At 31.6% G+C, this 60,948-nt stretch overlaps 6 protein-coding genes and 1 non-coding gene across 10 annotated transcripts; 1 reads left to right on the forward strand and 6 right to left on the reverse strand.

Moving 5' to 3' along the window:
- Window positions 1-5,609: 5,609 nt before the first annotated feature.
- On the forward strand, window positions 5,610-11,074 carry LOC111303771 (glucomannan 4-beta-mannosyltransferase 2). Its single transcript, XM_022900200.2, has 9 exons — window positions 5,610-6,207; window positions 6,331-6,429; window positions 6,709-6,961; window positions 8,491-8,601; window positions 9,262-9,398; window positions 9,486-9,599; window positions 9,680-9,879; window positions 9,956-10,171; window positions 10,451-11,074. Exons 1-9 carry the CDS (start codon window positions 5,878-5,880, stop codon window positions 10,602-10,604), a joined length of 1,614 nt encoding a protein of 537 aa, XP_022755935.1. The 5' UTR covers window positions 5,610-5,877; the 3' UTR covers window positions 10,605-11,074.
- Window positions 11,075-19,734: 8,660 nt separating this feature from the next.
- TRNAL-UAA (transfer RNA leucine (anticodon UAA)) lies at window positions 19,735-19,817 on the reverse strand. Its single transcript has one exon. It is a non-coding gene; the product is annotated as a tRNA-Leu (tRNA).
- Window positions 19,818-20,610: 793 nt separating this feature from the next.
- Window positions 20,611-25,612, reverse strand: LOC111303772 (histone deacetylase HDT1-like). Its single transcript, XM_022900201.2, has 10 exons — window positions 25,480-25,612; window positions 22,723-22,793; window positions 22,407-22,618; window positions 22,265-22,281; window positions 22,134-22,181; window positions 21,851-22,041; window positions 21,439-21,489; window positions 21,262-21,352; window positions 21,000-21,111; window positions 20,611-20,912 (listed from the first exon to the last, which is right to left on the reverse strand). The coding sequence occupies exons 1-10, from the start codon at window positions 25,490-25,492 to the stop codon at window positions 20,852-20,854; spliced, it is 867 nt and encodes a 288-aa protein (XP_022755936.1). The 5' UTR covers window positions 25,493-25,612; the 3' UTR covers window positions 20,611-20,851.
- Window positions 25,613-31,066: 5,454 nt separating this feature from the next.
- Window positions 31,067-32,276, reverse strand: LOC111304361 (uncharacterized). Its single transcript, XM_022900908.2, has 2 exons — window positions 31,613-32,276; window positions 31,067-31,495 (listed from the first exon to the last, which is right to left on the reverse strand). The coding sequence occupies exons 1-2, from the start codon at window positions 31,992-31,994 to the stop codon at window positions 31,329-31,331; spliced, it is 549 nt and encodes a 182-aa protein (XP_022756643.2). The 5' UTR covers window positions 31,995-32,276; the 3' UTR covers window positions 31,067-31,328.
- Window positions 32,277-37,499: 5,223 nt separating this feature from the next.
- On the reverse strand, window positions 37,500-43,344 carry EMB1211 (MORN (Membrane Occupation and Recognition Nexus) repeat-containing protein). Its single transcript, XM_022900204.2, has 11 exons — window positions 42,685-43,344; window positions 42,151-42,222; window positions 41,712-41,801; window positions 41,423-41,596; window positions 41,059-41,149; window positions 40,588-40,650; window positions 40,424-40,490; window positions 39,463-39,566; window positions 39,254-39,380; window positions 38,395-39,143; window positions 37,500-38,030 (listed from the first exon to the last, which is right to left on the reverse strand). The coding sequence occupies exons 1-11, from the start codon at window positions 43,275-43,277 to the stop codon at window positions 37,605-37,607; spliced, it is 2,556 nt and encodes an 851-aa protein (XP_022755939.1). The 5' UTR covers window positions 43,278-43,344; the 3' UTR covers window positions 37,500-37,604.
- Window positions 43,345-48,316: 4,972 nt separating this feature from the next.
- LOC149515228 (uncharacterized) lies at window positions 48,317-52,657 on the reverse strand. Its single transcript, XM_089742663.1, has 2 exons — window positions 51,112-52,657; window positions 48,317-48,438 (listed from the first exon to the last, which is right to left on the reverse strand). The coding sequence occupies exons 1-2, from the start codon at window positions 51,780-51,782 to the stop codon at window positions 48,375-48,377; spliced, it is 735 nt and encodes a 244-aa protein (XP_089598789.1). The 5' UTR covers window positions 51,783-52,657; the 3' UTR covers window positions 48,317-48,374.
- A 6,119-nt stretch (window positions 52,658-58,776) lies between these two features.
- LOC111304362 (putative phytosulfokines 6) lies at window positions 58,777-59,870 on the reverse strand. Of its 4 annotated transcripts, none has more exons than XM_089742455.1 (4): window positions 59,620-59,870; window positions 59,482-59,540; window positions 59,246-59,367; window positions 58,777-59,069 (listed from the first exon to the last, which is right to left on the reverse strand). In XM_089742455.1, the coding sequence occupies exons 1-3, from the start codon at window positions 59,714-59,716 to the stop codon at window positions 59,257-59,259; spliced, it is 267 nt and encodes an 88-aa protein (XP_089598581.1). In that variant the 5' UTR covers window positions 59,717-59,870; the 3' UTR covers window positions 58,777-59,069; window positions 59,246-59,256. The 4 variants fall into 4 exon arrangements, with proteins under 4 accessions (XP_089598581.1, XP_089598580.1, XP_089598579.1 ...); XM_089742454.1 differs by having other exon boundaries at window positions 58,777-59,079; XM_089742453.1 differs by having other exon boundaries at window positions 59,213-59,367.
- Between the last annotated feature and the right edge of the window lie 1,078 nt (window positions 59,871-60,948).

Consider the following 60,948-nt stretch of genomic DNA (forward strand, 5'->3'; position numbering starts at 1 on the left):
GTTGGTATTTCTTTAGCTTAACGAAACTAAATATACCTATTGTTTTAGACTTTGGACCCCTTATAATTTAAGAAGTTTTTCCAATTGCATTAGGAAAAAAGGAAATGTTACTAGAACTTGTTAAAGATAACATTTAATAAAAAAAAAGTTATATAATTAATGCATTTTTTTTTAATTTACTAAAAAAAAGTACATTATTTTTTTTAAATAATATTTTAAACACCCGTTAATTAGACTTTTAAAAAAATTTAAAACAATCCATCTGTTAATATTGCATGCAAAAGCAAAAGTTCATTTACTGAATACTGACATGAAATTTATGGTAGATAAACATTATGAGGACAACCAACTTCAAGAAATTGGTCGACCATATTTAAATTGATTATTCATAAAAAAAATACTTATAATTGACGGGTCTAGTTGAATATAGAAAAAAAAATAAAAACAAAAATTCAGTTCTTCTGTAATTATCATCTAGGTAAGCTGGCGTTGTATCAAATTTATTTTAATGTTTAAGCAATTTGTATGCATTAGATAGTTAGCTATTGGTTTCTATCCTACAAGAAAATGATTAAGATTTTTTTATATAAAAAAGGTGTAAAATGGTGTAGCTCAATCCACTTGGAGTTTTGGAAAAAATCTAAAACCATATAATAACAAAAAGAAAAATAGAAAAAGCTAGGTTAGCTGTTGGGCTAATAAATTCATGATCACCAATCTCATCCTTCTTCCCTCCCCTAAAAAACCACAGACGTTGAACCATGCAAAAACTCTATGATAAATGACAAAGAATGTGTTGGTGCTACTTCTTTATCACCACCCCCCCCCCCCCCCAAAAAAAAAAGAGTAATAAAAAAGGTTGCTTGGTTTGACCACCAAACTTCTCATTTCCAATTTTTCCATCTTTATAAGAATTTAGGATAAAATTTCTGATCAACATGGTTTTTAAAATATAGCAAAGTAAAACATCTAGATATATAAAAAGAAAAGAAAAATAATACAATGGTTGAATAATCAAAATGTGAATCATTTAAGGATATTAGGGAATGGAAGTTGAGAGAAGCAAAGGGTCCTTGCTTATTAATTAATTTAGAAAATAATAAGTCACATATAGACTAGTTCTCCATAAATTATCATATAGTTTTTACTTATTTTGATAGAAAGTCATACAGAAATATATATCATATTTACATCTAATAATGGAGATCCTATATATTCCACCATGGAGGATTTGAACCTACATTAATGGTTTTTTGTTTTTGATATTTTTTAATATTTATTTTTATATTTTATAAAATTATATGTACAAAAAAATTTACAATTACAATCAAATAATTCTTAGCATATTTGATGGAATAGAACAAATTGAAGAAATTAGATAAACAAAAAAAAAAATGAAATTCGAATATGAGACTTAAAAGTTACAGATAAGTATCTTATCTTTGTCGTTGAGAAATTAAGACCTCATCGACCAAATACCGATAATTTTATTTTAAATTGGAAAGTTTTTTTTTATTTTATTTTATAGCTAATAAAATTAATGGTATAAATTAATAGCAATGATTTATGAGAAAGAAAGAGGATGAGAAAAATAGGGCTCCACGTCCCATTCTCATGACTACGGGTAGGTCACCCATATCTAACTTTTTGGCACGGTATTTTCGTGATTAGCTTCACGTTTCCAGTGCCATTCAGGATTGAGATATGCAAGATTCTCCACCATAAAAAATTAAAAAAATATATATAAATATTAAATTTTAAAATTATTATTTTAAAAAATAATTACATTAATTAATTGATTTAATTTTTTAATTTAATTTACCAACTCAATATTTAGTATAAAAAAAACAATTACTTACCAAATTCATTAATAATTCATATTTGCAATCACTGATTATATATATATATATATTTCTACCATGTCAAAATCATATATGCTAAGAAAAGAGATAATATTGGGTTGTTGATAGTAATTCATGGAATTTAACTGCAAGTAATTTCTCATTTCAATAAACAAGTAAACGTGACGAATAGTGGTTATTACTCCATTGGATATAACTTCGAAGAATGACAGTTCTAGCAGTCATTGGACAGGAAGGTAAGGTGGATTGACATTAGAAAATGTAAAAACTAAAGTGTGGCACATGGCTTTAAAGCATGTATTCTTTTTTTGGTTTCGCTTTCCTTTTTTGACTCAGTATCAGCCTGTGGATGCGGTGAATTCTAGAATTAAGAGAACAAAACCCCCAAATTTTAAATATTAAAATGTCCCAAAATTTGACAAAATGACAAACATGATGAGCCTTGTGTGTTGTGTCAAGGATCATAGCATAACGCTTAAGTAAAGCAGTTAATTTTTAATTAAGAAGTGTGATTAGACATTAAGCCAAGTCCCAATTAGACCCTTTACTTTGATGCCGTTGAAGATCCACATGATTTGCAATTCCTATCACTTTTTTGATTTTAATTTTCATGTTACATTTTTAAAAAAATTATATATATATATATATACCATTTTTAATTTTTGTTGTGAATATTAATTTCTTAGTTTTGGTGTAATCTGGAAATTTAGGAAAAGAGAAAGTAATAAAATATATAAAGTGCAGACTTTCATGAATTATTTTCGTGACAGGACACAAAAGCATGGCTCACACCGCTCAAGGCTCAAAACATGCGTCAGGCTTCAGTAATTTCTGGTCTTAAAGCGACTTGCCCCATATTTTCAGATGCATAGAATCCCAAACTTGCAGTTTGCACCATCACTTTGCTTTACATAAACTTACTTTCTAAAGAAGTAAAATAGAAAAGATAAAAAGAAAATAACTTGCAAGTATAAATCTTTTTGTATTGTGATTTTTTTTGGTTAAATATAAAAATAGTCTCTAAACTATGCATTTTATGTCAATCTGGTAATTAAAGAAATAAAATTATCAGATTGATATATGAATTTTTATTTAATTATCATGTTGGTATATGAGATTATTGTAGTTAGTCAACTTTACTAATAAGACATGAATATCCAATAAAATATTAACATGTGTAAAAAAGTTCAATCAGCATTATATCATCAATGCTGTCAGTATAAAAAAATTTAAATTATCGAATATGACTATATAAATTAATTAAATTAAATCTTAGATTCATTTGTGCAGTCAATTTGATGCAGTTGCAAATTAACGCAATAGAAAGTGATGAAAAGACAAAAATACTAGAACTAAAGTTGTCTTAGGTTTGAAATTGGACTTAAAGACCTGGTTAAGTGATTGGCCAAAAAAAAAAAACCCAACTTGAGTGGCATTATTTGCGGAGAGATTGTGTGTGAAAATACAAACAAAAGCATATGCTTTCATATTTGTTTTTCTTCATTGTTTTATTTAGGATGGAAAACTACATCATTTTGTACAATGCAAAACAGTCAAGTAATTCAAAGAAAGAAGCAAGCCTTGTTTATAAGACTAATTCTCTTGTCATTTTATTGGTCTAATAAAGCATACAAAGATAATTTTCATTTTTTCTTCCTTCTTTGGAACAGATCAATTCTAATTAAAATTTTGCCGCCTACCCATATTTGAAATAGTTGGTTATATTTCATGTTATATTGGGTGAAGGTTGATTAATTCTTTAAGGTTTGAATTTTCTTCATAAATGTAGTTAAATACCAATTTTTCATAACCTGCGTTAGTTAGATTAATAAATTGTGTATTTGTATCATATCTGCTTCAAGTAAAATACGAAAATTATAATATTAAATTCGTATTGATATAATGAACATGAAACATATTTTTTAGTTTTGCTAAATAATATATAATTTTTGTTAAAATTTTAAATCATATAATTTTTATATTTTCTTATATTAATTTTTTATTATATTATTATATCATAATTAAAGTTATTAACTCTATGGCAATATCTAAATTATTCCATTAATGTCACAAAGGATGGGTACTTCTATGGAAAGTACAGTCCTCATCAAAAGCTCCATGCTTTACTGCCATATAGAGCAAAGGCAGTGGAGGTAATTGCCAGACATTTCCCCCATCCCCATCTTAATTTTTTCTCTTCCTCTTCGAGGGTCAAATCATTCAATGAACTAGCCTTTGGGGGATAGAATTTGGGTCCCAATCAGACATTCCCAACCTACTATGAAAAATAAGGGTACATAAGATTTGACAGAATGATCATGCCTCTTGTATTAATGCAGTGTATTTGAAAAAAAAAAAAAAATTCCACTCAAAGGGTAATAAAAACAATCAATAGAGAGAAGTTTATCCTTCGATGCAGGGTTTTTGTTGTTTTATTAATGGCCATTGAAGCTATTAAATTGGGCAGCTAATTTCAGATATGAGAATGTTAGAACAGAGTTAAGATGGAAAAAATATTTTGCTTTTGTTCGTCTCATTCTAGTGAATACTTTAGTTCTTACTTGGAAAATAACATTTATGAATAATATAATTTGTTCTTTTAAGAATAATTGAGATTTGATTTCAAAGTCCAAGCACTAAAAATTAGTTGAAAATTAACAAGAAAAAAAAATGCTTCATCTTTCCAATCATAACAAAAAGGAGTGAAAACCGAAAAAGAATTAGGTGGCTCATTAAAATGGTGGTAACAGTAATTTCAATGGCAATTTGATTAATGGTAGTAGGAAACTGGAATATGCTCTTTCAGCAACCAGGTCACAAACTCATTGCCAATTTGCCACCATGAAAATACATTTGAGTAGAAAAAAAGGGAACTTATGAAGGAAATCTACCTCTCCAGGTTGTGCTTTGTCTGCTGCAATTTTTTTATTCATGGTAGTAGGAAACTGGAATATGCTCTTTCAGTCAACCAGGTCAGTCACATTGCCACCAAGAAAATACATTAGGTAGAAAAAAATTTGGAAATTGGAAGGGAAAACTACTTCTCTCCAGCTCAGCTTGTGGTTTGTAGGCTGCTATTTTTCTAACAATCTGATGATGATGATTGTTGCTCTCAGAGGGAGGCTTGCCTTTGGAGTTTGGACCCTCTTCAATCATCCCTCGATGTACTTTTTTAACTCTCGGGTACAGGCAATTGATGACAATTGGAGCAGCTGGGAACTGTCCAATCAGAAAATGCCACCGATCATAAAAGTGAAAAGATGTTCATTTTCTTGGGAGTGTTATTCCAGTAACTCAATTATCCGTTATTATCGATGAGTTGTATCTTAATTATTTTTTATAAAAAAATTTTGAATGTAAATTTTATTTGTGATTATTTATTAAGATCATTTCGAATACATGATTTATAATTATTTATTTTAAATTATTAAATACGATACATTTTAATTTGATTTAAAAAATTAAATAATTTATTTACCTCAATTTTTTTTTAAATTTATACATTATTTTATAATGATAAAAATGTCCTCTGACCACCAAAAAAAAAATCTTTTAGTAATCTTTAAAAATGCCAGCTGAACTCATAAAAGTCCACTCACTCCCCTTGTTGGAACAGTTAATGTTCTGAGTTTTTATGGTCACCAAAAGAAAACAGTCCAAAAGAAAATTAATAGGAGAAGTAATTAATGTCCAAATAGGACCAATTCTGATGACTATAAAATGACCATCTTTCTCTCTCTATCTATTGCCCTGCTCTCTCCCACAGAGACTCTCTGCCTCTCTCTCTTGCGTTGCCTCATTCTGTTTCTGTTTCATTTTGATTGAAAAAAAATGGAAGCTGCACTGGCTGGCACTGCTTGTGAGAGAGTTAAAGAGGAGGGCTTCTTCTGAAGTTATATAAAGAACCATTTTCGACCACATTGTTAAGAAAAAACCACTATTCTTACTGTTCTTGTTTTCTTTTATTTCCTATCCGCTGTTTTCCTGTGCTCTGTTGAGTGGAAGAGAGGCAGAGATGGCTCAAATATCACCAAAGCTGCTGGTTCCAGATTCATTTCAAGTGTCAAGAGATGATATTACGGGTCAACTTGGTTTGATTTGGGAGCTAATCAAAGCACCATTAATAGTTCCTCTACTGAAACTTGGTGTCTACATTTGCTTAATCATGTCGCTTATGCTCTTCATGGAGCGGCTTTACATGGGAGTAGTCATCATTCTTGTTAAACTCTTCTGGAAAAAACCGGAGAAGCGTTACAACTTTGAGCCTATTCAAGATGATGTGGAACTTGGTAGCTCAAATTTCCCTGTAGTTCTAGTGCAAATCCCAATGTTCAATGAAAAAGAGGTCGTATCTTCTCCTCTGTATTCTTCTCCGTGAACTTGCTTCTTTTTTGTATTTTATTTCTGGGTTTCAGAGAAAACCTCAAACTCAAAATTCTGGTCTTTTTCATGTTGGTCCTTGGAACAGGTTTACAAGATCTCAATTGGAGCAGCTTGTGGACTCTCATGGCCGTCTGATCGTCTCGTGATCCAAGTACTTGATGATTCAACTGACCCTGCAATCAAGGTAAAATCTTACAAAACTCAAAACCAATCACTTTAAACACTCCCTAATATGTGTATAACGAAATGAATGCATTTGCTCACATATTTCGTTAATTTCCTCTTCAGTTCTTCAGCCTTTTCACCAGCTCTTTCTTATATGCTGTCAAATAACATAAAAACTCATTTACACCTAACATCTATCACCCCCATTTTCTTTCATCATTGAATTCTTCAAGTTTCAACTTTCCATTTTCATTATCCGCAACGATTTAAAAATTGGAAAATATGGGGTTTGATGCAGCTATTGGTAGAGCAAGAGTGCCAGAGGTGGGCAAGCAAAGGCATAAACATAACGTACCAAATCAGGGAAAACAGAATAGGTTACAAAGCTGGAGCTTTGAAAGAAGGGTTGAAGCGAAGCTATGTTAAACATTGTGAATATGTGGCCATTTTCGATGCTGATTTCAGGCCTGAGCCTGACTTCCTGAGACGAAGCATCCCTTTCTTGGTCCACAACCCTGACATTGCTCTTGTTCAAGCTCGATGGAGATTTGGTAAGCTGAATCTAAACCTAAACCCCCCACTCACCATTCCCTTCCATTAAACCTTAATTAATTAAAAAAAACATCACATTAATTTTTAATTAATAATTTCCCTCATTTAATGACTTTGCTTGAATTTCAAGTGTCGGTGGTCTGCACTTAATACTTTTTTTTTTTTTTTACTTTAAAACATTTTTATTTTTGTGAATTTTTTCCCTTTTACCCGTTAATGGGGTTTTGGTTTTTGTCGGCGGAATTGGTTGCAGACTGCATGGGCCTAAGCATGGGTCCACACGAAGAACCCACCAATCACGGTGTGTGGACCCCATTGCCTTAGCCACCTTGATCAGCCGTAAATCATATTGTCATGGGACCCATCTTTTTTAGAATATGGTATAAAAGTTAACACCCAATCAGCTATACCAGAAAGCAATATCAAACATACACAATTTTGATTAGTTGAGTCAATTATACGTTCACACAATTAAAAACTTTCAATGTGATAATTTCTCATTTTAGAATACCAAAATCTTATTCTTAGTCTTCTTCTAGAACTATTATTCGTACGTTACACGCTAAAGTTTTAAGTAAAAATTTTGAAAAATAATAATACCATTGAAAATCAAAATTGTAAATATATGTTTACATGTCAATATGAAAATGAAAATGATATTTATTGCTTGAATTAATCAATTCATAAAAAATTTGTTGATAAGCTTTTTTTCTTTTGTTGTTTTATATTAGGAAAATTGTAAAATTTTTTGTTTGACTTAGCTAAGCAAAAAAAATATGAGCTAAAGGATTAGGTTTGGTTCATAGCTGATTAATAAGCTTAGTTCTTTGGTTATTAGTGTTTTGCTTATGATTTCTGGGGTGGTTTTGTCATTTTAAATAAAAAATGGTGGGATTTGCTGATTTGATCAACGACCAAGGATGTATGGATCACGTGGTCAAAGCGGAGATATTCTAGAACAGGGAGGTTAGAATTGTCATTTCATTATGGCAGCCACTTACTTTCCACGTGCCGTTTGACTTTTTAACTAAAAAACTGGGAACCAAGGTAAAGTTAAGATGTGGGCAGTACTATTTCTCAAGTGGTGGGCCTTATTTCACTTTGCCGACACTTGGATTTTTCTAAGAACTGTTTTCATTTTTTTTTAAATAATAATTGTTCTAAAATTTTTGTTTGGATTCATGAATTAACATTACAGCATTATAACACAAAAAAGTCTAAATGCCTTTCATTTTGTTTGTTTCCTCAACCTCACTCTAATTCCAACAAGGAAATAACTGCCAAACATGTCTTTCACTAATGTCTTTATCTCACAAAATTAAAACAAAAGCATATGCAAAAAGATTGAGAATACTGTCCATGACCTGATCATGTTTAGCCTGCCAGGACCTCGGTTGTGCGCGTGCAGGCAGTAACAATAGTCTTAGCATTTAACAATTATTTAATTTCTAATTGTATGTGCATGGTACCGTTACTATGAATACGTTGAAATTGAACAATCTTAGTAAAGTGATGATCATTTTTGCAGTGAATGCGGATGAATGCTTGTTAACAAGAATGCAAGAGATGTCATTGGATTACCATTTCACAGTGGAGCAAGAAGTTGGATCAGCAACGCATGCTTTCTTTGGTTTTAATGGTAAAACTCTATTTTTCATAATTTTTTTTTACCATGGTTTGGTTTTGAGACTTTTTCTTTTAGTTAGGCTAACAAAATTTCTCCTCTTTATTGTATTTATTTTCCTATCAATTTGGCTGACATCTGCTATGAGCCTAAGACTCCCTCAAAGTTCTTAGTTTTACCAAGGAATGATGACTCTGTTATTATAAAAAAGGTGTAGTTGGTGTTTGAGAGTGACAGGAAACTAGGAACAAGTTTTTGGCAATGACTTGACAAGTTCAGCTTGATTGTCAGCTAGGGTGTGTTGAATGCCATACGATTTTCATAATAAATAATGTACATAGTTTGAGTCTTTCAAAGGTACTTCAGGAAATTTTGTAAAAATTCTTTTCAGTTGGGGTGTTTGTTAAAAGTCTGCTTTCCAAGACAGATTTTGTGTCTGATTTGATTCAGCCAATGCTACATGAGGGTAAAAACATACACACAATTTGAAAGTTTGAATATTTCAATAATCAAAACAACTATGCCATTTTTAATTCTTGTCGAACAAAATGATCAAATTACTCATGATGATGGTAATTAATCACTTGAACATCAAGAATGTTCATTAGATGTCCCACGTAAAGGCTGTTGTCAATTACCAGATATAACTGAAATGCATGCATGAACCAAATGTAGGAACTGCTGGTATTTGGAGAATTGCTGCCATTAATGAGGCAGGTGGGTGGAAGGATAGAACCACCGTGGAGGACATGGACCTTGCTGTCCGATCTAGTCTCAGGGGATGGAAATTTGTTTACCTCGGTGACCTTCAGGTATTTCTTTTGTGTAATTAATGTGCAATGCGTAGTCGCCTTTAAGTTTGCAGGTGACTTATGCTTCCCCATGTCTTAATTACTTAGGTCAAAAGTGAACTTCCTAGTACTTTTAAGGCTTTCCGCTTCCAGCAGCATAGATGGTCTTGTGGTCCTGCTAATCTGTTCAGGAAAATGGTGTGGGAGATCATTCAAAATAAGGTTAGGGTTTAGTTTTATGGATTTCCCTTGTCCTTTCCAATCTTACACTGTAAATTGATTTATTTCAATAACTATTGCAGAAAGTGAAATTCTGGAAGAAAGTATATGTTATCTACAGCTTCTTCTTTGTCAGAAAGATCATTGCTCATATGGTCACCTTTTTCTTTTACTGTGTTGTTCTTCCGCTTACAATTTTGGTTCCTGAGGTTAAAGTTCCTATCTGGGGAGCCGTTTATATTCCTTCAATTATCACCATTCTAAACTCAGTAGGAACTCCAAGGTATAGCATACATAACATTGATTCTCTTTACATATTCTTTAACATGAAATGCGACTAATTTTCTGTGGATTTGCAGATCCATTCACCTGTTATTTTACTGGATTCTTTTCGAGAATGTGATGTCATTGCACCGGACTAAGGCCACTTTTATAGGTCTCCTGGAGGCAGGAAGAGCCAATGAGTGGGTTGTTACTGAGAAACTAGGAGATGCTGTCAAAAAAGCTGCAGATGCTGCTAAGAACAAGTCAAATGTCAAAGCAGCCAGAAAATTTAGATTCAAATTTACTGATAGGTAAGAAATCATCATCACTCTTAACGCAATTGGCATACAGATTTCAACATTCTTCCTGAGGTCATCTTGTTACAAAACCTACCAAGTCTTCTCCGATTTTTAAAAATTTGTATAAAACAAGATTATAATATGTGAATTGTTATAAAACTATTAGGTGTTAAAATAATTTGTGCAATGTTACATTACCAGGAAAAATGCTTTGCTATTGAACTATTTTCGAGTGTACTAGTGCTTCTGAATTTTTCTGTACATAATTTCTTGTACTTGTTCTGTGAACAGACTAAACACATTGGAGTTGGGATTCGCGGCATTCCTTTTCCTTTGTGGATGCTATGATTTTGTCCATGGGAAGAACAACTACTTCATATACCTCTTCCTCCAAACAATTACCTTCTTCATCACAGGAATTGGCTATGTTGGCACCATCATTTAGTAGTACAGCTACATTGACACAATCGTCTGAGCGTTTGTGTTGGTGTTTCAGTGTTTTTCTCCCACACAAGCAGTAATTATAAGTGAAGGTCTATCTACGACCATTTGACTGCAACCATTACTTATTTTTAGCTCATTTAAACAGAAACAGGTCATTCAACATATTCAGCACAAAAAATCTGCCGCCATCTCTCCCTCAAAATCACTCCAGCTAATGGAGAATTCATCAGAAAGAACCTGTAAAAAAGACAACAGGGAGATGATGTTATTTCTTTTGACAGTTTGCTTGTAATTGTGGGGTTTATTTATTCTCTTATTTCTCCTTTTGGTTTTTATTTTTATTTTTTATTTTTGGGTTTCCTATTTTTTCTTTTACTCAAGCTTTTTGAAGGGAATAAAGTGATGGATAGAAGGGTGAACTTGTAATAACAGTTAAATTTATCAAATCCCAGTATTTATATGTTTCTGTTATATCCTTGGTTTTGTATCAGAACCCTTCAAAGAGGATTTGCTAGCCTGTCAATAATGTCTTTCTGGCCCCCTTTTCTGTTTTACTGGATACCTTTCCAATACTTTTAACTGTTGCAATAATTGTTGCATTGTTAAGATATTAAAAACTACTATTATAAACTTTCTCATCTGCCAAGCAAGCCTTGATTTCACTCATTAACCTTTTACCTCCGACCTAATTAAAAACTATTATGACAACCATTTCTGCATTGGATTTCTCCTCCTGCATAGATTCCCATTGATTAATGCAAATGTTAACTATTCCAAATCTTGAAAACATTGCATTCATTTATATAATTAGATCCGTTAATTTATATATTTATATTATGTTTATTTTACATGAAATATGTGTAAAACATGAAAATTATTTTGTTATAATTTATATTAATATGTCAAATATGAAATATTTTTTTTTATTTTTATCAAATTTATATACGATTTTAGTTAAAATTTTAAATTATATTATTTTATATTTTTTTTCATATCGTATAACTGTATCATATTTAAAATTTACATATCTATGTGCAAGTAAAGCTACAAAATAAATTGCACAAGTAAACTTCTTGCTAAAGTAACATGGTGACATACTTACAAAAATATATTTTACTTCTTTTAAAAACGGCTTCTCTTGATTAAACTTTGAGTTTAGGCATTGGCCTGAGTTTTCTCCTCTTGGAATAATCTTTCCAGTAAGATTATTCCCTCATAAGCTCCCATTTAGAAATTATAACCCGGTATCAGGCTGAATAGCAGATGAAGTTTTTGTGTGTGCTGGGACATAAATATTTACCCATAATCATTTCTAATCTTTATTTTTCAGACGCATTATTACAAGGTAGTTACCAGTTAACAAGAAACAGCTTCACGCTTACCTTTCATGTCTTGTCCCAATCACTTTATTACCGTTTTTCACTTTAGGAATCCAATTCTTTTCATTATTAAAAAAAAAAAAATCAATATTTTCAAGAATTAAACTTAAATGATGCTCAATGTATGTTTCTTCTAGTAGAAGCCTCGTTATCTCAGCTAACTTTTGTCACTTTTACTTCAACCAATGGCAAAGATAAAGAGGGGAGACATATAAACCTACTTAAATAAGATAATCTGCAACTAAACCGAAATTTGGTTTATATAATCACTTTTAAAGGCATTTAACCAGTGTGAAATTCAAGTTCTAACACTTATACCCGTTTTTCCTATCTCAGATTACGATCTCTTTATATAAAAAATAATAATATATCTGCAACTGCTATGTATAATAGAAAGAGTGGGTTAAAGTTTGAGTGAATTGGGAGGCCTGCAAAAACTGTTTTTATTATAACGTCCAGGGACTGCTACAATTTGGCCAATTGGCCTTAAGAAATATAATTGAATATCATATATTATGGAAACTTTAAAACCAAGTTTTCAGACAATTTGTTTTAAAGAAAAGAAATTCAGAAACAAGGTGCTTCTGGCATTAACCACCTTGTATAATCAGACTTTTTTTATGATTTTTTGATGTCATAGAACCTTTTTGGGCACATGCCCTTCAAAATAGGACACTTACAACTAGAAGCAAAGAGTTTTTGTGCAGCAAACAAATTAATCCAACTTGGATGAAGGTACATTTTTCACCTTTGAGAGGTTGGGTTATTCATTTCGACAACAATAAATCAACGTCGAGAACAGTTTATACATCTAATGTTGGAGAAATACTTATAAATTACAGATTTAATCCTCTTGGCTGTGTTCATGACCAAGCTGTGTCGGCTAAGAAGTTTCATAGCTCTGAAACAAACAAAGAATAAGGTAAAGTCTTTTTCCTGGACCAAGCTGTGTTCATGACCAATTGCTTCAAGCCTTTAATTGAAAGCATATTAACACCTTCTTCTTTTTTTTTCTTTTTCTTTGTACAATACAAAGCTTTTGTGAACAAATCTTGATATTTAAATTGGTACTATTCTAAACCCGAGTTTGATTTAGTTAGTTCATAAAATCACTCCTAGATGTGCATCAAATTAAGTTTGAGATTGAAATCTCAATAATTCCTTTCCTTATCCCTTCTTTGTAAAAAAATTGGTACGATTCGTGAGGAAACATACTTACCAACTAAGATGAACTCTAACGTTGCAAACAATGTTCTTGATATAATAAGCCTAAACCATTGCCATCTATACTCTGAGAATATAACGTTGTTATTGCAAAGCACAAGGTTTTTCCTAACAGAATTTACAGGTTTATCTATATAATAGTAATAAGATATAATCAATGAAACAAGGGCAAGGTGGCATTATAAATGGAACAACCAAACTGTGTCAGACTGCATTAATTTATCTTTCTTAATTATAATGGGGAAATTCTAAACTTTCCTTGAGACAAACTGCCGCTGCCCTCCTTTCAGGCACTTTTTTAAGCAGTTTCTCTCAAGGACCCCATAGCTAACAGAGAAAGCAAAGCGATAAACTGCTACTGCAATGAATGAAGAAAAGGACTGAAAATGAAATGGAACAAGTAAATTTTCAGCTACAAAACTGACAATTAGTTAAAATTTCCGTTCAAAGGTTCCCACTTTCCACCGTTTTGTTTGTTACAATGGATGGAGATGGACTTCTCAAGCAAATATCAACCAATGTAAATGTTATAGATTTTTTTCTTTTTTACTTAGCTGTGCTTGTGCACTATACAAAAATCTTTGATTGAACAATCCCGACAGACACTATCCTTTAGCATCCTTCATTTTCCAGGGCGTTCCCCGCATTTTCCAAAGCTAACACAGCAAAAGTTCTGCATATACTAATGTCTACACGCAAGCATTGCAATGTTCATTTTCTCACGAGATGTGGGGTTCTTTCAATAATCATTATTGTAAGAGAAGGAGGGGCGCTGTAGAAAAAGGTCATTTCTTCCGAAATTAACAGTGAATTGAGCTGCCGGCTGACGTTTGGATCAATTGTCATTATATTGGAGCTTAGATTTAGTGATTATGGATTGGAAGGATCTTATGCACATAATATCTTCAACTCAACCAAATAAATATAAAGGTAATAGGGTTTAAGGGTAGATAAAAAAAAAAGATTGAATCTGGGGTAAGTTCAAGTAATTTTAATTCTAAATCTGATACGTATACACAGAAACACAATAATTGTAAGGGATACATTAAATGGTTTGTTGGCAAGTCTTCTCAACATCCTGTCATGTTCTGCAGTTTGATGGACCAAGTTTAACGGACACAGTGGGATCCTATCCCTTTAGTAGCCCACAATTTGAAAAGATCTTAGGCCCATTTTCAGAAACATGGGACCAACTCTTCATTGTAATATTCCGCAGCATCTACTATCTACTATGCTCACTGAACAATGCTAGAATATTCCCAATAATCCATTTCAAGCTTGTTAGAATCGGTGGATTAGTCAACATTCATTGCAAGAGGAATCCTAAAGTTGAAATTTTAAATGTAAAAGGAAAGACAGAAAATTAATATAGACATAAGTAAACCAAACAATTATTTCCAATACTTAAGATTTGGACTTGGTGATTATTTCTTTTTCTAGGAGTAAGACAATTTTGATTTTAATGATATCATTAGAAAGTTTAAAAATAAAGTATTTGAAAAAGAAGTATTGATCAAATCGATTCCACAAACTTATATAGAGAAATAGTAGGTGTGAAATTAGTGGGGGTGCCTACAGCTTGTATCACTAAAACGTGTTTCCTTCCCACTAAGATTTAATCTAATGATTTCTTCAATAAAATTGAAGACAATGTTAGCCGAATAGCAGTACGTCTGGTGTGGGTTCCTCTCCAAAAGAACTTTAGATACATCCCCTTAATCTGTAAGCATCATATGACAAGCAAAATCACTAATTTTTATAACAAAATTACCAATTTTATAAAAATATATAAAAATTTGAGAAAAAAAAATTAACAACGCTAATAGTAATATTTTTTGCAAGTAGAATTTCATTCATATATTTTTATACCTATGACTGTACTGTACATTTTAGACCTATAATACCAAAGCTTCCTATTCAATTTTATTTCAAAAGAATATACTTAGATAACAAAATATTTTTTGATTTAACTAAACTTATTAACTAATAATTTAACATATTGCATGATATATAATCATCATGTTTTCACTTTTCATTTATTTAATTGTAGATGTTAAGCAGTTACCACATACTTCAAAACTTTTTACAGGTTCTTTGCAAGAGAAATCCATCTTGTAATGTTTCTCTGTCAAAATTGCAACCACAATTAGTATGTAAGATTTGTATCATATGAAAAATTAATACTGTCAGATAAAAATAGTACAGAATAACATAAAAAGCAATAATGAACCGGATGAGAATTAAAAAACCCATGAATGTGAATATCAAAATGGTAAGAAACGTGAACAACATGAGAAGAAATAATGAACCAGATGAGAATAAAAAAAAAAAAAATGAATGTGAAAATCAAAATGGCAAGAAACATGATGAAAAGATCGAAAGAAATGTTATTAAAGAAGAGAAAAAAACTAAGAAAATAATCTTTCGGATATAAGAGTGCCGGTTTAAAAATGAAGAAAAAAGAAACTAATAGCAAATTTATATCTATTACACGATTTAGAACAACGATTTGATATAGACATGGATGAAAGAATTTCGTACTGCTTTTGTTTCATATATATCATTGCACTATATGAATAAATATAAATTTGAAAAACCTTGAGTAGCATATCATTGTGCTAGACATGGTTTTCTCAAATATCCCAGTTAATATGTTTCCTTCTTTATAAAAAAATATTATCTCCAACACAATATAAAGTAAGTCCGTTTCCTTCTTTATAAAAGAAAAGCGCAATTGCGAACATGATATATTAATTTCTACTTAATAGATTCATGCAAACTGCATGAAAATAAAGATCACATGATATACCTACTTCTAGCTAGTTAACTTATATTCAATGCAAACTCTATGCCAAAAGGTTGTAGTTCAATATGATATTTTTGCACAATAGTGTAATTGAGTGTATTCAATATGTATTGACTCTAAATCGTTTTCTCACATTATATGCATAAATAAACAAAAAATTTTACTAACAAGCATATAATAAAGGTGTTTATTTGTCAAACCATGCTTATTTGGTATCTATAAACAACAGTCCAAACTTAATTTGTCAAATTAGACCCATATAGTTTTAGATATTGAAGAATCTATAAATATTTTACTTAAAATATATTTTAATATTAAAATTAGATAAAGATAACTTTTATTAAAAAAAAATTAGCCCGATCAAATTTGAACTTGAAAATTTTTGTAATATCCCACTCGAGTCAAATCAAATCCTTAATTTTGATAGGTTACTTGATTTATGAAAAAATCCTCTTTTTTTTTCAAAATACTATTTTACAACCATCAAGAGAAATTTTTAACACAATATCAGCTTCATATAAAGGCATGAATTTTTTTGTATTGAACTGGTGAATTTAAATGTTGCCACAGAGAATCAGTTGGAGATGTTTTCTTTGACTTTGAGCAGGGCATTTGAGTCCTTACACTTCATATGTTAAATTTTGTTGAAGCTTTTAAGTTTGCTTAAATAACTAATGGATTAAAAATATGGCATCTTGGTATCATTATTTAGTTAAAAAATGTAAATGTGGAATATATATATATATATGGACAATTTTTTTAACAAATACATGAACATCCTTTCATGACATGAAATTTAAAGTATAAATCTCTGTTTAAACATGGCATTTAAGATATAACTAAAGGATTTTATTGAAAAAAATTCTCAAATTAACCAAAAGCAATAAAGTTCTTAAAGCTATATGACAATACCAAAACAAACTATTTCTGTACACAGCAATATTTCTACCATGGAATCCCATCCCACCTTGTAGTATTACAACACAGAAACAACATGAAAACTAGCTGAAGCCCTGTAAAATCTTCACCAAGTTCTCCTTTTGTTAGGTATTTTTGTTAAAGAATCTATAACTACATATGTTACCTTAATTTAAAATTCAATTGTCATCTGTTAGTAAATAATTGTCTTGGCTATTAATTTCCCTTTTCTTGTACATATTATGATCACCTTCAAACTGTATAGACAACTGATCTACTTAGCTGCAAATAACTGATCAAATGCTTTCCTGCCTCCCTGCAGACAAATGAAGCATCCCATCAATCAATCATATGTATGAAAAGAAAACATCAAATCCAAATTTGTTGGTGGTTCAATAATTCAGTTGTGTTAATATAGGTTTTATTCAATTTCTTTGATTCATCATCATTCTTTTCCTTAGGATGTAGATTTTATATGATGTACGTAATTTTCTATGAACTTTTTCAGGTATGATAGTGCAACCATGAACCGACCAAGGATAAAAAATTGACGCTGCTAAGTGGTCAAATAAATTCTTCTTTCGAACAATCTTATCCATTGGCTATTCTGATGCAAGGTTACCATAATTCAAAGGCATGGTCCATGAAGTTGAAAGCCACCGGCCTACTTTAATTTTAATAAAAAATCAGAAAACAAGGAAATGATAGCATCCATAATTGGTTCATGTGTTAGGTTATTGATTGCAAAAGAGTTGAAAAATGGCATGGATATTTAGACACTGACTTATGCAACAAAAGCTGATGTCATGAATTCTCTTTTGGGGAAAGAAAGGAAAGAGAAGTAGACAAAGCGTAAACCACTTCAAAATTTAACAAACCAAACATAGTCTTAGATGTTTAATGTTAATTTTCAGGGTTTTAATGAGGATTTATTTGAGAAATTGAGAGTCCGAACGTATGTGACAATTTGGCTAACCATATGGTAAGTGTTTTCTGCGGCAGTGTGTTTTTGGCAGTATCTTTTTTTTTTTTCTTTGATAATTTGGTATATTAATTAGTCTTCAATTTTGTGGACAGGTGGGCAATGTGTATTTTAAGTTTAGAGAGGAAGAACATGCCGCAAATGCGCTCAAGAATCTCAGCGGAAGATTTTATGCTGGTTTGACTTCTATCTCTTTGTATTAGCTTTTTTAATTTGTATGTATTGTTCATTCAAAGATCCGAATTGCAACAAATTCTTGTGTGGCTAAGTTAGGGCTGATAATTTGTGTTAGTGCCTTATCATCGTGTCATGATGAGATAAGGGTATAACAAATAAATGGGTCTGACATGATCCTGACACAATTAGTTGATCATATCACACGGTTAATTTATTTAAACTTGATTATATGTGACATGGTTAGTCTATTTAGACGTGATTAAACTATTTAAGATAAATAATAAGTTATTTTATGCATTTAAAATATTAATTTAGTAAATGAACTTAAAGTCATATTTGGTATTCAAGATTATTATAAGATAGAATAAAATGATATTATAAATAGAATTATATTAAATAATATCATTTTATCTTATGTTTGATATATGCTATGATTAAAATAAGAAAATTTGTTTATTGTTTAAAATTATATTTTCTCAAAGTTTATACAATTTAAATTATTGATATAATTTTTAAAGGTATAATAGGATATGTAAGTTAAATTTTATAGATTAAAAATAATTTTTTTCACTTTGAAATAATTGAATCATTTTATATTAAAAAGATGATAATTTTTCTTATAATTTTATTTTTTTAATTAGATACAAACTAAATATAATATAAAATAATTATTATTTTATTTTATCTATTATCTTATGTACCAAACATGACTTAAAAGTATTCTTTGTATACCTGTGTGCATAAATTTACAGTCAAGTACCATGCAACCATCGAACATCCAGGCTACCGAACGACCAAAGTTCATTGTTCTGAATTGGGTTTTGTTTCTTACAATCTATCTATATTTCAAACCCTTAAATTTACATTGAGAGGAAAAATAAGTTACCTCATCAACGTCATTGAGTTTTGCAGGTTCAGGTATTCCTGCTTCTTGGGACCGAGCCAATTTTTTAATTGCAACTTGGTATGGAATTTGTTTACAGGCTGTGGATTCAGTACCAGAGAAACTAGTTTAAAGTGGAAAGTATTTCTCATATAAAACTTAGAGAAGAAACAAGAAGGCAGCTTCTGGCTCATCTCAGCTCTACTACTGCAAGTTATAGGTGATGGTGATTGGATTGTGTCTTAATGAGAAGCGAGGAGTGGTAATAGCGAGGGTCTGCTTTGCTTGACTTTGTTAAATTGACAGGTTTTGTTTATTGTACCGTCAGACACATGTTTTATGTGAAGACTTTGAAGGATCTCTGTCTTTGATTAAGCGAGATAATGGGGATTCTATTTCAAGTTATTGTGGTGTAGATTAGTTTATAGGTTTTATTATGCAGCATCCTGGCATCAAATTTTGATATCTCATTACTAAGTTGAAGATTTTACAATCTCATTTTCCAATTAGAAAAAGCTTGCTTTCTTTGGAGTAAGAGGTTAATTGAAGCGATGGCCAAGTATGAAAGTTATGAATCCATCCACCCTCTAATTAGTAAAGTCTGGAATAGTAAAAATTATAGCTTTTGTAATTTACGTGGTAAAAATATCGAATAATTACTTACTTAATCTAATAATACGTTGCTTACAGCCTCTTTAAAATTTAAGGCAGTGATTAACATTTTCTTCTAATTATTATTAGCTTTAAACAAAAATTAAAAAATGCTGGCTGTGAGGTTCGAACTCACGCGCACTTATGTGCAGCAGATCTTAAGTCTGCCCCCTTAACCACTCGGGCAAACCAGCTGACTGTTATAATTTCGGAATATTAATATATTTAAAGTTTCTTTATGTTAAAAAACCCAACCCCTGATGAAGCCGTTAATCATGATCCAACGACCATAATCCCCATCATATAAACTTAAAAAAAACACAGCTTTCCGGTTTTTTTTTTTTTTTCCTGTAATAACAAAAGAAAACAGATCCAAAAAGTAACAACGGAGGAAAAGATAAAAAAAAAAATGGCAGAGCACGTCGATTTTGGAACGGCAAAGGACAGGATAAACTGCCACTTTTGTCGGAGTATAGATTCAATACCATCGTCATCACGATTCACGAAGTTTAAAATTTCAGAATCTGTAAAAACATATATATATATATATATATATACACATATGTATATATATAAAAACTTAAATGCTTGGTTGGGTGAAAATAATTTTATTAATTTTCATATGCATTACTATCACGCCAGAGCATTAATAAAAATTATTAATAAAATACTTAATAGTAAAATAGAACTGAAATGGAGTCGTATGTATACAACTTTGGATTGAAGGCAAACTTGGCATTTATTCATTTATTTTTGTTATTCCTGTCATGCCAAGCTTAACGGTATACAATGCTTTCAAGAGTCAAGTTTGGCTCATTGAAGGTTAAGCCTACATCACACATTCCCATTGAGGGGTTTTAAAGTTGATATAGGCTGGAATTTTGATACCTTAAGTTAACAACTTGAGGGGATTTTGAAGTTGGATAGGTTAAAGGTCCTCCTATAAGAGAGCACCCAAGAAGGAAATGAATAAATCTTTCATCCACATGCGAAAGTTCATTTATATAGCTACCAAAACATTAACCTTTAATCATGAACATGTTAATGCAAACAGATAATAATAGAACATAGACAATATTACAATCTAAAGATAAAATCGAAAATGATAGTTTGGAATCAGAAGTAGGGATCCTGCAATGTCTTTTTTTAACCATAAACCCCTCGTTTACTACCAAAACCATCTCTTCTCCCAAAATTAAACAAGCACATAAGAGCATGTAACACCACCTCATTTGCCACCATGCTTGGCCTTCTTGTGAGATTCTAGACCACCATCAGAGCCGAAGGACCTGTTCGTAGTAATATGCCAGGGAGTTAGTAAAGCAACCAACTCAATCAAAATAGGAAATATGGTTTTACAAGTTGTAAATAACTACTTGTTACAAGATCCGCAAGAGAATTGACCATCAGACTTTGGACTCTTTGCAGAAGTTTTGCCTGCCTGCTTTGATGGGTGTGGTGTTGCTGTGTGACCACCCTTCTTACCATCTGCAATTGCAAGGAACTATAATCAGAAGATGATTAAGAAATGAAATGGCCCAATCCTGATTAACCATTATCAAAAAGATGTAGGTAACAGATAAAGAAGTGTAAATGATATATTTGATATTGCAGACTTTCAAGTGAACTACGAGAGACCTGTCTTCTGAGGTGTCGCAGCAGATTTTGCCTTTTTTGCAGAAACAAGGGTTGCGGCAGCTTCTGCAGGTCTCTTCTTGCTTGACTCAACCTTGAAAGCAAAAGACACAAAATAACATTTCGGCAATCAGATCAGATTCAACAGTTCAAAAACCACCCACAATCTACCAAACATACCTTCTTAGGTGTCTCTTCATCCTCATCATCTGAGCTTTCATCCATAGACATCTGTACAAAACAGAAATTTAAATTTCTCTGATCCAATCTATCAAATATTACCTCAGTTGGACAGGAAAATAAAGTAATAAAAATGAACCAACTGAAATACATAAAAAATGATCAAACTAAACCACTGTCAATGCATTTGATTTCAATCATGTCTTGTAGGAACAGAAAACATTTTCATATCTTCACTGTTTAGCGGGGAAAAAAGATTAAAGAGCAATCTAGTATGCTAAGACCAAAGGGCATAAGAGACCAAGGAAACCAGATATCAGAATAAGAGACCATTCAGAATAAAAAAATAACAAAAGCATTCATTTCAAGAATAAATGAATTAAAATTTTTTGCCTAGTTATGAAAAAGAAACCTCGTCAGAATCATCTTCATCCTCAGAATCATCTTCCTCATCAGAACCACTTTCATCCTCAGAATCACTATCATCATCACCCTCCTCAGTTTTCTTGTCATTGCTTGGTTCTGCTATCTTGACAGCATTTTTTACAGCATCAGGCTTCCCAGTATTAGCCTTGGCTGTTTTTGGATCTGTCTTGGGTTTTCCTGGGGTGGAAGAAAATGTTTGCCCAATGAAAATAAGAATTAATAAAATCTTCAACCACTGATGTAAATTCCAGTACATGAAGAGAACTTGCCATTTTCTGCAGCAGCCATAGGAAGCTCCTCCTCCTCACTAGACATATCTGTATATAAGAATAATATGCATAAGAAATACTTGAACAAATCAAGAAAATTGCAAACATGCAAAATGAATTCTAGGACTCACCAAATTCATCATCAGTAGTGACAGAAGACAGCATAAGAGTCAAGGAAGCAAAAGATAACACAATCACACTTCACGTTTATTAAAAACAAAAGTTGGTATTTATCACAAAAAAGCAAATTAATGCCTATTAATAAAAGGATATCCTTCCTCTGGCACAAAAGTTTTGTAACCAAGGAAATAGACGCTCCCATTTTTCCAGTTGTGTGAGAGCTCAAAGTCTTGGTCAAATACTAGATCGAACGATAACTGAGGAAAATTCTGGTGGGAAAGTGTTCCAAGAACGAGTTTCTTCCCATTAGCATTCACATATAGGGGAACAGATTCTGCTTTGTTCTTTGTCTCGCCAAGTGAAGCCTAAAACACAAGCAGCATTGCAGATTATTTCAGACCAGAAAGAACAAAAAAAAAAAAAAACAATAGATAACATTATCAACTTCAACAAGTAAATCACTTCTAACCTGAGAAAGATGGATGACATAATTGGCACCAGGGTCTGTCTTAATAGGCTGTCCAGCCTTAACTTCAATACCTAAAAGTAACATAAAAGACAATTACTTTTGATTATCTAAACCAAAAAACAACAATACGGCAAATGTCTTAAATGTAAACCCGAAGAATATAATCCAAAAAAGGAAATATATAACATCACTTTCAACAAACTTTAATTCAACACCGTTAGATGAAATGAATCCAAAATCTATTTGTAGACACCATTTTATCAATTAATTAATTAATTAATTTTTTTGTTTTATTATTTTTTTCTTCTTCTTCTTTTTTTCTTTTTCTTTTTTTTTCTTTCTTTTTCTGACAACTTTTCTGCCGACCGCCTGCAAGCCGCCCTAGCTCTAACAGCCACCGGCAGCCGTTTTGACAGCCAGTGGCCGCCCTAATCATAGGTAATTTGCTCTATAAATAGAGCTGCAAAAACACTTGCAAAAGGAGGAAGAGGAGCCCAAAAAAAATTCCCGTCATAAAAAACAACAAAAAAAAAGCAAATAAAAAAAAAAACACACTGCCAAATTCCAAAAAGGAGCTTCCCATGAAAAAAGAGGATCCAACACCAAAAAACACAAATAGTCCCTAGAATGGGAACCGCAACGCCAGCCAAAAAAACCACAAAAACAAAAAATTTCAGTTTGGCCGCACCTTCCTGACTAGATCTACACGGTTCAAGGCTCTTTTTTGTAAAACTAAGCTCAAATTCGTATTTAGGAGGATGAAAAAAAGATTCTTGAAGATTTTGAATTTTTTCAACAACCGACAGACAATGACCGGCGTGGCGGAGCAATCGTCGGATTCTGGATTTTTTGAGAGAGAGGGAGAGTGTCTAAGAAGAAGAAAGAGAAAGAAAAAGAACGAAACTGAAAAAAAAATAGCTGATTCGGCCTTTAAATAGGCCTTTAAAACGACGTTGTTTAGGAAAAAAACAAAATGACGCCATTTTGACCCTAAAAGATCCGCGTGTCGACCCGCGACCTAACTCGGGATCCGCACACCCGACCCGACGACCCATTCTCTCTTTGACCCTCAACCAGTTCAACTGAACCGACTCAAACTGTCCTTGAACCGCCAAACCAGCCCAGACCGCATTGACCGGACCAATGACCGATCTAGTTCAGATAAAAAATTTTATTTTTTTTTAATTTTTTTTAATATTATTTTTTGTTATTTTAAAATTTATTATTAATATTTATGCATATAAAAATATTTAAATTTATCAAAATAAATTTTTATTGTTTTATAATAATTATTATTAATAATAATAAATAATAAATTTTATAATAAAAGTTTTTTATAAGTATAATTAAATAAAAATAATACAAAATTAATAAAAAAAAATTTATCCAACGATGAGATTCAAAAATATTCCGAGTAATGATATCTACGAAATCTCTAAGTGAGAAAATTTTTTTAAATACTACTAGTGTATTAGAGTATTTATAAAAAGTTTTCAATATAATAAAATTTTTTTCTTTAATAGAATAATAAAAATTAATTTATAAAAAATTAAGAATAAGTAATAAAAAATGAGAAAAAAAAAATTTATCCAATGATGAGATTTTAAAAGTATTTCAAATAAAAATACTTTAAGAACTCCCTAGGTGAAAATATATCAATGTATTGAAATATTTATAAAAAATCTTTAATATAATAAAAATTACTATTTTCTTCATTTTTTTAAACGAAAAAATTAATAAAAATTCATAATATTTCTAAAGAGTAAAAATAAAATGTATGCATCAATATGTTAACATTTGCATTGCATGCATGACATAATTTTTATGAAAAGTAAATTCGAACATCCGAAGATAAGATTCTAAGGTATTTTAAAAAGCGATGCCTACAAAATCTTTAAGTGAGAAAATTTTTTTTAATGTTACCAACGTACTGAAACATTTTAAGAGTTATTTCAATAAAAGGATTCTAATTTATTTTTTTCAAATTAAACTTGAATAATAAATATTAAATAAAATTAAAGGAAAAACCAAAAATGCAATGAATAAAAAAAAATAAATCAAGGAATTATTTTTCAAACACCGAAAATAAGGCTGTTTAAATCAATGGATAACATATAGTTATTTGATACCGTTTTAAACGGACATTATAGGAGTGCTAATCTTTCCCCACACGTAATCGATTCCCGAATCCAAACTGTTATATAAATCCTAAAATTATCCTTTTAATAAATTTTAATATTTTATTAAAACGATATGTTTTAATAGATGATCAATCGCACTTAACTAAAAAAATTAATGACGATTCCATTATTTTTTATTTTATTTTTAAATTCATCATACGAATACAAAACTGTATACAAAACTGTTACGACACTATTAACTATCATTTGCGGAAACATACTAGTAAATAGAAACTAATGATACTAGCAAATGCTACAACATGTTTCACACAAAAGTTAGTACACCCAAAAACTACCAAACACTGCAAAAAGTGCATAAAAACCGTTCAAAAAAAAAAAGAGTTACAATCCAACGGATAGCTGACATCATTTTAATAGAAGAGAAAAAATAAGAAAAAAGAAAGATCAAAGCTTCAAGAAAAACAACTGACATCTTAAAACAAGAAACAGAACCAAAAAAATCAAAGAAAATGACTAAAAATGTTCGAAGAAAGCAGCAAAATTTAACAATAGAAAAGAACAAAAGAAATGGAAACAAAAGCCCTCGGCATCGAATGTTAAAGAAAGACGGGCTTACCCCAAAACTCCATGGATCTGGATGATGATGATGATGGAAGAAAAAGAGGGCGGCCAAGGTTCTGGGAGACTAGGGTTTTAGAAGGGAGAAGTGCGAGAGAAAGTAAACGCTCGGCATTGAAATGAATTTATAAGCGAAGTTGCCGCCAGGTTGCGTGTATTCTTTTTTTAAAGCTTTTTTTTTTTTTGGGACCTTTTCAGTGATTGTGTGGAAGCTTCGTTTCTGGACTTATGACCCAACATTTTTGGGTCTCAAAAATTAATCTGACCCAATCCTGACTTTATTTCTTTGGGGGGGGGGGGGTTGGTGTTGGATGGGCTACATTTGACCTAACCCAATTTTTGCCAAACTAAAAAAAGCCCATCATGAATGGCCTAATTCCATGAATGGTTATTGAGAAGTTCCTAATTGTGAAATAAAAACAAAATATAGACATTAAAAAAAAGTTGAAGCTAAGGTTTAATACAATTAGTTAATGCAATCATTTTAAAAAAATAACATCTTATAAATTTAAAATTTAAAATTTAATATTTATAATCTATTTTTTTATTTTTAAATTATGATATCCAAACAACTCAAACTCAAAATGTAAAGTGAAATTTTAATAAATAACTACGAATTATATATATTTTTTGATACGTAATAAAATAATTAGAAATTAGAATTGGGTTAAATATGCTCCGTTTATTAATATACAAAAATTTGGGTATGCAAAATGAGCAAAAGGATTTTGTTTTCGGTACTTAGAAGATAAATCTTTTATGAAATTTTAACACGCAATAAAAATAACTCTCTTATCACATCTCGAATGCCAACCGTATGTAATGTTGAATTGAAGTATTGGATAGTTGTCTTCTTTTACAACGGAAAATAAGTGACAATATCAGTATGAATATAAAAAAATATATTGAAAGTCCAGCAAACACATTTTCTAGTAAGCAGTGCATTTTAACAGTTCTATTGCTAATATGGGATAGAAAAGAACCGGCATGATTGAAAATGGGCTTAACGTCACACAAGACTGAAACATTGCTAAGATGTTATATGTAGGATCAAATATCAATGTATCATTCAGAAAATGTGAATTCAATTATTCAAGGCATTTATATTTCGTTTTTTATATATTAACTTTAAAATCTTTTAATTTCACAAGTAAGATTTTTTTTTTTTTTTACTATACCAAAATGTTTTATTCCGCTATCAGTCAATGTGATAATTATATATATAGCATATGCTTGATTGTGCAACTATTAATAATTAGTTCATAAAAATATTAAAAAAATAAGGATGAAACGTCAGTTTGTATAGCAATGATTTGATAGTGAATCTGATCTATAAGCCAACGCAAAAATAAAACAAGACTCGGAAATGATGCCTCATAAAACACAGGAGGGTACCTTAATTTTTCCACCATAATTTTTGTCTCTTGGGGGTGTTCCATCCGTGCATATGTCATATTCACTATAATTGAAAAAAAAAATTAATAATAAGGATCCAAACTGATTTCGAATGAAACAACATTATTATGCTTATAATAATTAACTTTAGGGTTGCATTTGGGGGTGTTGGATTTGAAGAAAAAATCTCATGGTGAGGACAAGCTAATCTTTTTTCTTTTTTTTTTTTGTAATTCAAGTGAATCTTTTGCTTATGATGCAACTAATTGCGTACCATATCAATCCAAACACAATTTTAAAGACATCTTACATCATATTTTTGGTGGATCAATGTCCTGTTCTTCACACGTTTATGCTGTGTAAAGCTTTTGCTTTAAACGATAAAGAAAACCATATATGTTCCTCATGTCAGAAGGTGCGTTGAAATTTTCATTGATTTGTACCAATTATCTTTGTTTTTTATGTTGCCCTAGCCCTCCCACATGCATATGGTTCCCATAACAAAATTTGTCAGGACAAAAATAATGCATGGAGGATTCCTAAGACAAAAGAGCTTTACTTTTGGAATACATACAGAGATGAAGTTTCCCACGGTTTCAGACTTTCAGTCGACAAGTCCCTCAAAAAGATCAGGTTTCTGGGGCTGAGAAATGGGAATCTTCAGCTTATGATGTAAAAAACAAACGTGTTTCCAGCCATTGCATTCATGTATGCTGCCACACCCATATACCTAAAATATTTACAGTTCTTGTTAAAGTGTTTTTATGTTGATAAAATAAGATTTGTATATAATTTAAGGAAAAGATAAAAATGAATGATTAAAAGGACTCTAGAATTAAAATTTCAAGACATGTTTCAACGTCGATCAAGTCAATAACTACATAAAAAAAAAATTTGGTGAAAGCTGAGAAGATTTCTATATATGTACGAGAGTAAGACCAATTGATCCAATCCCTTGGTCCATGTTGTTATTATAAAAAAATAAAAAAAAAAAGGTCAAATCGATGATTATATAAGAAGAATGAAAGAAACTCTAATTTAATCTCTAAACTATTCTTTAATTCATTGTATCCTCAAAGAAAAGTTGTTCATGCAATTAGTCAAAGATAACAACAAATCATTCTCCTTTATGGTGTAAAGTTTCATAACATAGCCAAGTTATACATGTGACAAGTCCATGTTTTGGGCAGGTGAGTGATCAATTTATGTACCCTGAAAGAGCCTTTTTGTAGAAGGGAATGCTTGGAGGAAAAAAATAGCTATCATGCAGGGAAGGAAGGGTGAGAATGGGGACACCAACAAGTAACAGCTATAGCCTATAGCTATATGTGACAGCTCCTTTTATCTAATGATAATTGCAAACCCAATTTACAGTGAATAGCAAGCATTGACTGTCGCCGGAACTATAATTTCAGAATATATATAGTGAAGATTTCTCATTCATTTATGCATACTAAAATTAGACTATTGTATAAGTTTTACATTGATCTCACAATGCTTCCCCATTTGCTACAATCATTTTGTCCATGTCTTCTTTTTATGCAAGAGATGCCGCAAATTTATTTCTTAAAAGAGATGAACTAACCAGTTACAGCAAACTCCAAATTTATTATGCTCATATCTTCGTTGCAAAGGAAGAATATTAAAATCTATTTATTCAAATTCTAGTATTATTTTCACTTATGATTGAAAATGAAAAGATGGTAAAATAATTTGTTGATAGAATATTAAATCTTTAACAAAATTCAAAACCTTATCTCAAAGTATAAAAAATAAAAATGAACATAAATTAATTTTTTATAGATAAATACTTATTTCAAAATTAAATTTGGTGTAATATTTTAGATATTAAATTTGCTTTATCTTTTAGGGTTAAAATTATCCCAAAATGATTATTTTCTATACAAAGGCCAACATAATAGTTATTTACTTACTAGTTTATTAAACAAAATACGAAATTTCCACGAAACATACCAACTTTAATCAATCAAGTCTAAAAAACTGTACATTTTCAATTTTTCATAACAAATTAAACAAAAGAGAGATTATGATTAAACACTCTCTTTCCTTCACTAAAAATTTTAACTACCTTAAGCGCCGGTAACGGAAGAACCTAACGCGAGGGAAACCGAGACCGGGAGTGGAGCGACGGCTCTCGGGTTTCCGATCACTAGAAGCTACCATAACCTGAAAGGTATAGCCGTAAATAAACAGGAAACCCAAAGGCAAATGGAAAAGCCAACGACAAACGGATAGTAAACGAAGCTGACCCAACACCTCGCAGCCAATTTATAAGGAAAGCAACGAAAAGAGTTAGAAACGGCTATGAATCAATGAATGTCTGATTTTGCTTGGGTTACCGGCTACGTCCGGTTAATGGGAAATAAAGTAATTTTCGTTTTCCACGTGGTAAATCAAGTTGTGACCGGCAATTGCCCGCGGATGCAACATTTGTGTGGCTTTGCTTGAGCCTTGAGTATTAAGTGTTAAACTGCTTCGTGCTAAAGTGCACTGGTGTAGTGTTCTTTCGGTGACTACAGTTAACACGTCGTATGGTCGCTCCGTGAGTCTCGTGGGTGTTTGGTGTGAAGGGGCAATATATCGTGTAAGAATATATTATATCGTTCCTCTTGGTTTAAGACGGCTGTTCGTTTACTCGTTTGGAACTACAACTCACGTGCTTTACACGAGTGATATATTGCATTTTTTAATCAGGTTAGTGGATCCTGCGTGGAAGGGTAATCGGAGGAAGGAAAGTGTTACTCGGAAGTAGTGCCCTTACCTAATCATGAAAAGGACGCTGCAGTGAAATTTGCAACTGCGAAAAGTGTCGGAAATAGTAAATTATTGGTTTAAGTAGGACCTCAGGGCGGCCATCTGGACCTATGGAGATTTCTAGCACAATATTTTTATTTAATAGTTTTTTAAAAAATAAAATTTTAAATAAATCCCATAATTTAATATATGAGAAGTAAATATAATATAAAAAATATGAAAATAATATAATTTTTAATTTTTAATAAAAATTTAAAAAATATATTTTATATATTTTATATTAATATAAATTATAATATTTAATTTTAATATAAAATATCATATTAATATATATATAAATTATTAATATTTTATATTACATTGTTGATGATATTTTTAAATGTTTTAATTGAAAAGAGATGAGATAAGATTGAAGAGAAAACATTTAGATCCTGCAATCAAAGAATACAATCAAAAAATATCAAAATTATTGCTTCGAGATATACTCCAACGATCAAATCTGATGCAATTAGTCAAAGCTTATCACGTATCATTCTCCTTTATGGTGTAAAATCTCATAGCATAGCCAAGTTATACATGTGACAAGTCCATGTTTTGGGCAGGTGAGAGATCAATTAATGTACCCTGAAAACGCCTTGATGTACAAGTGAATGCTTGGAGGAAAAATAGATGTCATGGGGGGAATGATGGGTGAGAATGCGGACACCAACGAGTAACAGCTAGCCTATAGTTATATGTGACAACTCCTTTTGTCTAATGATAATTGCAAACCCAATTTACAGTAAGCAATGACTGTTGCCGGAACTATAATTTCAGAATATATATAGTAAAGATTTCTCATCCATTTACGCATACTAGAATTAGTACTATCATATAAGTTTTATATTGATCTCGCAATGTTTCCCTATTGTCAAGATTCAAAATTGTTTGTAGGGAATAAATTTACAAATTTTAATATAAACCCCTTTGTTACAATCATTTTATGTCTTATTTTTATACAAGAGATGCTGCAAAATTTATTTCTCTAAAGAGATGAACTAATCATTTAGAGTAAACTTCAAATTCATTTTGCTCGTATCCTCTTTACAAAGAAAAAATATTAAAATCTATTCAAAATTTAATATTATTTTCACTTATGATTTGTAATACTATTATAATTGAAAATGAAAAGATGATCAACAGTAATGTAAATTATTGATAAAATATTAAATTTTTAAATAAAATTCAAAATCTTATCTCCAAGTAAAAAAATAAAAAGCGAACATAAATCAATTTTTTATAAATAAAAACTGATTTCAATATTAAATTTGGTGTAATATTTTAGAGTTGAAATTATCCCAAAATGATTATTCTCTAAATAAAGGCCAACATAATAGTTATTTACTTGACTACTTTATTAAACAAAATAAGAAATCTCCATGAAACATTCCAACTTTAGTCAATCAAGTCTTAAAAACTGTACATTTCCAATTTTTCATAACAAATTAAACAAAAGAGAGATTATGATTAAACACTCTCATTCCTTAACGAAAAATTTTAACCCTACATGCAATTTTTTTTTTCTCAATGTTGCATCCTTCAAAATCTAAAACCACAACAATTTAAAAATATTCCAAGCTTATTTTATAAAATACAATACCAAAAACAAAATAACAAAAAATTGCCTGTTCATTAAAACTAGAAATTCATGAATTTGAGCCATGGTATCATGCTCTTCGTCACCTTTTCCGCCTCTTTGGAGCACGACGTCGTTTTGCTCTCGCCGTCCTTTGACGCTGCCGGCTTTGTGCACATGAAGAAATTTCTCGATCCCAACGCCATCAGCTTCTCATCCCTTTGCAAACCTGCGCCCCAACATAAAATAAATTTGCAATCAATCATTACCCGTACACGTGCCTTAAAAGATAAAGTGCTCTAATCGAACGGCTAATTATTCTTTTGATAAGGTTTCGTTATTTTACTTTCTAAGCTGAATTGAGAGTAATGGAGGTCGCAAAGCGACGCGTCCGTTGATGGCAAGATCGGTCGGCGACCTTCCTTCGAGTACTGACGAACGGCTGCGATTATTAAGTCGCCGACAGTGTTTTCTGGCGACATCACTAGTTGCAAGGCCCCGAGGCTCCCTTGAATCGTCACGTTTAATAGGAGCTTCGTCAACTTCGGCCTCGCATCCAGTGAGATGGAAACAGTCCTCTCTGAAAGTAGGTCGGGTAGCGTATTCGGTCGCCTGAGCTCCGCCCGTGTCATCATCGGGATTTTCCCGTGAAACGATGATGCCTTTTCAGACAGCCTTCCCCTCCGGTTCTTCTCCGGTTCCTTACGGTTATTTTTCGAATTCGGCATCGAATTGAAATTATCGAGTGTAATATTATACAATAATTCCAAAAAAAAGAAAGTGAAAAAAAAACTTTTCTTTTATGTATTTTAGTGGGTGGCCGTGAGTCAACGATTACCTCAAGCGCCGGTAACGGAAGAACCTAATGCGGGGGAAACCGAGAGCGGGAGTGGGGCGACGGCTCTCGGGTTTCCGGTCACTAGAATCTACCATAACCTGAAAGTTATAGCCGTAAATAAACAGGAAACCGAAAGGCCAAAAGAATAGCCAACGAAAAGCTGATGTGAAACGAATCTGCCCCAACCTCTCGAAGCCAATTTATATAGAAAGGAAAACGAAGAAAAGAGTGAGAAACGGCTATGAATATCTGATTTTACTTGGGTTACCGGCTTCGTCCGGTTGATGGAAAATTAAGCATTTTTCTTTTTCAATGTGGTAAATAAAGTGGTGACCGGTAATTGCCCGCGGATGCTACATTTGTGTGGCTTTGCTAGAGCCTTGAGGATTAAGTGGAAAACTGCTTCGTGCTAAAGTGCGCTGGTGTAGTGTTCTTTCGGTGAGTACAGTGAACACGTGGAGGGATTTTGTGGTTTGATGGCTCCGTAACTCGCTTGTGTGTTTGGCGTGAAGTGGTCAGATACCGTGTAAGAGTATCGTTCCCCTTAGTTTAAGGCGGCTGTTCGTTTACCCGCTTGGAACTACAAGTCACGTGCTTTGCACGTATGATTTATTGCATTTTTTAATCAGGCTGCTGGATCTAACGTGGCAGAACCATTGTAGCAAACTTTTTCTAGAAAGTAGTGACCTTAGCTAAGCATGAAAAGGTAAGTTCCAATAAAATTGTGACACGTGGAAATGTGTCGGCAAAAAAGTAAGTAGGACCCTTAGGACTGCCATCTGGACCTATGGAGATTTCTGGCACGAGATTTTATAAACAAAATTTTAAATACATCTCACAAATCAATCCACGATAAGATAATGTAACATAAAAATATTATTTAAAATTTTAATAAATTTATAGAAATTTAATAGAACTTAAAAAATAAATTTCTTACTTTTCATTTAAACATTATTTTAACACTTATTTTTTATGTAATTAAAATATAATACAAATACATATATCTATGAATTGTGAAATTTAAATATAGGAGTTTGATACAATAGATAAAAGATAAATAATATTTAATATAATACAAGGTAGTCTTACTTTATGTACGTTTCTTTTACTGTAAATAAATTAGTTACGTTGATCGCTATCTAAGGGTATTCAGGTTTTTATTTTAATTAAATTGGTTTGATTTGATTAATCCATTGCTTATTGAATTAATTTAAATTTTTATTAATTATATATAATGATTAGAAAATAAATTTTAAATTAATTTAGTTTGATTAATAAAAATAAAAAAAATTTAATTGAATTTTTAATATTTAATTTGAAATTAACTGAATAAATACCTTTACGTGAGTTTTATTTATTTGACTTATATTATAATTGATATTTATGTGAAAGAAGGAAAAAAACCATAGTAAAAATAAGATCAAGCTAATATTAATTATTTAAATGACAAAAGTTGAGAAAACAAATATAATCTTTATTTAATTTAGAAAAAAGTGATTTCGTAATGCATCCTCCTATACTAAAACTTTATTGAAGTCGTGAGATATTGTATCAGCCACCGCATCGTTATAATTATATTATAACAATACATCCAAAATTAAGATAATGTGTATGAATTGAAGGATTCCAACATTTGTCTCTATTATTGAAATTATGAGAAAGGGGTTGGATTTCGTTTTTAACTTTAGTAATTGAAATTAAAATACAATTATTTTATTAACAAATCACACGTCATCGTTGATAGACAAGTATGGATTAAATCCCACCTTAATTGTTGTCTAAAATTACAAGAAATGGGTTTTGTTTTTTAAAAAAAAAAAAAAAACCAAAGAAAACTATTTAACCTTTAATATTTGATTTTTTTTATTGAATTTTAAGTAATTATTTATTTGATTGAAGTGCTTACCCAACTAGTTCTTGAGTTTAAGTATGATAGATCTAATCAAAGCTTTTGAAATCTTTGCCTTCCTGAATAAGTATATGAACTTTCAATCAGGTAATTAGGATCAATTTTTCTTTATGAGTTATATGTTGTGGTTGTTTTTGTTGAAGATTATTGGTTCACTGATCAAATTATGGATTCTTCTTTGCTTAAAATACATATGGATAACCATGTTAAAGAGGGTATTTTTGGTTGTCAATTGGGTTTTTTTTTTTTTTTAATATAATGATTACAATTTGAAAATAAAAAAATAATTATAATTATTGAGATTTAAATTTTAAATTTATTAAATATCATTTTTTAAAAATGATTAGAAGAAAGAAAAATTTTTCCAATTGTGTCTTTGATCAAAGTAGGGGTCTTAAAATACACTTGCACTAAAGCAGGTCATCCTTCAGAACAACACCTCCCCAAACTAAACTCAATGATCTAGGGCAGGTGACATTCAATGGTTCGATGGTCTTAGCCTGCGGCTGAAGTGGGTCCTAAAGAACAAAGACCACTTGACAAAGAGAAGGGCTTGACTGGTGCAGGTTGGTCTCCCAACTTTTCATTTACTAAAAAACATACAAATGAGCTACAGTCGTGACCAAGAGGGAAAGAACATAAATGATATGGGAAATGTTTGGCCAAATCGAAGAGACCCCACCATTCCAGTTCCCGCCTCTATTATTTGTGTTTGGCTGTTGATGGATGTTTCTGTCCAGATTCTAGTGATCGTCTAGTTTGCAGAATCCTATCCAGGATCTTGCGTTTGCTTCCGGGCCATTCAACATGTTTTTATTCGGTAAAACCGATCTTCATCCCTTCCGTGTAAGCTTTACTACTTCAGTAACACGTTTTAAGCAATTTTTAATCATGTTCTTCTTACAGGTTGGATTACATATTTACATTTTTTTGGTAAAAAAAATTATGTTCGATTTTTAAGCTTGAAGCTTTAAAATACGAGGGAAAGCCAGCCATATGGGAAAGTGGGCCAGACAGTAATGGAAAGTGGGCCGTGTACTCTATTAGGTGGCGTCGAAGAGTGAAAAAATTTTGGAGGCCACGATTGTAACACTTCAATCTTCGAATATTTTAAAAATTTGTTATAATATATTTAATATTTATAAAATATTTATAAGATAAAATTATAAAATTAATAATATCTCGTATTACGAAAATTTATTTATTTCTGAATTTAATTCTGTACATCAAATTATGAAGAAAATTCTAATATATAAGATGAGAGAGTTCAATTTGGAAGTAGACGTGCGTGGATGACCATTGACTTGAAAGTAGAAGCAATTGAAAAGTAGTTATTAGAAGTAGAAAAAGGGAAATTAGAAAACAAAACTGGTTTAAAAAATAAAAGAAATTTTAGAAAGGTCAGAATCTTGTAATGAAGAACATGTTTCACGTGCCTGTTTAAAAGCATATATACAGAAGCCAGACGTCTTAAAAATGCCCTCAAATTTTAGAGACGAGTTATTTTCATTAAGTTGAAAGTTAGGAAATTGGCAAAAAAAAAAAAAAAACCTCATTGATCACCAGACGTTCCCTGTTAAGGAAGTTCTTGGTATTTACTTGAAAAGGATTTGTCATAACATTATAAATGGTTTAGGTTGGTTGGTATTTGATAATTCAAGCGAAACTCATAAAATAATACCCTTTATTATTTTTTTAATAAAAAAATCATAAATTAAATATAAAAATATTACAAATATTATAATTTGATTCTTGATATTATCTCTCAAAAATAGTTACATGAACTCTTCAACTTCATCTTCGCTTACTTTTAAGTTTAGGGGTTAAACGATACGATTTGAGAGGACATGGTAAGTTCAAGTGAAAATGTTTTATTCTCAGTTCTTACACCAAAAGAAAAAAAGGGGGGATGGGCAAATATTGAAGTGCTGGACCAAGTATAACAGTTTGACAATTTCAAAGTAATATTAGATGGGTTGCAAGCAATAAAATCTATTTTGACAGGCTGGGTTGAATTGCCCACAAAGGGGTAGGAACTTTGGAAGTATTTGCGTGTAGGAAAACCAATTAAGCTAAATCAAATTTTAGTTCCAAGCATAAATACCGAACTGAGAGAGAGTGGGCTGCTGCTGCTTTAATGAGTGGTCCAGGCCCTGTTGGCTGTGCTTCTCCATGATATTGGCGTTTGCCGAATTGTCAGTGTCAGCCTTGCAGCGAACATGCAATGTGTTTTAATGCCCTTATCTTTTCTCTGCTTTCTTTGTTCTACTACATTGCATTGCAAATTGGACCAATTGGAAATCAGGGTTCTTCTTATCAATTTACCTCTTGGCGTGGACGTGAACATTATCCAAATGCCAAATCCCAACAATGAATTTTCTTGTTAAAACTTTCAAAGCTTCCCGTGATTCCTGTTTTTGACACCTTAATTTGGAGGCATGGAAGAGTGAACACCAAGCCTAGATATAGTGTGGCTAGGCATGCTTGCAGTTGCTCTGGTGACCTCCTAAGTGCAACGACGTCAGTTTAAAAGGAGCCAGCATAGATTGTGGTATAATGCAAGCACTTCACAGCACCTTTTCTCAAACTGAAGCTTGGGTCAGATTTTGTTAGGCAGCTAGATATTGTCAAGCACTTCAAAAGTTACCTCCTTTTTCTGGTTTCAAGTGAAGAAGCAAGCTCTAGCTCTTGATTTTCATTTTTCTTGACTTTTGGTTACTGTGATTATTCAGGCATTTTCAAATCACCAATGTTTCACGGTGACTTTAGACAAGATATAATCCACATGTCATTCGATGATTTTGGACACATACAAATCCACATGGCTGTTTTTTGTGTTTCATTTGACAAATGATTATGAACTAAAATCTATGGAATGGCAAGGCCTTGAACTTTCTGTTCACATTAGCCAGTAAAATTTTCATAGGCTTCGTTATTTGTTTAAAATTGGCTTCTTAGTTCCCCTAAACTTCTCGACAGAATAAATGGTAGCTGGGAAATTTCCTTTAACCCTGAAACAGATTGCTTAGAGTGATGTAGTCTCATGATGGTTTAAACATGAACAACTTAATATACATTAGGATGATAAAATTTGCTGAGGTATTCAATCTAGTGAAGTTTGAGCATCATCAGATTAAATTATCAGAAAATGCGAGTTTTTCCTCCTATTGAAGCATGCAACTGAAAAATTTCCAGAAACGTGCCTTAGCCTGAAAAATTACATGAAAATACAATCACCAGAACCAAAGTAATCATCTTTGATCATTCACTAATCTCAATTGCCTGATTAAAACTTCATTCATCCCTCATTTTCTTTGCAAAAATCTGAACACAACTTTCACTATAAGAATGAAGCATCCATGAAATAAGTCAGATGATAAATTGTTGATCATATTAGCTTTTTATTTGCACAGTAAAATGTATCAAAACTCAATGCTTGTTCAATGTTTAATTCTGATGTTTAATAGTATTTTTTTTTTCTCTTAATAAAAGATAAAAACTAAGTCCATATACTTAAATTAAGATTGGCCAAAAAGTAATCAAATACAACCTGAAGAAAACTGACCCTCAAAGTTCCAGCCATTCAAGTTCCTACAATGAGGCTCGATAATTTTTAGTATCTGTGTATGACTCCAAACAACAAACTGGAACATGCAAAGATAAAATGCAGTCTGAATATTCCTTGGGTACAGCATGCAGCCCTAAATGGTTATGCTTGCTAGGTTTTTGTAGGCTGCTTCTGGTATTAGCAGTAGTGGCTAAAGGACATGACAAAATCTTACATAAGGAGTGTAACTGAGACTTTTGTCCACTAGAGTGATTTTGTGGTTGAAACTTTTGATGATCTTGCTTAAATGCTCTCAACCTTCCCTTATGGCCATGCACTGGAGGGAAACTGACCGAATCAATTGCTTTCAAGAGGTCACTGGAGTTTTCTACAATTAAGGAAGGATGCGATTTTTGCGGTAATCTACCTTGTTTCAATGACAAAATTGATTGTTGCAATGTGGATGGAACCTGCATAGCAACAGAGAAAAACAATTGCAAGTTTCAATATAAAAGTGAGGTAATCTCACAAAAGATACCTAGTCAATTAGAATAAAGGATCCTGAAAATAAAGTGTAGACATAAATGTCCAGTTTGGTCACAATTGGAATTGGAAGATAAAGCTTTTCAGATGAATTTCCTACTATTTTGGACATCGTAAAGTTGAGACTACTCAATACAGTTAATATATAAAATAATAATTTCAGAAATCTAATGTCATAAAGCAATGGTTCACCTTCACCTATCATTTTTTTTTATCCCTATGCAATTACAAAGCTTGCATAGTGATGAGAACATAAAAAGGGAAATCAAAATGAACGGAATAAGAACTTACTGCCGAAACAAGGCTACAAGAAGCAAATAACAATGAAGATGAAGAGAATGGAGACTCCCTAGGCTCCTTTCCCTTCTGATCGTTCGTTATTGAGCCCTGATCTGCAGCAACAGATCCAAAACTGGAAGGTGTAGCATCATCATCCTCTTCCTCTTCAACTCCCTCCTCATCCACATCTTCATCAACTTCCTCTTTGATAATGGTTTCTTCCTCTTGGTTTGCCACCAAAGAAGGATCTTCTTCCTCCTGCAAACCCATTTCTGCCTTCTTTTCCTCCTCTTTCTCTTTCATCCTTAACTCCTCATCCATGTCCTCAATGGCCTCTTCCAAACACAATTCAGCCTCTATAAGGTCAAGTTCATTTTCAATAAACTTCATCTTCATCTCACTGGCTTTCTTCTTCTCTTCAGTCCACTTTTCTAGTTTATCAAATCCTGACTTCAATGCATTTTCTACTGCCATTACAAAACGCTTCCATATATTATCCCTTTTCACAATCACTTTTCGTCCATAGAACTCATCAAATCCAAGGGGTAGGAACTGAACCTTCTTCGGGTCTACCTCTTCACCTTCTCTCAGACGCGGCTGCCAAAATAATCGGATCCCATGCTCCTCATCCTCAATGTAATTGATTAATCTTCCAGTTGGGGCGTGCAAAATGAGGGGATCTTCAGTATATACTAGCTTTGATGGATCTTCGGGGTCAGGTTCCGGTTCCTTGTTGATAAGAACAAATTCTGCAGTCTCATCTGATCAAGAAATTGTACACATCCATTTAAACAAAACCAAAAAAAAAAAAAAAAGGATTCTTGATATCCCTTCCAAAGACTAAGAACTGACTGAAGGGAATGCAGAATACCTTTTGACCACCAATATTCAAGCTCTGCAGGCATAGGTAACCTCAGCGGAGCTTTATAGAAGGAGTTCAACCACATTTCTCTTTCCTGATCAACTTCATGCACATATGTCTTCCAATAATCAGGAACCTGTCAAAGAAACATACTCATTTCCTCTCCCTTTCCGTGATCTTGGAAAGAATCCACCATGCACAAGAAAAGTTTTACTTACTTCATAGAACTGGTTGATAAAGCCCGGTGCCATCCACACATCATCTTCCTCGTATAAATAAGGGTGTTGAGGATCACCATAAGGACCCCTCTCTTCCCTAACCACTGTAAAAGCAAATCAATAGAAAGTCATGATTATAAAAGGTTCATGTTTAAATTGTCAGTGATTAACTGTTAAAAGGCAGATAGTAATTCCAAAATTTCAAGTAGAGCTAAATTTCTAGTATCATCTAAATCTTGCTTAGTGTTGAATGAGAAAGCCATTTATTCAAATTTCAGAAAATAGCCAGGTATTTTAACTTCAGAAAATCCAACAAGAAAAATTGCGTTCAAACTTCAAATCTAATTCTGGAAGACCGAGAAAACAAATTTTACAAAATAGTCATCAACATGCTCCATTAAAATCTCCTATGAGCATCCCCTTTGCACCCAAAAAATAGATGAGCAGAAGATTTATATGAAAGCTTTTATCAACAATGACTTATAACCCATATCCATATCAAAATATAAGTTTCTAGAACTTTAAAAGATTCAGCTTCAGCACAAGTCAAAATGTTGATTTATCCAGCTCTGCCACTTCTATGTCCTTTTTGTTTTCTTCTCTTTCTGTTTCTTACTCGAGCATAGTTCTACAACCATGATCCATACCACACGCTTGAAACATTGGTTGCCATGATGGACGCTAGAGGTCACAATCCTCTAGGGACAATTATAAGAGAAATTATGTCATATATACCTAAACAACACGTCAAATTTGAAAGATGTTATGCATTTTAGTCAAGAAACTTGTGCAGAGATATTGTCTAAGGTTCTAAAGTACTACCCTGCTATATGCAGTTCTTTGGCAAGCATAGGATATAGGCATTTATCTTGTTCCCATGTCTAGAACGCACAAGTTGCAATGCCAAACAACATTTTGTGCTTGTACAAATGTAATTGCTAATAAAGTCAATGCTACATACTTCCATCTGGCTTATTAAGAAACATCCGAGCCTTAGCAGCAGCAACCTCTGCTATACCAGCATGCATCTGAAAGACTACAATGTCAGAGAAATACCATAATATAGAATTTCTTTCCCCCAGTTTCATTTTAAACTATCTATTAAGCATGCAAAATTGAGAATACCGCTGAAATGTTTTCATCACAATCATCTATATCCTCCAATAGCTCTCCAAAATAGAATCTTCCCTGCATCCACATAAATTGTATGCAACAAAATAAGCAGTCATGCATTTTTATAAGAGAATGCTAGTAGCTAAAATGATACATACAACAAAGTAATACAAAAAGGAGGAATCTCTATTATCAGCCACCAACCAAATTGATCGATAAGTGTTTTGCATTCTCTTAAGACCATCATATCTTAACATCTTTCTTTAGAAACATATTGTATAAATTTTGAACTTTCAAAGTTGTATGTTACTAGAAAGCATTATTTAGAAGAAAACTGAGGCTTATAAAGCAGAGGCCATGAACTGAGGTGCAGCAACATGTATTAAATCTTATGAATAAACCAATCCACATCTTCATGGAAGAAATGGATTTCATTACATAAATTAAGCCTTGAACAAAATGGTTTATATTTCAAGTGCATACATAGATGGTGCGTTCATTGATTTCATATACACCACATCCATGCATTCTGCCATGCTTCCACTGGCCAGCATAGCGGTACCGACCCTTCTCCCTGAAACAGAAACATTTGTCTTCATAACATCATAAATTGAAATATATGCCCTGATAAAGTCTAAAAAAAAAAATGGCAGAAAAAGTAAGGTACATGCTCAAAACATAAAAAGAGCCTTGCATGATACAACATAAATGCCCAATATGTGCATGTGCATATTGGGAAGATTAGGAAAATCAACACGCACATGGTCAAAAAAAAGGGGCAGATTTATTTTGCAAGGATGACTGTAATAAAACAAAAAGAAATAGATAACTTGATAGTGGTACATACGGTTTTCTCCCAAAATGTTTGATCCACACATTACTCTCGTAAAATGGTATTTCATACCGTCCACCAGCCAGACGAATGCTATCTTCAACATCCATCTTTAACCATCGTCTATCTTCTCGGGTCATGAAATCACTTGATATTATTTTTCCTTCAGCTCGCATTTTTGCTTCAAGCCTAGAAAAATGGGAAATATACAATCTCATTGTATCATGTACAAATCTATTGCTGAGATTGTAAAACCTACATTATAACATAGGAGCACCATAATAGTTAATAAATTGTGACATACTTGGAACCTGGCATAGGTTCTATATCAGGTATATCAACTTCAACGACCCCATGACCTTCCATGGTGTTTTGCAGCCATTCACCTTCATACCTATGAAGGAAAACATCTTGTAAGATTTTCCTTTTTTGTAATAAAATAATGTAAGCAGTGTAGAAGTACTTGAAGCACCTCATTAGCCCAACAGTGTACAAATTTATAGACCCAAAAGAGAGGGGGGGAAATGAATCATTCAAACAGCACTCTCAGAGTTGACCAGTGAAGGAGCATACATTTCAATGCTACAACTACAGCAGAGTCTTATCTGCATGTTTTAGAGCCTTCAACGTAGGGTGGTACTAAAAGATATGTATGAAGAAAGGGAAAAACAACAATATGATAAAGTAACAGAGATAAACAAACAAAAGTAACATCAAGACTGATGATGTGAACATTGACAAACCTGACCAGCCCCTGTTCTGCAACATAAACGCCTTTGCCATGAGCCGAGTCATCCCAAACTGTGCCTTCATACCTTAAACAAAAAGCAGAATAATGATAATGAGCAATCAAACAAGTCAATGGGAGACATGAATCAGGCATACCATTACTTTGCAGTTCAAACATATGGAAAGCAAACCACTGGATTAAAAAGAGTAAATGACTAACCTTCAGCATACATTCACCTATTCCCCACATAAATCTATAATTTTGCCTCTTGCAATTCACAAAGCCTAAACTTTTTTGAAGTTTTAACTCTTCATAAACATATTCTACTTTTGTTTATTTATCCAAAGGCATTCTTCTTGTGTTTCAAAAGCAATGTAATTTCAAAGCAAAAGCAATGACCAAAGGAAGCCTATTAAGAAAAATGTAGCTACCTTATCCCCAAACTCCTCAATTACAATACTCCAGTGAAGTAAATGCATCCCCTTTCAAGAAAACAAAAATACTAACAAAACAAGGAAAAAAGAAAAAGAAAGTTTCTTTAACATACGAGCTTCCATCAGGGAAAATGTAGCTGACCCAATTGAGGAACTCCTCAATCCTATCCAACTCTTCAATAACCGCTTTGGGGTTCTTAGTATCAGGGTTGTTTGTGGCTATAATCGGATAAGGCTTCCGATAAGGAACATAAAATGGGGCAATCCCCGGGTCCCGACCCTCCTTAATCTCCTTCCTAGCAATTTCCCAATCATCTTCATCAGCCCAAACCGGGTCCCAACCGGGTTTGGTCATCTCCACGGGAGCATCCACCCAATACTCCTTCAAATCCTCTTCCCGCCAATTTTCGGGGTCTTCTGGAAAATCCCATGGGTCTGTGTAACGAATGTATTGTTGGTCTTCTTCTTCTTGGATTCTCTTTAAACTCTCGCTCTCGAGCACACGAGTGACCTTCGCGATGTTGCCTTCGGAGGCGTTTTCGGAATCCGGTGCGGCAGCGTCGGCGAGGATTTCGTAATCCGATTCTTCGCTGTAGTCGTCTGAGGAAGAGTCGAAGTCCGGATATTGCTGTTGTGACTCTTGTTCTTCTTCTTCGTCATCTGAATCTTGTTGTGACTCAGTGAGCTGTTCCTCTTCGTTGGACATTGTTCTGGAGGGGAAAGATAGAGAGCAAGATGAAGAAGAAGATAAGGTGGAGAATCTGAGGTTGAACGATAGATACAGGGGAAAAAATGAGTGGTTTATTATTATTTCAAAAGGGTTTTGGGCTTTTTAGTCTTTTCCCTGTCATTAGGTGATTTTATCTTCTTTAAAAATTAAAATTATTATTATACTAGAATTTAATCAACCAGTAAATTTTAAATAACATTTAGAATTAGATCTCATCTACGCTGGATGGATTGTTTTTCAGCAAATTAACCCCAGAGCAAACAATATATATATATATATATCAAATTAACCCTCCTGTTATTGAACTCAACCACCAAAAAAAAATTTTTTTGGACATAAACCACCCATTTCATTTTATTTTATCTCTTACAGCGAAGTCTTCATTCTGTTGTGTAAAGAACAGAGAGCATAAAGTCTGGGTTTTGTATGCATAATAGATTTGAAAGTGAGTTTGGATTCTCGAGGCATGCTAAATTTGAATGCTAGAGGGGAAAAGGAACAGAGTTGTGCTCCATAGATTTGAATGTAAGCAAGGAAAAGGAACATGATTCAGAATTCAGATGGAATGATAGACTTATGCTTGGAGTCAGGCCCCACAGCCACAACCAAGGAAAAGGAACATAGTTTTGATGGGATGGAAAAGACCTGCCCCGTTTATGCGGGCTCCATAGATTTGAATAAAAGTATTTGTAGTTTGGAAAATGCGGATGGTCGTAATGAGCAAGTAATGCAGACTCATGAGGCTGAATCCACATGTTTAGTTTCTGCTGCAGCAATGGAAGGTTTAGATTATCTGAGCTCTGAGATGTGAATAAAGATATTAATGATTCAGTATTGAGGTATATTCCTTTTGTAGCACTCCCAAGTTTGCCCGAGCCTAAAGCCTCTCAGCCACCTGCATATGCAGATGCAATCTCACAAAATGCTTTTGTACCTTTGTCACGGGCGAGCGCTGATCCAAGCTCAGGGGTTCCATCCGAAACGAGTGCAAGTTCTGGTTTAAGTGAGATTGAGTTAAAGAGCAAGGGAAACAAGTCCCAAACGAGCCCCGAAGGCTCAAGACACGGGATCGAGTCCTAGAACATGTGTGCAGCGCTAATGAAGACACCAATTACGAGAAAGCCCCAAAAGACCACTGAAATCCTTGACGCGAGCACTGCAACAGATAGGTTTGCATCTTTTAAACCTTTTCGAGTCATTTAAACTCTCTAATGAACCATTTAATGTAAATTTTGGACTTTTATATAATCTGGGACTCTAGAGAGCCATCCAGTTGGCTCCATCTCAGTCATTGGTGAAAGAAGACTTTAACTACAAATAATAATTACTCCACTCTCATTTCTATACCAAAATCATTGAGTAATAGAAGATAATCTTGTCTTAAACTTTCTTTGTTCTTTTAGATGTAGTTTGTTTTTTTTCTAGATGCAGCATTTGGATGTTTCTGTTAGTGTGTCACTCCGTATTAAGTGCCTAAACATCTTTTTTTTTTGTTTTTTTTATATGTAGCATTTGATTCTTTTTATGTGCACCCTTTGATTGTCCTGGCTTTCGGATATTGAGTGTTTAACTAGATTTTATGTGCATTTGTGTTATAAAAAGATTGAGCTATTTTATGAAAAATTAAGCTAAAAGGCCTTTAGGAATTAATTGTTTGAGCACGTATTTTGTGCTTAATTAGTTCTTTTTCCAAGTATAGGTGAAGTGACATTACAATTGATAAAAATTTAAGAATTTTCATGAAAGAGAATAATTGTGAAAAATTAAGCTTAAATCTTAAGTTAGTGCAGGGTAAGTGTTGTTAATTATATTTTTTTTAGTTTCTCAAATGTTGCATTTTTATTTATTTTATTATTAGAATTTATGCTCTAATATAGCTAACTTTGGGTTTAGATGATGGATTAATATCAGAGAATTTAATTTATGATAAAATTCATTTCAATTATATTGCATAAGAAATCAGACCAAGATCTGAGTAAGGAAGAAATGTAAGTTAAAGTTGTAATTGATGGCACACTAAACACACAAACTTATAACTTTAAAGCACTCTAAACAGAGCAAATGAAAATAAAACAAAACAACTCCAAAACAAAACTTGCAGCCCCAAAGTAAGCTAAAGTAAAAAAAAATTTAAAAGGTAAAAAAGAGATATTTATCTGATTTAAAGTAGTTAATAGGTCATTTGTCAATTCATTTGAGACCACGAATCTATCTGACATCAAAAACAATTTGATCATAGAAATTAATGAAACAAAAGTATTTATAATGAGTATTTTGGATTTTCAATTAAAAAATATAAATTTTATTTTGCTTGTATATCAAATATTAAAAGAAGTTCCAAAAGCGAATGAAATTGAATTGATTCAATTTTACTAAATGTGACAAAAATGGTTAAAATATCAAAATAAGACTATTTATGTTAGAGACAACAAAGGTTAGGCCAGGTAAGGATTATACAATTGGAGTTTTTCCACATTTTATATATTTCACTTTTTTAATATTGAAATTCAAATTTTTTTTTTTGGAATTAAAAGTTAATTATATGTTAATCAATTAATAGTATTTGATATTTTGTCAAAGAAGGCAAAATGTATCAATCATGCATTGACATTTATCAATTCCTCTACTCCTAGGCTAGCTTAGGCTACCTTCATAGGTAACATTTTACAACTTAAATGACTAAATATAATTCCATCAAGGCCATTCAATTTTTTATTTTAATTAAGAATATGAGCTAATAATTTATCACATAATTACATTGAAATGGAAGTTCACGATATTTTAAAATATTTTAAGTAGAAAAATTGACTTGACGTGAGGGAATGATCTTTAAAGCAAAGAAAATTAAAGTGAAATTGATTTTTTTTTTTTATATTTGAAATTGATGAAATTGATTTTGAAATAAAATTGCTATAATTTTCATTTGAGATCATATTAAATAACATAGCAATAAATTAATAATTTTTTGATAAAAATTATACCGACTAACCTTCTTCATTACTTAGATTTTAATTAAAAGAATTACTTTTCAATTTTGTCTCAATTCCAAAGAAAAAGTCAACAATTGTACAAAACTTTTTCTCTTCAAAATATTTGTGAGACATGAATTTTATATTTGTTAATTTTAATTGTGTTACTTAATTTTTAACATATAATGGCGGGATCATCTTATAAAACTTCTTGTATTGATTTTTTTTTTTTAATGATGGTGAATTTAATACGCAAGGCTTGTAAGTTTTGTCTCTTATTTTAGTTGATTTGCTTTTTTTCATTCATTGTATTTTACATTTTTTTAACATTACAAAGCATCTTAAGTGGATTATGCTATATGGGCTACATAGAGAAAGCTATCTTTAAAGTTGAGTATGAGTTAAAACAAGCCTTACTCTCGTGAAAAAGCTTAAGCTTTGATTTTTTACTTTCAAAGCTTGGAATTGTGAGAATTGTTAGATTGTTTAGCCTTTTCAGTTTTTCATCTTTATTTATGTTAAAAATCTTCAACTTAAATTTTTTATGCACATTTACACACATGAATACAAACAAATGCTTAACTATACAAGCATACATAAATTTTTATGTCATCTTATCATGTCTTAACATAAGACTTTGCAAGCCATATATAAATGGTTTCATAAAACCATACGATATTCTCGATAGTAACTTTAAATTCTTTTGTATTCATGATTATGTAGGCGTTTGACACTTTGATCAAATGATCAATAATGATTTGATAAGTGCATGATGAGGAATTTGATAATAAACTTCGGTACTATCAATTTTTCCTCCTTATCTGCATTACCTTATCTCATTCTTTCGTCACCTAAATTTCCCCATTGAAGAATTGGTTGCAATTTATATGGGCCTTTTATACCTTTTTATCTGTTTAATTCAATTTAAAGTGAATTCTTAATGATCATAATCATCTACTAACAGAACGTGTGTTTATGTTGTATTACTCTGCATGTAAACTTTAGATTTGATTCTGATAAGGTATTTACATACTTAACTGGATTATATTCTTAGTTTAGTAAATACAATTGATTTTTTTATGTTGCCTTTTTGCTTTAGCATCAAGTGGCGAAAGTAAAGAAACCTTCATGTTACCTAAGGAAGGTAATACGAGGACACAAGAATTAAATATTAGAGAAACAATTTCAACAAAAAGCTTCCCTGATGCACAAAATTGATTAATTGAAAGTAATTTTTATCCATATGCTTAAATTAGTTTGTTTCAAACAAATAGTTGTTGAAATTAGTTTATTTGTAATTATAAGCCACCATATGATTTTGGTAGGTTGAGAAGAGACGTGTTATACAGTTCAATTTTCTCTTTTTTCCTATTTATCTTGGGTTGATATTTATTTGATAAAGGTGGAAAATTTTTAAATTTGGTGAGTTTTAACTTATCAAATGCTTTAGCTTGAAAAAAGAAATCTTGAATCTTATTTAAAAAAAAAAAGAAGTTGTTTTAAAGTATTTTTACTGAAGGTAGTAGAGCCAATTGCGATTATTATACATATTAATAGGCTTTTCATCTTTTACAAACCAGATTTGGGTCTAGATAAAGTAAGAAATCAATATTTCACAATGCAATTGAACTACAAAATTGTACTATCAACCATACAACTTCAGGTGTAATCCAAAAGGGATAGGCATATGGAATAATCGAAAGTGTAAAGTTTTGGGATGCTATCAGGTTATTTTGCATGACTTACTTAATACAATGTACATTTTTTATGCTTTAGTTTTCTTTAACTTTATATGGATAATTGTTTTGCCACTTAAACATTATGCTTTTCCATCCTCACCATATTCCTTATTGACTAATCATGATATTATCTTTAACTCTCGATAGATATTATGGTTGTACAATGAACTATTATATTATTTTTTCATTACATTCACTTACTTTAATAATGCTGCATTTCATGAACAAAATTATGTTTATATTGATCTTCAATTGCACACATGAATATAATTACATCTCACCTAAGCTAATATAAAAAATCTAACATGTCTTTCCTTACTAATATGTTTTAGTATTACTTTCAAGATGTCATCAGAGCATTGAAATCAATAAGTCCAATCAGTTGTATTGAGCTGACCACCTCCAAATGTGATATGTATATTCAAGAACCTAGTAAAGTAAAAAAATATATATATTCATATTACTTTTTTTATCATAACTCAAATTTCATTCCACTGCACCAATAATCACATTCTCGAAATTATAATGTGAGATGGGATGGTAACTTAAAATATAAAAAAAAGAATAGCTTCAGAATAACACGACAAATACAAGTAAATTAGATGTGCATTTTAATTTTTAATCATTACATTTAAACAATAAGTCCACCACGAAGCACAGGAATATCTCTATTTTGTATAATAATATCCTTTCATTTAGCAAAACATATAACATGTGATGTTATACATAATGCAATGCAATTTTAAAATTTATATAATATGTATAATAATATCCTTCCACTTGATAACACATATAACATTAGATAATGTATATTTTATCCCATTATATTTATACACTACACCCTATTGCTAGATCTGTATGAGATTCTATGTTCCTTGATAAATGCAGCTATTAAATTAGGTTTCTTTTATATATTAAGTTTTATATCTATTTTTTTCAGCTTTGCACGTTCATGGAAAATTATATTTTTATTACATTTAAATAGAAATTGAGATGCAAACCAAATTAGAAGATTTTTTTTTTTATTTTGTCCATTAATAAAAATCAGTATTTCAAACTTCAAGGATATATTCTAGCTCATGATCTTTCAAAAAATTTAACTTACATTCTATTTGATAGCAATATATAATCAAGTTTTGCACTTCCTCTCTTGGTTCAATGTTGACATCACTAAGTTAACATATTTCTATCCTGATGATATTTTGAACCATGTATGTTCCTATTTTTTATTTAATTTTATTTTTTGAAAATTGATATTGTCATGGTTAACTACAATTAGGAGCGATTTGCTTAACTGTAAACTAAAACATAAATTTGTTCATTTAATTTTGATAAAAAATACAATACTTATGCTACAAAGAGGTTCTATATGGCCATTGGTTGCTTCATTTGAGGATCAATGACCTTTATGCGACCTTAACTTTTGACAATCTTGAGGGTATTTTTATTTAAAAGCAATGCAATATTGAACCTCAAATGTTTTGGTGTAAGAGAAAAAAAAATCATAAAAAATCACATAGAGCACCGCGAGAAAGGCTATAAAAACATTTGATTTTGCATGTGATATTTATGTTCATAAATTTGCTTTTGTAGAAAGAGGCAAAATTGGAAAGGAAATAGGATGTTTAAGTTATCCACGGTTCTAGCATGGATAGCCAAAAGAGTTGTTGGTTTATTTGATATTCCAAATCTATTATCAATGTATGAACAAATATATTTTCTATAACTTATGTTTGAACAAATATATTTTCATTTTGTATAACTTATGCTTTCTATTAGTTTTTGAACTTTATGTTTAATGTTGACATTTTCTTAATTATGGATTTCATGTTGATGAAATTTGCTTGGAATAGATTTGTTTTATATAACTTATCAGACCTTTGAACATATATATTTTATATAAATTATATTTTCTGTTATCCTATGAATTTGTACTTTCTAATTATGTATTTTATGCTGAATTTTAAGATATTATATAAATATGACTTTATTTTACAATAACAATCATATCCGTATGATATCTTCACTAGATAACTCGTACAAAGCTTAAAAAAAAATATTTTTATCGATCTCATACATTTAAATTAACTTCCCACAACATAGCACAGATCTTTATCTAATTTTTATGAGGTAATCATAATAATCATAACTTTCATAAATATTAATAGCTCAACATATGTTGTCAATAAAAAAATAGCAAGTATCGTAATTAAAAGATTTTGGATACCCTATTCTAAGAGGAAAGGATTCTGCCTAGAACAAAACGATAAGTATATGATTTGAGTTACAAAATAATAAATAATTTCTTGTCATCTTATAAAAGTATATCGATTCATTTTAAAACATGAAATTCAAAATCTCTAAATTAAAAGTTTGGATCTTATTTCTCTAGAAACTAATAGTATCGCTTACTTATACATATATATTATATTTGATAGTGTTAAATTTTAAATTGAATATTTAATTTAAAATTAACTAATATTTAATGAAATGCTTGTAGTTATATTTGTGTTTAAATTATTTTTAATTCACTATATGTAAAATTTACTTTATTTCCAATTTATTCAAAATTTTCTTTAATTTACATGCAAATAGATACATAATTGAATTAGGAATTACAACAACATTTCAATAAGTTTGCAGTTCCAAACTCCCCAAAATTAGAAGTTTCAAAAGCAAAAGGAATATCTAAAAGGGAATAAATTTAGGTGAAGTTTTGGAAATAAAATTTGTAAAATTTTTTATTAAAAATAATTTAATAAACTAATATAAAAAATAAAAAAAATGATAAATTAAAAGGTTTTGTAATATAAATAAAGTATTTAAATTTTGAAAAAAAAATTAAAAAATTTGATATATTTTTTTAATAAAAAATTATAAAAATTTTAATAAAATTTTTATCGTTAAATAAGTGTTTAATAATTTTAAACTAATACATTTTATTAATTTTTATTAAATTTTATCAATCCATCCATTTTTATTAAACTATTTTTAATAAAAAATTTTTCAAACTTCTCCTTAAAAATCTTTACACAAGTCTTCCCCTAAATCTAAATATAAAAAACCAACAATACGGATAAATTATTGCATGGATTTCATCACCTTAAAACGCTGCCGTTTCCTTGAACCTGCGTTCCGCACCAACGGCTGAAGCACCGAATCCTTGTACCTGCACGGTAAAACCCGTCTCCTCCCGTGTTTGGTTCTAACCACCTGCGAAACCTCATTGAAATGTCCGAACAAATCCACCACCCGCACTGTCTCCATTCGTTCATCAATATTTTACCGTTTATCTCCTGAGTTCCTAACTCGCCACCGAGTTGACCACGTGGCAACTCGCCGTTTTCCGTGTTCATTTCCCCTGTTTCAGTAAATGAAGGTAAGGAACCCTCCTCCTGTTCAAACTCCCTGTAGCAAAACGGCTCCGTTTCCATCTTTTCATCTTCGACGTCGATTTGCGAAACTGGATTTCCTTTCTCCTCAAACGAATTCTCTTCTTTTGCACTCTTCTCTTGATTTGACTTGGCTTCCGTAGACTCCGTACCAACTGAAGTGCTTTCAGTTTCTGGTGAAGAAGTCAACTCCAGGCTCAAGTCAACATGGAAATCCTGATGACCAAAAGGCTGAACCTTGTCCTGAGAGTTTAAGCTAGGGGAAGAATCAAGTAGTTGAAGATGATGATGATGATGAAGAAAAGATGGTTTAGGTTTTGAGTTTTGTTGGTGGTGTGGAGGAATGGAGCAGATGATGGCAAGGATCTTTTGCAAACACATTTAAGCTTTCGAATATCCTCCTGTTTTACCCCAGAGGAATTGATGCGAATCCATTGATATTACAGGAAAGAAAGAAGCGAAAGCTAAAGAAAAAAGAAAACAGAGCCTCAGGCGTTCCCTTTCGAACTCCCTATCGCTTTGCTTAATTAATTGCTTCAGTCTTTCTCGTTTCCTTCCTTCTTCTTTCTTTATTTTTTTCTCTCTGACAAATTTGTCGTGGATGAGTCAAATGAAAGGGTTCTTAATATACAAATACAAATAAATGAAGGGGGTGCATGCGTGGAAGGAAGGAAAGGATAGTTGCCTTGACGATCCAAAGATGCTCACGTTGAGGGGGAAAAATAGATGTATATGAACCCTTACTTTTTCATCATGATGATTACGATATAGAGTATGGTACTATGTTGGGCTCCCCTGGGTGTAGATTACAGCGACGTCGTTTTGATTTGGTGTCTAGATTCTAATTGGCTGCTTTTTGCTTCTGCATACCTTTGACCTTTTGTAGGCAATTCTTTTATTATTTGAAGGAGTGTACAATTTGTTGGAAGCAGAGAGAAGATCAAGGGAAATTATCCTTTGGTCCAAGGAAGGAGGGAAGGATAGCGGCTTTCTGCGGTGCGCGGTGATCAAACTTGACTATCATTGTGAAACTAGTGTGAAATGAAAGTTGAAAAACCCAATTGAGAAATGAGAAAGAAATTTGCGAAAAAAATGTGGGGGAAAAGTTTGATTTATGGAAATGGGGCCCTAACTTTGAACATGAGATACTGTTTCCTAAACCTGGACCTTCACCCCCACAGAGGAAGACAATTGTCCTCACTCTCCAAGGAAAGTTAAAAATTTCCCTACTTCAATTTCAATGCTAATAACTAACTATCTCCTAGACTCATAACCACTTTTTTTTTTCATTATTTATTTGAAATTAAAATTGCCACCTTCAAGAACCATTTTTCATGATTTTTGCATACCATCTCAAAGTTTTCAAAAAGAAAAGGAATTGGAAATGGCTAAAAGATTTTATAATCTTACATCGATCTCTACAACTGGATAATATAATTCCAATGCTGCAATCTGCATTAACTATTGACAGTTAACAAAGATACCATAGTTCCAGATCCTATCATTTACCAAATGTCTACTCTTTCTGCCAAATTCCATAAAGAAAACCCTCCAACACGAAACAGTAAAAAAAAAATCACTTTTCCCTTTTACCGCTTTCTTTTTTACTCTTTTTTACCTCGACCTCCGTTCCTCTTCGAAACCACGGCTGCTGCTGCTGCTGCTGCTGTTGATCTCTGTGATCGCTTCTTCCATGGTTCCAAAATGGAGTCTCTAAACCTATGGGGCAAAACCTGACACCTCCCTCTCTTTGATCTAACCACCGGCGATGTATCCTCAAATTCCTCGAACCCTTCTTCTCCAACGTTAACCAAACTGTCTTTATTCCTTTTCATTGACCCACGACTTTTTTCAACCTCTTCAACTTCGTTATTCTTTTCGTTCAAACAATAACCCTTGTCTGAAACCACCTCCGCCGCTTCTATAAGCAAATCCAACGAATCATTAGACGCTGCAGCCGTTTTAATCTCACCGTCAGTAACGCTTTTATAATCGTCACTTTTTTGCATTTCCGTGACATCAGAAGAAACATCCGTGGCTGAAGCTGTTTTCTCTTGAATTTCTTCGGTTTCTTCTTGTTCTCCATCTGGGTTTTTGCCAACGAAGCTATTCTCCGCTAAGGACTCAGATTTTTCTTCACTCTCATCAGCTTCGACAAAAGAACCTAACCTTATGTTTAAGTCAATATCAAACCCTCTCTTCTTAAAAGGGTTTGGGTTATTTTCACATGGCGGTGGGATAGATGAAATTATATGAAGAATCTTTTCGAGACATGCTTGAGCTTTGGAACATGATCTTCCATGGCGTGCGTTACTAAAGCAAGAATCACTTACCTGATTATTGCAGTATAAAGAAGCCATTTTTGGAGTCAAACAAAACAACCCAACTTCCCTTTCCTTTCACATACCGCAAGGGTTTGCCAAAATTTCCGAGAAAACTCAAGAGAGAAAAATTGAATGGTAAGGAAATGAGAGAGAAAGAGAGAGAGAGAGAGAATAAACAAACAAACTAAAGCATGCTCGATAATCTTTCGGAATTTATTAGTAGCATTTTGTTTTTATATTCTTGGAATTTCAATTTATAGCTATGAAATAATGATAAAAATATAAAATGAGGAAAAAATAATTAAAAGAAATGCATTCTTGGATGCTTTAGTGACGTGGCATGTAGGCTGCCAGTTCGTTGTACACGTGGTGAACTTTTATTGATTGTTGAGGATGGTCTTGGCACGTAAGTAACCGATGAGAACGAAACCTGTCACCGGGTTTACAGTCTTCGCCTTGGGCGTTTCTCTTGTTTTTTTGCAAATAGAATGGTGTCCTTTTCTATAAAGCTTGTTTTCTGTGATCTTTTTTTTTTTTTTAAAGTATAAATTATTTGCGTAAAAAAATTCTTTTTCATCAAACTCATCAAGAAATTTTTTTTTCTAAGAATAATCCGTGTTTAATTTCAAACTCTCAATCATGGGATGAGTGAAATAATGCATACATAATTTTTCCATCCTAATTTTATTTTTAATTTGTAGGATATCATGGTTAATAACACATTTTTCATACTAAAATTAATGATTTTACAGAGAATTAAATATACTTTTTACCACTTTTAAATAACGGACAGTGAAAATTTCCTTTTAATCTAATACAAATCATCTAAAATTTACAATTTTCGTTATTGTTACATTCGACAAATAAATCTAAACTCGAAAATCAATTAAAAAAATTTAAAATTGAACCAATCTAAAGCCTAAAAGATCAAATATTCAAATCCAAAGAAACCTAAATTTGAGCTAAAAAAAAAAGTCGAATTTAAATTGGCTCAAATTTAAAATCGACAAATCAAAACTTGTAATAATTCAAACTTAATTGTAAAATATAAAATTTAATTACCAATTTATTTTAATCCAATATTTCACATGAATTCAACAACGATTTGAATTTTAAAAAAATCAAAATTCAGAATAATTTAATATGAAATGACTCAAATCTAATATAATTTATATTCGTGAACAAAATATAAAATAATTTAATTTTAAAATAATTTGAACCCCAATTGAACCTGAATTTAATGTGATTTAAATTCAAATTTATCTTAACTTGAGATGATCGATCAAATCTAAAATAAACCGTTTCAAACCTTTCATTTGCCACCATTATTTTATTATATTTAAATATCTAACTTTTAGATTTTATTTTGAAAGTATATATGTAAGTGGTGATTTATTTACATTAATGTAATTTTTATATTTTTTAAAAACTTTAAATCAAAATTATTAGATTTAAAAATATTATTTTGATTCAAATCCCAATTATTAAATATGAGTAACTCCATAGAAGAAAGAGATGGGATTAGAGCTTTTTGATTTGTTCCTTCGCTTCAATTAAAGATTGTTACTAGATGGGCTTGTTTGAAGGAATTGATAGATGCGGGAAGGATTGCTACTAGATTCTTTACCAACACCATTCCCTCCATCGAATAAGGAAAGTTGAATTGTAAGGGATTTAAACATAGTTATTCAAAGGAAACCCTCTAAAGGATAGCACATTATCTGTGAATCATTTAATTTTGATTCAACTATTCAAAAAAAGTATAAAAGTTAATTTAGTATAAGCGTATCCCTTTTATAAATATAGAAAAAATCTTACATATTTTTTAGATTTTTGGATGAAAATGATTAAGTGTTATCAAATTAATTTTGTTCTAAAAGTTAAAAAATATTTAACAATTACATTTATATATATAATAAAGAGGGATATACTTATATTAACGTAATTCTTATATTTTTTAGATCAAAATTAAATTTTGATATATTTGAATAAAAATAGTATTTTTAAATTCAGAATTTTAATTTAAAAATAAAAATGTAAAAATTATAAGATATATAATTTCTAATTTCTATGTTTCATGATGACTAAGTCATTCAACGCATTGATTGTAACGTTTCTTTTTTATAAGCAATTTCAATCCAAACTTTCTATATTTTAAATCACACGTTACGAAGGGAAGCATATTTATCTAGAAATAGTCAGAAATTGACCATTCTATGCATTTTTTTTTATTTTTATTAATGCGGTTCTCGCAGTTTTACTGGGAAATGGCATCAGTGTGGAAATTTAGGTAACGACAAAGAGAAAAGATGCCGAAAAAATTCACCATATTAATATAAACAAATACCACTTTGATAAATCCGGTTAGCAGCCACAAAATTCCACTTTCAAAGGGTAAATGCCTATTCATATAATGTTTTTAAAAAATAATATTTAATAAATTTAAAATTAAAATCTTAATATATAAAATTTTTTATCTTTAAATTATTCTCTACTCAAATCCTGGGCTTACTACTAGTAGTAATAGCTCTACAATGCTTTGCTGTGATACCGGAAGGCACAGAGAATCAATGTTTCGAGTAAGGAATTTAATTTTTTATAAATAAAATTTTGATTTTAAGTTTTATGAATAAAAAAAATAATTTGAATTAATTTCGGATTAATTAAAATTTAAAATAATTATAAAATACCAAAAAATCTTAAAAAAAAAAGAAAAAAAACAGAAATTTCCTTTGCAGTTTGGCTCACTCATTGAAACTCTCCTCTCTTTCTTTTAACAGAATTTTTTTGTGAATAAAATTGGAAACTTGCATAACAAAAGAATTTTAGAAAATATAAGTACACTTTCCAATATTCTTAAAAAGTTAAAAGTAAATAATATAATAATGCCATGGATTTTTCTATGTAATTGGGAATTTAAGATGCATATCCACTACTTTTTTAATACAAAAATAACATCCCAAGACAAAAATGTTTAGAAATTTACAACTGGATGTTATTTTTGCAAACATAATGGGAATATTTTATTTGTGTGATGCATTAAAAATTAAGGTTAATCATTCCAATTGTATTCCAGGCTGAAATCATTATCTCATGTGGGGATGTTAAAGCTTTGACAATGACCTTACCAAAGTTGAGGTTGTTCAAAGGCAAGGGTGCTACTGCTTGGTTTTTTTGACAATTAGCTGAAAAGGTTGTCCTATAATTCTGACCTGCCAGTTGTTGTCTTAATGGAATTATATCCACGTTTTACACGAAAATTTTAATAATTTTTTTATGAAAAAAAAATAATACAATGATTTACTAAAGAAAAAAATCAATTTCCAACCAATCGAATTAGAATATTTCATGAGTTAATTGAGGAATTCTGAAAATTATGAGAATATACTGTTATTTACTTCCTACAATTGTAGGTTTGCTCACTTTCAGATATGAATAGAAGAAGTTGGGTAAGGCCCAAAATGATATAAGCTGGGTTGAAAAGTTTAAAAACAAGGCCCAAAAAGTCTAACTGGGTTAAACGTACAAGCCTTCTGGTTCTTACCAGGCCCAAGCGGGTTGGACTCGTTTCCATTTTTTTTGTAGATTACTTTTTTAACACGTTCATCATTGTTATTCACACGTGTTGAATCTACTCATTAATTTCGTTAATAGTGAAAGTCGTACTTGTGAACAGTTTATTAATTTCGTTAATCCTTGCTATTCCGTAAGTTTCAGAGGAAGAAGGTAAAAACATGGTGAAACAAAGATTGGCACAAGTGAAAACTCAAATCCTTCCAACAGCAACCTGATCTTAATCAAAGGACAATATCTCATCAAAATGAAGGTAGAACAATCCAGCGAACCCTCGATTTAGTCTATCTAGTTAAGTCTGTTTCCCTATGTGTTGTTACTAGACAGTCTTTTTGCGTACGTAAGATGCAATGGCCAACAAGAGATAGAAAACAAGAAAAATGATCAAAGCTTTCAGCTGGCCTCGACTGGAAAATATTCAAAGAAACAAAGGACAGGAGCCTTAATTATGTAGTATAGCATTGAGGGAGTACTGGACCCCTAATAATTTGTCATCTCCCACTGAAGTAAAACAAGCATTTCGTCAGAACCCTTTTAGCTGCTTTTAATCATTTTGACCAAAATGGGTGAACTTTGTTTATGCACGTGTAGCATAAGCGAAGTTGAGGAAGCATTTTGAGGTGAGTGACAATTAGCTTCTTATACTTTTCTGCAATTTGTTCAAAGTTTAGTAAATTCTAGGGAATACCAACGTTGGGTTGCTGAAATTACAGTATAATTTTACATTTATACAGATGAAAAAGGGTTGTCTCCTCCATATTGTTTGTCTTCTAGGCAATCAGGTGCGCCTGTTCTGTCAACCAATTGCTTTCAGAATTAATCTAGCCAGCGCTGTTATTAGTTATTAAACTAATATTATCTCTTGCATTTTTGGCAATGTTGAAATATTTAACCCTGTTTATACCATTGGAATGGCTTGATCTAATTTCCTTTGGACATGAAGTTGAAAAATGGAGTCAGTTATGTAATTATCTCATCATTTACGGCCAAAAGTTAATATATAATGGTATACTTCTTTGAACCTGGTTTTATAACAACAGGTTTCGTTGATTGTTCTTCCTTCAACATAATCCGCTTTCAAGTACTGATCATTAAGAGCTATCAGATCAGTAGCCAAGAAAAAGTGTCCGACCGATCACGTACAAAATTAGAAATGTCAATGGATAATTTATGAAGCGATTAAAGCACTTGTTATTTTTATTCTTCAATTTTTATATTATATTTATATTTAATAAATATTTTTAATTTAAATTTATTTTATTTTTATAAATATTTATTAAATATAAATTTTTTTGTATTCATAAATTTTTTAAAAAATAAATGTAAAAATAAAATTTTATTTTTTAATTTTTATCTTTTATATTTATATAATTTCTAAAATTTTATATTAATATATTAATTTTAATTAATTTAAAATAACAATTTATATTTATTTAATAAAAATTTATTTACTCAAATATATATATATATATTATCATCCCTATATGTACAACAGTCAAAAGAAATTATTTAATCTGAGTCTAAGCTGTAGAATCTTGAGCCCAGGCCCTAGGATTAGCAGCCCTAGTTGAAAGTCTCAACTGCGGTTCTGCGGAAAGTAAATGCAGTTGAAATCTATCAGTAAATTCGCAAGAGCATAACCTTACACCTACCTAGCTAGATTTTAAAGTTTCTCCATGGCCCCCTCTCTCAATAAATTTTGGAGCTACTTTGGTCTTTGACTTCCACATTTTCCTTTGCTGAACGAGGCTGAAGCTTACCTTCATTTTACCTGGTTAAATCTAACATCCCAAATTTCACAGATCAGACAGAAAAAAAGGTTAAAAATAAAACTGGCTAGTCACAGCTGCACTTAGGTGTAACACTTGCATTATTCGTAAGTTTACACTAACATACATAGAATTATATATAAACCTTAAAACCCATTTTAGCTAGCGGCTGTCGTACTATGGATAGGTTCAAGGCCTATGATGCTGGGTGTAAATGTAGTCCAAGTGAGCCTCTGAGATCATTCTTTTCTTCAAGCATTCATCAGATCCATTATCACAAGTTTCTACCCCCATTAGTTGCTGCAAAGTATTGGAAAACAAAAACAGTAGTACTTTATAGTAAGATTTTTAGCCAATATCAATATTATAGGATAGAGTCCAAAGTTGATGAAAAAGAGATAGTTTAAGCTTTACATTCATTAGTTCAATGCCCTCTATATCTGTGATTTGACTAAGCTCTACGTTTTCTTTCCCTGCGGAAGATACTGAACTTTAGGTTCTATATATAGGTTAGCAAAGAAGGATGGTGAATAAGGATATGGAGACACTCACCTTGTTTGTTTGCTATGAAACGAGCAGATAAATGAGAAGAGGAAATAAGAATTAGAAAGAAGAGAAGAAGAGCACCAGAAAGAAAGCTTTGCTTCATGGTTTCAGCTCGACACACTTTCCTTCTGGTATGCTCACAGTTAGACACAAATAGAGGCAAAAGAGGAAAAGAGATTAGATAATAGAGGAGAGAGAAAGAGCGAGTGGTGTGTGCTTGAAAGTCTTGGGACTTGGGATGGTGCGGAAGAGGGAGATGCTGGATATAAATACATGCAAAGAAAGGTTGATCACTTAGGCCCTAAACCCAATAGAAGGAAAGTTACAAACTTACCCAAGAACACTCCAAAAATCAACGTAACAGTGGTTGACAGAGTCAACAAGTCAACCTTTTGGGCAAATTGACAGCTGTTGCCCATCACCACAATATTTTGACAAGTGGCAAGTGATACGTGTCCAGTAATTACAATATGAAAATACATCATAGGTCATATAAATGCAAAACAATCTTTATTTTGGGTCAGTAAAGTAAAATCCATTACTATTATTGCATCCACATGTTAGCAACCTGTATAAGTGCCAGGCTCAACTATCCTCAGTGGAACAAAGTGACCCTTTTAATTTATTTTATTTCGTATGGTATTATATACACCAAATTTCTCTTTCTAATTACATCGAGGTAAGTTTTACCAAAGTTTTTATTCTCTAAGTGCTACTTTTCCTTGGTGTCAGGTAAGGATATATGAATTCAATTTTATATCCGTCTCCCACAGTTAAAGTTTTCTATGATGGTATTGTAATGCCCTGGAATTTGTTTGCATGGGAAAAGATGGTTCAGTCTTTTTTGAAGCAATGGTGGGGAGCCACTTCATTTTAGAGTTTGTCGGATGAGTGCTTTTCTTCTCCCTTGATGGGTTTTTTTCTTAAAAAAAAAAAACTAAAAATGGTGATTATGCTTCCCTTTTGGAAGGTTTTTTCATTATTTGCAGGAAGAATAAAAAATTTTCAAAAGAAAACAAGCCATTGTTGGGATTGGATTCTGTGAAGGCAAATGTTTATTGTAGGATCAAATTCTCTTGAAAATTGAGTTGGAATATTGAAAGATCATGTCTGCCAGCCCCCGACAAATTTGATTGGGAAACATGTTAAATTGATAAAATTAAACTTCTATGAAGACTTATATGATTTTTTTTTTAAATACCCTTTTTCTATTACCAATGGAGAATATTACAAATAATCTCTAAATTATAATAAAATATTAAATGTGACATTTAAATTTTAAAAACTATTAATATGATACTTGAATTATGAATTTATTTATTAATATTATACTAT

This window comes from Durio zibethinus, chromosome 13 (assembly GCF_047325235.1).
Source record: "Durio zibethinus cultivar Kanyao isolate XHJ-2024 chromosome 13, ASM4732523v1, whole genome shotgun sequence".
NCBI classification, from domain to species: Eukaryota; Viridiplantae; Streptophyta; class Magnoliopsida; order Malvales; family Malvaceae; genus Durio; species Durio zibethinus.

Bases quoted from the DNA above. Each gene is read 5' to 3' on its own strand.
- LOC149515228 (XM_089742663.1), bottom strand. From the start codon at position 51,782: ATGTGTTTGCAAAAGATCCTTGCCATCATCTGCTCCATTCCTCCACAC. The intron at 48,439-51,111 runs GTGATGAAATCC...TTACTTTACTAG, and splicing joins GGAAACGGCAGCGTTTTAAG to GTTCTTGAATATACATATCA.
- LOC111304361 (XM_022900908.2), bottom strand. From the start codon at position 31,994: ATGCCGAATTCGAAAAATAACCGTAAGGAACCGGAGAAGAACCGGAGG. The intron at 31,496-31,612 runs GTAAAATAACGA...GTTGGGGCGCAG, and splicing joins CTCTCAATTCAGCTTAGAAA to GTTTGCAAAGGGATGAGAAG.
- LOC111303771 (XM_022900200.2), top strand. From the start codon at position 5,878: ATGGCTCAAATATCACCAAAGCTGCTGGTTCCAGATTCATTTCAAGTG. The intron at 6,962-8,490 runs GTAAGCTGAATC...TCATTTTTGCAG, and splicing joins TCAAGCTCGATGGAGATTTG to TGAATGCGGATGAATGCTTG. The intron at 8,602-9,261 runs GTAAAACTCTAT...AACCAAATGTAG, and splicing joins TGCTTTCTTTGGTTTTAATG to GAACTGCTGGTATTTGGAGA.
- LOC111303772 (XM_022900201.2), bottom strand. The intron at 22,042-22,133 runs GCAAGTTCTCTT...CTTCCACCCCAG, and splicing joins TATGGCTGCTGCAGAAAATG to GAAAACCCAAGACAGATCCA. The intron at 21,353-21,438 runs GTATGTTTGGTA...TTTGCTTTCAAG, and splicing joins ATGAAGAGACACCTAAGAAG to GTTGAGTCAAGCAAGAAGAG.
- EMB1211 (XM_022900204.2), bottom strand. From the start codon at position 43,277: ATGTCCAACGAAGAGGAACAGCTCACTGAGTCACAACAAGATTCAGAT. The intron at 39,567-40,423 runs GTATGTAGCATT...TTGCTTTTACAG, and splicing joins TCTTAATAAGCCAGATGGAA to TGGTTAGGGAAGAGAGGGGT. The intron at 39,381-39,462 runs GTAAGTAAAACT...TTTCTTTGACAG, and splicing joins TTATCAACCAGTTCTATGAA to GTTCCTGATTATTGGAAGAC.
- LOC111304362 (XM_089742455.1), bottom strand. From the start codon at position 59,716: ATGAAGCAAAGCTTTCTTTCTGGTGCTCTTCTTCTCTTCTTTCTAATT. The intron at 59,541-59,619 runs GTGAGTGTCTCC...TATCTTCCGCAG, and splicing joins TTTCATAGCAAACAAACAAG to GGAAAGAAAACGTAGAGCTT. The intron at 59,368-59,481 runs GTAAAGCTTAAA...AATACTTTGCAG, and splicing joins AGGGCATTGAACTAATGAAT to CAACTAATGGGGGTAGAAAC.